Raw genomic sequence first — 72089 nt, 5'->3', positions numbered from 1 at the left:
TTTTTTATGCAACGCTTGCATTGTGGATCTTTCTAACCAATCACTCTGTGCTACCAGCACTGTAGAAAATAGAGTAGATGAAGAACAAGAAGGTCCTCCATCTTGTCTTCTATCTACCTCTATACTAAAAACCCAAAACTTTTCATTTTTCACCCTGTGATAAACTATACTACTATCTATTTCACACACTCGTAGATTCCAATTCATCCCAAAGTCTTGGAAATTTTCCTCATGGACGAAGGTTAAAAGTTGCGTTCTCCTGGGAATCAGGACCTGTCAGGACAGGGAGAGAAATATTCCCTGTGCCCTGGGTTCCAACAAGGTCCCATCCTCAGCAGATGCACTTCCTTGGGTCATTGCAAGGAATCCCATGATTTACTGGGCTGAATTAAAGAGGACTCTGTCCAGCTTGTGATCTCACAAGAGTACCCAGCATGGAAGAAGTGCACAGTTCTCTTCAGGAAACAACACTCTAAACGAGTTGGGAAAAATGATCAGAATAACCTGTATTTATGAGCCCTTATGGGTGTCTGAATAAACTTAGCTTATGAGTAGCTAGGGCAGCTTACTTAAACATGGATCCTGTCAGTAGATAAGGAGCTCTCTAATCTCCTCCTAATTTGTTGCTGTTGTTGGTAGGTATGTCACTAAAATTTAGAGGACCAAGATAATATTGAATGGACAGTATAAAAACAGCTGGATCAGCAAGACACTGTGAAAGCTGCAGGACACAAGAAAAAGCCACATACATCCCTTTATAGCTCTGTCCTCCCTGTCCATCTCACAATGTATGGTTAAGCTATTATTGTGTACATGGAGGATATTTTTGTGCTCTATCCTCTGATGCAGGCATTGCTTGGGTACAGCTGAGACAAATTTTCAGCTGTGTTAGTTTTTAACTATACATGTAGCTTAGAGATTACTAAGTATTAGGAATGAGCATTAATGCTTGTCAGAGCAGGAGCAGGTTCCACAGGTGGTAAAGATATCTCTCCAGCAGCTGTCATCCAGCAGGCTGCCATTCACTTTAATCTCCCTGCCACCCATATTTCTCAGGCACTTGGCAGCCCCTCAATTTCAGTACTAAAAATTATGTGCTTCAGAACCTTCATGAAGAAATTTAATAGTTTGGTTACATTACAGGGAGGAATCTACCATAAATTGTATTTCTGGATTTCCTTAATATTTTTTTAAATTACCCATTTAGTGTGTCAGTCACAGTGTATGCCATCTCAGAGCTATGGCAATTTAAAGGTGTCTAATGAGAAATCCTTTTGGGACAAAAGGATTCCTTTTGGCCCTTAAGGACCATTCAGAAAAGTTCTCCAGTGAATTCAGAAAGTTTGGAGGGATACAGAGCAGTGACACTTCCAATGCGCCCAAACAGGACTTGGGCATAACAACCCTGGGAACAGCTTCACTCTGCATGTATATGTGTGTGTGCACCTGTACCTGTATTGACACACAGGAATCTTTCTTTTATTTCTTTGTGATGTCCCTCTGACTGTTTATTAATTTTTGATAACTTTTCACACTGTTTTCAAATCCTGTAAGCTCTTTTGTTTGTTTGTTTTTGTTTTTTTTTCTCTAGCTTTTTCCCCCTTATAACTCTTTTTCTTTAGCTGTAGAAAGGGCTCCAGTCATCCTTCCCAATCCTGTTCTTGCTCTTCCTTGGTGTCCAAAGCCAAATCCTAGCACAGTCCCCTGTCTTGGCCTGACCTTACTTCCATATGCAGCAGAGTCCTATCAGCACCTGTCTTGCTCAAGAAAATCAACCCTTTAAATCAACCTTTGTGGATGTGTGCAGGGGGGTAGTGGGATGCTCCCTGAAGGGTGGGGATGGTGGCAGAGTACCCCAATTCTCATGCACCACATATTTGAGTCAAGTCTTGTCCTTGAAAGTTTTTACATTTATTTTTATTTCTTCATGGTTCTATGTGTTCAATTATATATTCTCTCAATATATAGGATACATGTTGAGGGCAGATATAGTATGTTCTTTATTATTTTCTGTGTAATTGTAGCCTCTCACTTAGCCAGACAAATATAACCCAGACTTCTTAAACTAGGTTACCTGAAAATGATGACCCAGAGAGCATTTTAAGAATTCAATGTAGTACCCTGCACAAATACTTCTAAAAATTGCCACAATATCAAAACCTACACCTTTTCCATTTGCCAAACTTTTCATAAGAAATAACAACCAACCTACAGAGGAGACACAGTGGACCATTATCATTGTGCCAAAGCCTCAGCATTGAAATCAGAAGCAGGGACACCATTGACTCCCTGTGCAGGCACTTCTAAGGCATAGTTCATCTGACCCACCTGGTGGGGGATAATTGGTCCCTCCAAGCTCTCAATTCTGCCAGCTGGCTACAAAAACACTCTAGACAGCTGTCTCAGAGCTAGGCCTTTATGTTATCTGGAGCTAGTTGAGGACATTTTAACCAGAATGACTACTTAAAAAAAAAAAAAGAAAATTTAAAATAAAACAAAAGGGAGAAAAGACATTTCTCCTCTGGAGAAAAAACCAGATCCTTTATAGTACATAGGTCAGAAACAGTCACCTTAAGTGAGCAGTGCAGCTCTATGTAATGTAAATTATATATTTAACTGGGCCGGGGCAGAATATTCTTTGTGTTCTACGTATGTGAATAAGCCTAAATGCTGGGATGGTAAGACACACTCAGTTTTGCAGTGGAGAAGTAATGATAATCAATTTCAATAATCTTGAAATACCAATATATAAAGAGCAAAATTTACATCAAAATTTACACAAGCAAATACCCCAGACTTGAATAGCCTGCCCTTGAACACGTTTCCAAATCCATTTTACTACACAACATTCTAATTTATCACACAGTAAAATACAGCTATTTTCCATGGGAAAAAAGAAAAGCTATATAGCTTTAGGCGCTACTGATATTAGATATAAATAAAAAGCATACTTAAAGAATGGTCTTCAAATTAGCAGTGAAATCTAATTTGTACACAGCAGAAAATTATACCTGAAAATCACAAAATGTTTTCAAACTGCTTGAGAAGATTTTGTGCATTGCTGCAATTACTTTTGTAGCAGTTGCTTTTTGTCCTGAAAAGGGATTTCTGTCCAGCTGCCTTCTGTGCTCAGTGTCACACTACTTTTATTCTGCAAGAGAGAAAAGGGACAAGTAAAATGCACATTCATATCCAGAGGAAGAGTCTCCGGCACAACATAGTGCTGTTGCTTTAAAAGAGTTGTATTTTTGCATCAGGCCCTGCTTCCCCCTGCATTTGTATCTGCATATGTGTGTTTATGTGTCTCTAAATGCACAAATGATAAGTAGCTACATCGTTTACATTTTTATGGCTGGAGCCTTGATTGAATTTTCATAATGCCAGGAGGGCCCATTCGGGATTCAGGTCCTGCTGTGCAAATACTTGCTAAGACATCTGCCCCAAAGAGCTTGTAAGTCTAAGAGGATAAAATGTGGCAGAAGAAATAATTAGGGGGAGATGCCGTGACTCTCTGTGGTTACTTGGGAGGGTCGTTCAGCTACAGGATCAGAACAAGTCTTTGTGCTTGTCTGGCACTGATTTATTGGTGAATCAGCAGCACCATTCTGGCTTTTTATCCTGGGTTCACAGCCAAACTGTCCCTCCCTCCCTCTTGTGCTCAAACCACAGCATCAGGATGTCCCCAGCCACAGCTGAGCTGCAAAGCAATATCAGCCCCTTCCAGAGAAGACCCCAATGGCATAAATCAGCCCTGGTTTCCCACATGCACATTTCAATTCCTGTAAGGAAAATATTTTGCTGTTGTTAGGCTTCTTTTTGAGGTAGGAGTGAGAAAGAAAACATTTCCCTGGTATGGGCTATTTTCTCCATCCCACATAAAAGGAAGGGCAGGTAGGAGGAAGCTCTCAAACCTCTACATCTTTCCCAAAGGGGACATTACCAGGAATCACCAAGGAGCAGTGAGCTCTGGCATGTCTCTGCATGCCACCCTTCCTAGCTCTACATGTCCACCTTCCACAGTGCTCCCAAAACATTCCCAAATGTTTTCCACAACCTTCCCAAAACACCAGCCTCTCTGTGCCTGAAGTCCAGGCTCCAGCCCTCAACATGCAGCCTGGGCAGGGAAGGATGGATGTTGTCTTTGTATCTGGATCAAGGTGACATGAAAAGCAAGTCATGGGAACATGTCTGGACCCCAAGGTACCAGGGCCATTCTGAAAATCAGACACCTGCATTAGTTCAGGACAAGGAGTGTTGGTTTGCACTGGTGATTCTTTTAGAAATCTTGTTCCTGTATGTTTTCATTAGCTGTCAGCCCTGCTGCCTTGGGGATGAGCCAGGACATGGCTGCTGATGCACTCAGTTCAGCCCCTCTGTGGGTAATGGAGGAGAATCATGATGGTACCAGTGCAGCCATTTGGCCATTTCTCCCATGTTTTGGTATCTCTGGTGGGAAACTGCCCAGCTGATCAGAAGAGTGAGCAAAACAGACTGCTTTCTTAAGGGCTGCTCAAGTCACTTCTGAAGATAAGTAGGAGCAAAACCTTCTGTTGTGGTTGGGATATGCAGCAATGAGAATAAAAGCTGCAAATTGGTGTGATTGTCCCGTGTACCTCCCCAGTGGAATTATGTAAAATTCAGAAATCCTTCACATGCTCATTTTCTGCTACTATACAAAACCATGATCTTTTACAGTCTCGAGAAGTGGGCCCATGGGAAGATCAAGAGTTTCAACAGGGACAAGTACAAGATGCTACACCTGGGATGATGCAGCCTCCAGTACCAACAGGGGCTGGGAGATTAAGATATTGAGAGCAGCCCTGTTGAGAAAGATTCGGGGTACTTGTTGCTAAGAGGCTAGACATGACCTAGCAATGTGAGCTGGCCAGAACCCCAAATATATCATGGGCTGCACCAAAAACTGCAGCTAGCAGGATGAGGGAGGTGATTCTCCCCCTCTACTCCACCCCATGAGACCCCACCTGGAGTGCTGGATCCACCTCTGGGGCTCCCAGCGTAAGAACGTTGTCAGCTGGGAGGTGTCCCTGCTCATGGCAGGTTAGGCTAGATGGCCTCTAAAGGTCCCTTTCAACACAAATTCTTCTAATATTTTATTTTGGTGTTGTCACCATCCCTGTCAGCCTGGCCCTGCATATCACAGGAATTTGGGAAGGCTTTAGACAAGAGTTTCAAAATGTCAACATGATTTGTGGCTAATGCCTGAATGCCTGTGCCAATGCCTGTGGCCAATTTGTGCTAATGCCTGTGGCTAATGTTCTCAACCTAGTGCATGTGCTTTCTTTAGTTAAGTGATCCCAGCCTCTGTCCCTCAGGGTTTGCATATGCAAACCCCTGAGCAGCCACGGAGGCTGATGTTTGGGTAGGTAGTTTTATAAAGTGGAAATCCGCTGATGGATCTGTGGGGAAATTCTAGGTGCTTATTTGCATCAGATTTGTACATGTAGAACAAGAAAGGTTACTGGCAGTCATAGTTTTTCAATGCAGTGCTTATATAATGGTATGTTTAATTGAGGTTCAGGTTTACTCCTTGGGATTGGACGCAGCTGATAAATTGGCATAAGCTTCTTGTCCTCACCTCTGATGCAGAACCAAAGAGAACTTTGTATGTCCTTCCTTGTGTGGTTACATTTCTAAACCAAGTGTAACCACCTGACTTGGTCTTGTGGGTTGGTCTACAAAGTCTTTGTGTGCAGGGCCTTCCCTCCCCACAGCAGTGCTGGGCAGGTGGACCCATATGTCCTGCCTTTGTGGGGTCTGCAGAGGTATCCCTGAGCATAAGCTGCCAGAGATATATGAAAACTATATTAAAGAAGTGAAAGGAAAGTGTGTGTGTGTATCATATTCATTCTGAGAAGATGAGAGTATCATCAAAGTTGATAGGGGTTTTCCTCCCCTCCACATTTCATTGTCCCTTCTGTCCTCCCACACACACACAAGTCATTGGAAAATACAGAGCATTTCATTAGGTGGGGTTGGACTACCTGTTGGGCTCTTTAAGAGTTCTTAAATGGACATTTCTGTCTCCTCAGAGGTAGGGATCAAATGAAGTTTGTGCACCTTACAAAACTAGCCTTGTTCTCTTCTTCAGTGGCACTGTTGGGAGGTCCTGGAGACCCATGTTGCTATAAGGGTATGCCAAAAATCTGAGTATCAAGATATGGCAGCAATCTGCCACTGTCATGCTGAAGGCAGCACCTGGGTTTCTCTTTGAAATGGTTTCTCCTTTGTTTGTGTAAAAAGATTCACAAAGTTGTGGATGCCCCATCACTGGAAAATATTCTCAGCATCTTCCGTTGATAAAAAGAGTACATAGCCTGCCTGCATGAACAAATGAGTGTGCTGAGTAATTGATCCAGAAAACATCAAGTAGAGCTGAAGAGGGGCTAATACAGAGCTTCATTTAAAATTGAAAGCAAAACCTACCAACATATTGTTGCAAAACCAGAGACAGTCCCTTTTCTCTCTCAAACACCAAAAGAACCAGACTCCATGCTGATATTAAGGTAGGACCTGATTTGAGTTAATAAAACTTAGGTGTTGATATGCAGTAGAGGATTAAAAAATAATGTATAAGCTTGTTTTTACTTAAAAAAAAAACAAACAAACAAAAACTTGGTGGATTTTTTGATAGAAAAACTTAAAATGAAAAAACAGCTAAAATGCCTTGTTCATCGTTGCCTTCTCATGGTGTATCTTCTCTGTCTGGTGTCTCAGGAACAAGTTGCCGAGAGCAGCACTGCAAGTGTAGCAGAGAAGGAAGAGCTGCCCCTGGAAGACTGTCAAAATCAATGCAGCATGTGTTATAGGAGGCATTTTCTTTGCATCTTTTGGATGGTTGCATCATGCAACATCTCTAATGGCTAGCTCCCTTCTTCACCATAAGACCTCATGCACAATTTGATGCTGGACAGTGGTCTCAGGGGAAATCATGCTATGCTGTGCAGAAGTTTTTGATGTCACCTTGATGAGTAGCTAAGGGTGGATTAAAATACAATGGCCCATTTTGGGAGCAAAATGGCTTCCTCCTCCGATTTCTGACAATGTTTTCTTCACAGGGGATCTTCTGCCCTAGCCCAGAGAAATGCTCTTGTCCTTTCCCCATCTTGCTCCTTCCTATGTCAGGGACGGTTTCTTATCTCCTCTCACTCCCTCCCAAGCCTGCTGCTTGCTGTTTGCTCTTGTTTTTCCCAAGCTGGCTGTGGGATAGGCAGGAAACAGGCTCCCTATGCCACAGGGGAGTCACAGGCTGTTGGCCAGTCACTCAGACATGTGCTTAAGGGGGTGGTGCTCTAGTGGTCTTGGTCTGGTGGTCACTTGGAGAGCAGCCCGTGCAAAGAGAGGTTGGATACGGAGAAGGGTCACATGAGAAGCTTGAGGCAGCACGTGTTCCCATTGATTAATGGACATTTTGGGGTAGAGAACAAAAGTAATGAAACATGAAATAAGGCTGTTATAAAAATGTGTTGTAGGATTCACTCCGTGATCATACTTTTGGGCTCTGAATATTATGTTGCTAATATTTTTGTATTGCTTTTGGCCAGGATACTGCAGCTGGTACTGGGACCTCTCTAGATATATCTTCAAGTATTGGACTCACGCTTTTCTACAAGTCTATTTCCCCCCTCTCCCCCGAGACAGCCCATATTGCCTGTAATATATGCTGTTACTTAAAGCTGTTCCTTACTTGGTGTGACCAAGAAGAGCTTCACTGAATAATGTAATGGGCAAAAATTATTTTCATTTCCTGTGAACTGTGGAAAAGGACTTGGAGGTAGTGGTGAATGAAAAACAAGCCAGCAGTGCATGCTCACAGCCAGCCATATCCTAGGCTGCATCAAAAAAATTTGATGTGTGGCCAGCAGGGGATTCTGCCCCTCTGCTCCACTCTCATGAGTGGAGTGCTGTGTCCAGGTCTGGAGGCCCAAAACTGGATCGAGTCCAGAGGCAGGCCATGGAGTTAATCAGAGGGCTGGAACACCTCTCATATGAGGAAAGGCTGAGAAAGTTGGGATTGTTCAGCCTGTAGTAGAAAAAGTTCAAGACGACCTGATTGCAGCCTTTCAATGCTTAAAGGGGGCTTATAGGAAAAAGTAGGAGATACTTTTAATAGGGACTTTACCGATAGGAAAAGGAGTAATGGTTTAAGACTATAATAGGGCCATTTCAGACTAGATATAAGGAAGAAGTTTTTTACAATGAGGATGGTATAACACTGTCACAGGTTGCCCAGAGAGGTCGTGAATGTCCCACCCCCGAAAACTTTCAAGATCAGGCTGATCAGTTGAAGATGTCCCTGCCCATTGCAGGGGGACTGACTCAGTGGCCTTTAAAGGTCCCTTCCAAGAAAAACTTCTCTATGATTCCACAGATTCTGTATGAGTAGTGTGGAAAATCCTTGTAAGAGTGATCTTGTATTACCCCACCATCACTCTTCCAGCAATCACTAAAGGCACTGAATGGAGTCTTACTGTGTAAGCTGCACTTTTGGCAACCTCTGGAGAGTGATCCATCCCAGTCAGTACTAGAGCTGAGCTTCAGCTCTTTAAAAGCAGGCACGAACATTTGAGTCTGTGTCTGATCTACTTACCTTTCGCGGTCAGTGGAGAGAAAGAGGCACTTCTAGGTCACAATTCACCTTGTCCAAATGCAGACATCAAAAATAATTCAGTGAATCACACTCTAAAACTGCTTATTTCTTTCCATTATAATGGAAAATTATAAAATGAGGACAAGGTGATTAGCTGTATGCATATGCCTACCCTGTCAATGTCTCCAGGGAGGTGAGATGAACCTCTTACAGGCCGATGACAGGTTTTGATCTCCAGAGGGTCTTATCACTTTCCATGGCTTAGAAAGAAAGTCAGATAGGTCTCTAGCTCAGACTACACTTATATTTTAAGTTAATAAAATTAATTTAGCATTACTCCCATCCTGAATTTGTATCTGCCACTAATAGACTAGTATTTTTTTCTAGAATGGGCCATTCTCCAAAAGAGCTACCATGGATTCAGGAAGCAATGACAGAAACATTTCTGAGAAGTTTCACACTTTATTTATCAGCATTTTATTTAAAACTTATTATTTTCAATCATAAATGTTCTCCTTTGATGATCAGTTTGTAACTCAGAACAGGTTAACTCTCCTTTGGCACTGGCTGGGTTAACCTGAGTACTCTAATGGCAGGGAGGTTGTGCCTGGCTGGTTGAGGGCAGGTTTCAATCCTTCCTCCACAAATGCTAAATTGCATCAATCTCTTCTACTTCAAACACTTGTTTGTCCAAAACTTGAAGAGCGAGAGTATCGCCTGCTGGAAATTATCTCCTGACACTACATAGAGCAGCAAATTTCCAAAAGTATTCAATGCTGCTAAAGGTTTAGTTATAGTAAACATTAAAAGGATAGTTTTCTTCAAGTGGCAGCTAACTGGCTGTACTCGGAGCTCCAAATGAATCCCCTTAAAGACATGGAAGGGGAGGAAGCACACATAGAAGACCAGCAAGAGGAGAGCAGTGAGTCTGCGAGCCTTTTGTTTGTAGCTAGCCTGTGTGTGGAGCCCAGTGGCCAAGATGCAAATGATGAGCACGTAGCACAGAGTCACTGTGAGCAAGGGCAAGAGGAAGGCAAACACAGTCAGTGCCCAGTTGTACCAGCGACTTCTGACAAAGTCCTCAGCAGCAACCAGGTCCGGGCAGATGGTCTTGTTCTGCCACGTTCTTGGGGCAATCAGGATGGCCAAGGGGCTGAGGACCACCAGGGAAATCATCCAAACGACTGCGCAAGTCACCACTGCCCATCTCCGCTTCCGAAGGAAAAGGGATTTCGTTGGGCGCACAACTACCAAAAAGCGGAAGATGCTGAAGCAGCTAAGGAAGATAATACCACTGTACATGTTGAAGTAGAAACAAAACTGAATAAACTTGCACATGAAGTCTCCAAAAATCCAGTCATTTCCATTAGCATAGTAGTGTATAAAGAAAGGAAGTGTGACTACATACAATAGGTCAGTGATAGCCAGGTTTAACATAATGATGGTGCTGCTTTTCCAGGGCCTCATCTTAAAACAGTAAACAAAAATTGTTGCAATGTTTCCTGGGAAGCACACCAGGAAGATTAGGCTGTAAAGGATGGAGGGGTACAATTTCAACTGTAAGAAATCTTCACCCTTGCAGCTTGTCAATTGGTCTGCAGGGCTGGGCTGGGCAGTAAAATTGCTGGTGCATTCAGATGCCATGTTTGCAGAAGTCTCCTTAAGACAAAAATCAGATGTTTAGTTTTAATTGGTTTGTTGGAACAAATGTTGTCGGTTAAACCTTTTGTTGCTGGAGAAAATGTATGTTTGAAGGCACAGTAGTGAAAGGAAATGAGGATGTGCTAATGTACCCAGTCTGACCTAGATAACACCACTGAAATATTTAATTTCACCCTTTCCTCTCTTTTACATTTAATTTTTTCTTTGTTTAGCCCCCTTCATTGAAGAAGACAATTACTGCTTATCTGCAAATCTTCAGGAGTAGGAAGCACACATTTAGAGAGCTAGAAGGAGTTTGGGCTTAGATTTTGCAAGTGAACCAGTCTTAACCTTTCAGAAAGTAGAACCATATCCATATATTATCTTCACTAATCTGAGCTAATCAGTGTTTTGTGCTCATGGAGCAGAGATGTCATTCTGCCTTCATGAAAGCCAAATGATGTTAGGTTTAGTTACAGATCTCAGGACCTGATGCTCCTATAACCTGACAGATTGTTCCCTGAACATGATTTTATTCTCTTGGAGTCATCAGAGTATAAAACTAGTATAAACTTTTTGGGTTTGGTTTTTTTGAGGGTTGTTTCTTGGGGGAGGTGTTATTTTGTTTTGGTTTGTTTTTTTAAAATCAAGCTCCATAGTGGCATAAAATTGATTTAATTTTTAAAAGACTGTTTCTCAAAGGCAGAGGGAAAATGGAAAGCACAGAGGGAAGGCTTGCTTCCAGTTCTATGCCAATTTGAACCAGGTTGACTTGTCTCTGAAATGATTTTTTGTCTGACATAGCCGATTTGGATCTCTCTACAGGGAGTTAAAAACATAACATTTCTTGGTAGTGTTTTAATCTGAAAAAATGAAAATCATCTAACTTCAGGTATCAGAAAGTTAAATGCTTAAATTGGAGCCAGTCCTCCTAAGCCCCACTTGATCATCAAAGTTTCTCCAAGACATAATGTATCTACCCACAACTGAGGTTTCTATGATAAATTATTTACTCTTTTGACATACCTATTTCTTTCCACTGGTACAAAAGGTAGCCCAAGGTGACTAGTTCAGCCTTCAATATCTCAAGGCAAGAGCTGTGCCAGTGTGTGTCTTCAGCACTTCAGGTGAGTACCACTCTTCCAGATTAGAACCAATTCCATGTGAAAAAATATTCTAAAGAAAGTTCATAAAGTGCTAGACAGGGTACTATCAAGCCTAGGTCCTCTCTCTTGTCCCAGAAACAGCATCTTTAAACTTAACCAGTGCTACATTAAACATCCAGGATGAAATCAACACATTAGAAAAAACAAACCAAAACAAAAACCCCCAAAAACTACTAAACCTGGGAAAAAAGACAGAATTGTACCTTAATCAGTCTTGGAAAAAGTGATTCAGTTCACAGCATTTAACATGTTACCTGAGTGACTCTTCCTTATCCCGATAACTGGTAAAACGTGACCAGTTTGCTCTGACAAACCCACTCATTAAAGCTGGGACACAACGGGCATTATTTGGTCATACCAAGTCAGCAAGATGATTATCTCTTAATCAAATTAAGAGATTATTAATCTCTTTGTTACTCAGAAGTGCTTCAGAGTGAAATCTGGACAGTTTCCCCACAATTTAGTTAAAACGTTAATACTTTTTAACATGAGTATTAGATCTGGTGTAGCAGCTTTGCAGTAAAAGATGCACTAGGGAAAGGCTGTCAGGCTTGTTTTAAACCAATCCAGATTTACAGCCACAAAAGCTAGGGGTGTGCATGTTTTCTCTCCTTTCTGCTGCTCAGTGATACCACTGTCACCCACATTTATGCCTCTCCAGTATATTTCATATCATGTTGGACAAATTTACAAGAATATTTGATTTATCCCCAGTTTGGCTTTCTTGCACTGCTGATCAGTTCTTCACCACAATCTTGAACCCTCCAAATTGAAAATGGAGAAATACTGCTTACCTGAAAACCTGCAATTCTGCTTCTCCCTCTGATATTGCTTTGAGTAAAGAGCCCAAATGAAATGTATTTATGTCTTCCTTGCAGTGAAGCAGGTTTTAGTAAGGCTTTGCAGCCATATACATTCACTCCCTGTCTGACTGAGGCTCCATGTGGCTGTGAATTAGGAAACTGGTGGAAAACCTCAGTTACTGGCTCAAGTGTCAGCTCTTAGAACTGGGTGGCCGGAGGACTCCTCTTTTGCCCTCTGTCATTCACGCTGTCCTGCCTTCAGTGGGCAGATCAGGCTTTGCAGGCAGCAGCTCTGTGTGCTGAGGCAGACCTGTAGTATTCAAATAGCAGCAAATCACATTTAAATTAGCATGTATGTGTGAGTGCAAGTGCTTAGAAAAGATGAAATTAAATTTATTCTCCATTTCCTGTGAAGTGAAACCTGATCACCAAAGTGAATAAGGCATGTTGTCATTTCAAGGTCAGGTGAAAAGCGTTATGACACACTGTCTTCATTAAAATCAAATTTCTAACAGAGTAAAAATTTCATCTGACGAAATAAATGAATGTTTCTTTTGGCATGATGTGCTTTTCAAAAGCTGTGGCATTCTTTCTGCTTATTTTCGGTGAGTAAAATATCTACAGTGTGTCGGCTGGTTATTACTGGAGTAGCTGAAATTGCAAACTTGTTTTATTTTGAGCTTTTGCTTTTGGGCTTCATAATTCACAAGATCTGCAATTTTCTGTGCTTCTAGAGCCAAAAGACTGTTCTTGAATAAAAATCTCATTATTATCCTTAGCTCGAGGAACAAGATCAAAAGAGATTATTATTTAAAAACAGTCATTGCATCTTGAATTTTGAAACTGCAGTCTTCAGCCCTTGAGCTGGCAACCTGGTCCATGCACAGAAGCTCCAGCTGCCCAGTGTGGCCAGCAGCCTTTCTGTCTTGCTACGTTTGATGGGTCTTTTCTCACCGATGAGCTTATGATGCAGTACTAAACGAGCAAGCTTTCATGCCTGAACATTCTGTATGTATGTACATATAGGAGCGTTTGTCAGAAGAGTGTCTTGGCTCTCCTGTGCTGGGCAGGATTTGGGAGCTGGCTATCTGTTTTGTTAATCATACTGCAGGGAAGAGTGGTAATGGGGACAGTCAGGACTGGGGCAACAGTAATGTCTGACAACTAGATCATTATCTATCTGTTACCATTAGGGAAAGGGCACCCTCTCTGCTCTCATCTAACCAAGCTTTTCTCTAGGTCAATGCCCAGAGCACTTTTAAAAAATGTCCAAAGTTTCTCAATAATTGTAAAATACACTGTCATGTACCAGCTCAAGGATCAGCAACTGTTTAAATAGCTATTACCCTGTTCCTAGGCACTGCATGTGTCATTAGAAACCATTTGTATGAGGCTGTAGCGTTACAAGCACAGAGGGAGCTAATTATAGTTAGGGATCATTTAATGCATTCACTACTTAATCCATTATACCCCTGAGCAATGGGGAACCTGTGCAGCAGTGGCTGGTTTTTATTCTTCCCTGGCACTGGCAGTGCCTGAGGTAAAACAGAAATGGGTTTTCCTGGTGCTGTGACCCAGACCTGAGAGGGATTTGGTGCACTGGGGTCTCAAGCAGGCAGTAGGGTCACTTCTGCATTTCTAACTCTGGACAGAAGAGAAGGATATAAAACACAAGTTTTCAGACCAATCAGTTCCAAGACCAATCTTGGGAGATGGTGACTAATAGAAAGTCAACTCATACAGAGCTGCTCTGCATGGAGATGGAGATATGCTCCTTAGCCTGCCCAAATTTTGTCCCATCATCAGCTGGAGAAACCTTGTGGTTACTGCACCCCTGCATCCTCCCCGTATCTTTCACCAGGGTTACAGCAGCTCTTCATTGCACAGAGACCTTTGGAAACATTGGCTTCTATGTCAGCCATGCAACTGGCCTCAGGTCTCGTGTCAGGCACTAGGGAAATTGAGAATAAACTAACAAGGACCACATGTTGAAATGGCTTATCCGGCCTCATGTGGGATCTATAGGGATAAGGGATGATTCTACAGTGTGACTTTCAACTCCTCAGTTTGTGGACCTTTTCTCTTTACCAGTCATTTCTCCACTTCATGTCCATGGCCCTCTTAAGTCTGCCCACTGGTAGACCATTGTGATCCTTCACAAAAACAAGGGGCTTTTTCTACTCTAAGGCTGTCCTCACCCGTCTCCCCTCTATGAGCATTGGAGGAAAATCAAAATACCCTGTAGTTCCACCGTCAGCCTAAGTGACTATAATTGCATGCTGCAGTCAAAAGAGCTGGCAGCACCACCTTCCTCCTGTCACCCTAAACCACACGTTTTCAGCAGCCCCAGTGCTTGAGCAATCACAGGATGTGTTGGAGAAGTGAGCTGACTAAGGCCAAATCAGTTTTCTTAATCTTGCATTGGCTTTATGGCTTATGGTTGTGACAGGTGATGCCTCTTTCTGTGGGTGTGGGGGCTCCAGGGCTTCTGGTGAGCAGTGGTGAGGACTGGCTGGGGGCAAGAGGACCACAGCAGAAGTAGATTGGCTGGAGCTGGCACTGAAGCTGTGCATGGGCTCCTGGTGTGAAGTTGTGTTTCACTCACTGTGCCCAGGAACAGTCACCAGCTGAAGCTGGTCTCCAGCAATGCTTCCGAAGGGACAGCACCACTTTGTGCTTCAACAGCCTTCCAGGTAGGCTGGATTAATTACTCAGACGGGGTGACATTTTCCCTGACATAATAAAATTCTATGGAGCTCATGTGAATGTATTAATGTTGCTCTTAGCTGTATAGAAAGGAAACTGGGATGAGTTGGTGGCAGGATTATTAATTAAATGTTTCCTCTTGAAACTCTGTACTATAGGCAAAGCCAGTTATCAGAGAGTGCATATCACAAATAGGATCATCTTTTCATACTGTATTCTTCCTTCTGTGATGGCAGGGTGAACAGGATGTACAGGATGACTGCTGGGTTTGCCCCCCTGGGCCACACAACCTCCTTCAAAAACTTCCAGTTTGAAATACAGAAGTGGAGAACAAAGCCCACTATTTTTATTTTGCTTTGTGGCTGGTTCCAGACAATGTCTCTCTCCTCCAGATGGGCTGGCTATTGGCTTTTGTGGGCATCGGGGTAGAAGAGGCCATAGCAGGGCTTTTTGTTGTGTCTCACCATCACTGCTGAACTTAACTGTAATTAGGCTTTGCAGGCATGAGGGTCCACAAACCAGCACAGGGGGCATCCTCATTTCACAAAACCTGACCTAAAATCCACAGGCATGAGTGAAAGACTCCTTTCAGAATCAGACCTTCAGGCATGACAGCGCCCAGTGTGGTGCAGTAGAAATGGCTCTGATTAATAATTATGCAGAAGAACAGGCATTTTTTTTGGGCAAGGGTTAGGCTCCAGAGTCTTAAGAGCTTTCATTATACATTTTACTTTTGGTTCAGCAAACACATAATCTTTGCATGGGTTATTTCCCTTAGCAGACATGCATTTGTTTGGCTGATCTTACTCTGTGTGTGATTGAATACCTAATTACCATTGTTATCAGACCACCCACTGGGAGATGCTCAGTTCTGTCGAGAATGATATTGTGTGTCTTCATCACATGGGGAAATCAACTCCAGTTCTCCCTTCCTATTTCTTCCCTGAGACAGAATAGTAAGGGCAGCATTTTTTAATCCCTAAATGCACTGTAACTCTAAATTAATCACAGTTAAATGCTGTCACCTAATTATGTAGGAAATAGAGACTGTTAATGAAAACTTTTGGAAAGGGATATTTTACCTTAGGAAAATTACATATATAATCTGGAATATAAGCAGTGCTGCTGCCACATTGCCTGAGCAGAAGTAGCTCGATAGAGTTCCAAAAATAGCCCATATGGATCTGAGACACTCTTTTATGCCTAATATTAGTCCTCAAAGTGAATTGGTGCTCATCGACTACAGGGCATAGAAGATAAAATCTACTGCAGCCCTTACATGATGGCTAAACTTTCAGAAGGTGTGTTGCCCCATGGGAAATTGGGAGAGGAAAGACAATGGGACAATTTATCTGCTCAAAGCCAGCATGTGTTCAGGTGCTCCAGTGCAGCACTGCCAAGAGCATAAACCGGTGAATAAAAAGCCCCACAGGGGCACCCAGCTATGAAGTGGCCCTAAACACAGCAGCTGCACCAGTTAAAGTTTTCCCAGCAGACACTAAAAACCAAACTAAACTCATTGGAGATGTGACAACAGCCATAATTGTTTCAGGTAATAGGCTGTTTCCTGAAAATGACCCAGTTCAGTGGGACTGAAAACAGAGAGGACCAATTTGCTGCCTCATTATTCTGTTTTTTTCAGTTCCAAGACAAAGCTGGCTCCTTGGTGCTCAGTAATGTGTCAGTAGAGGATTCAGCAAAGGATGCTGCTGATGTGGCTTCCAGTGTACAAGCAAGTTTTCAGTCACTGAAGAGATATTCTCTTGTGGTGCTGTTGCTCTTGTAATTTGTTTGCAGGATGCTGTGGCATGTGAAGGAAAGTCTGCCCTTTGCCTTTGGCGACTCTAATAAAGCTTTGTCTTCAGAAAGTGACTTGTAGCATCACAGCCCTCAACACATGAATTTCATGTACACAGCCAGAGATGAGCCTTCTTATTAGGCAGATCCTGGCCAGTATCCCTCACAAGCCCTGCCTGGCTCTTGGCAGAAGGACCCTGGGTGGTCCTGCATGCAGCACCACCCGTGTCCGCTCCTACCCGCAGCCCCAACCCTTCAGTTCCCACCTCTGGAAGTTACACTTGTGCTTTGGAAATGAACCTTTTCCAGTGGGGCTGGTGCCAAGAGGAGCACAAACAGGACATATTTCAAAAGTATATTTTATCTCCCAAGAGCATCTAATACTTTTCTTCATACAGTTACTGAAATTATGCAGCAGTGAATTAATTGTTGCAGTTGTTCAGCACTTATTTCTGGTAAGGTAAACAGGTACCTGAAATTATCAGGTAGAATTTTAATATTATAAAGCAGTATGCAGAAGTAATTTTTGCTCAAATTCAAATGAGGACGTTCCTTGACAAAACAGAAGCAGAAATCCACAAGGAAATGCCCTGCAAATCATCACTTGGCCACAGAGCCAAAGGTCTTGTATTTTTTGGAGCAAATTCCCTTTTAATCAGGCAGAGAGCTGTACAACAGGGAAGGTGTTCAGGCTCCTCATCCCAAGCACTTCCCATTCTATCCCTCATGACAGAGAATCTGCTCTGTCAGCAGGAAGGCATCTCCCTCTGGTTCCTCCTTGCAGAGGCAGCTCTGCCAGCCTCACCCTGACAGACATGCAGTTTCCCTGCATTTGAAAGAGTCTTGAGCTCTTTAAATGATGCTTATTATGATCCCCAGGCCATTAACTGATCTCCAACAATTCAGACTGGGTGCAGGTGCAGATTGCTAAAATAGCCTTCAAAGAGATAATTCATGCAAGCTGAACCTGTGGAATTCATACTTTTCTTTTTTTTTTTAACCTATTTTTTTTCCTCTGGCTATTTTGTTCTCATCTAAATCAAATATATGGAAGGAAGGTGCTATTCTCTGCAGAGATTTTCTCTTGCTTTGCCTTTCCATGCCACCTTTCACCAAGTGCTTCAGAATCTCTCTCTGAGCTTTGCAGGTTTTGAATTACCAGAGCACTGGGCTTACTCACCACACCTGGGTCAGCTGGGGGGCTCTGCTGTAAGCTGATATATCATATTTGTCCCCATCAGGGCTTGAGTTTCAGCTAAAATACCACCACTCTGTTAAATGTGAATGTCATTCTATTGTATTTATTCAGGTTTTCAATAATAGAGAAACAGAAGAAACCACATCACCATGGGACAGAAGATGACACAAAAAAAGACAGAAAAAGCTCCCTGTGCTTGACCATGGGTTTTGTTTTTTTAAAAGGCAACGGCTTAGTAGTTGCTGATAAAATGAAATTATACAGTGTGTTAAAGGGTATAAAAATTTCAATGCTCTGCATGTTCAGGCTGTTTGGGGTAAGGCTTTTTACCCACTACTCTGCATTTTGCCAACATACAAGTCTCCTTCTTCATATTGCCATGACTGATGGCTTGCTGGGATCTGAGGAGAGTATCTCTAACCAGACTTTTATCAGGTTTTCCACATCGTCTTCTAAGGAGGTCTAAACTGGTGCATTGCCACTGACTTCTTAAATCAGCTTAACCCACCACAGCAGCATCTAATCCATTGCCTTTCATGGCACAGTCACTGCAAAGGCCTGAGCACAGACACCTCCCCTCTCTGAGAGACTATCTTGGTGCATGCAGCAGGATGATGGTCTCTCCTGAAATCCTCTGTCATGATTCAAAGGGATATTTCCCACGGCATTTCAGGAGATGGGGTAGAAGGCAACTCAAGACATGCAGCCATCTGCTGCCCCAGACAGGGTCATATTCTTGGCAGTCCCGGCAGGTGCTTTTCCAATTTTTTTCGGTTTCTGTCTCTACCAAACTACTACTCTGCTTCTCTGTGCCCAAAGGATGAGTTGTCTCCTGCCTGACACCACCCTGATCTAGTTCTAGCTGGGGGCACTCTGTTTTCCAGATACAGGTCAGGTGTGTGATCACCATCACTTTTTCTTCAGTGGCTCTTCTCCTAGATTGAACAACTCTCAGCATCACAAACTTTTACTTTTTAGTTTCATTTTTCTGAACCTCTGTTCTGCTCCCTGCCCATCAGGTCCCCCTCCTTCTTGAAGTGTAATATTGGAGCAGAAATGCCACCCCAGCAGACACATTACAAAAGCAGTAGGGTTAATCCTCCTACCTGGAAGCCTGTGCCTTATTTCTACACCCCATTCTGCGGTTTGCCCTTTTCACAGCAGCAGAGGACATCTGACTGGTGTTCAGCTTGTGTCCTGAGCCACCATTTGATTCTTTATTGCAGTATTGCAGCCTAAGAAGATAGTCCAGTTTGTAGAGTTTTGATTAATCTCCAAATATAAATTCTGCATTTGTCCTCATTGTTTTGCATTCTGTTTTTCTCTAGACCACTTCTCCATGTTCTGTAAATTGCTTTGAATCTAATGCTGTCTACCAGAAAGCCTGGAGTCCCCTCACTTGTCATCAGCATGCTTAAAGGGTATACTTTCTACTCCATTGCCCAAATTGCTAGTGAATATAATAAGGGTGAGCTCACTGCATAATCTGGACTTGGATGGAAAATTTTGTCATGGTAAATATCCTAGAGCTGAGCCTTGCATTTCCCTCCTAGAAACTCACATCAGTATTATCTGTCCTTGGAGTAGCAGCTTAGCCACAGCTCCCAGTAGTGCTGGCTTTTGTGCAAAATCTGAGAAAAGGAGCAAATTTTGCTTCTCAAAAATAACAAGTTTTGTGTCTGGTCTGCCCTCTTACAGAACATTTCAGATGGAAACCTGCTTCATCCCAAGAAAGCAGCTGGATTCTGCTGGACCATCCTGACGGAGGATGCAGCAGACTTGACCATCATCAGCTCCCCCTCTCTCTGTCTGGAGCTGCTTGGTGGGCTGGGGGGGCTAACCTGTGTTCTGCCTACTTGGTTTCTATCAACTTCTTTAACAGATTAAAGACATCCACATGAAACTTTTTGATTCCGTTGATTCAACAGTTTGCAGGGAAGAAGGATTCTGTCAGAAATTATTTGATTAGCTGAAAGCAACATGTCTGATTTCTTCCCAAATAAACTTCCCAGATACTGTGACAGTCAATCCTAATTCAGGGATCAAATTAACTTCTCATCTCGGGCAGGGCAATGTCTTTCCTAATACACTCCCTTAGTACACATGCACAGATAACTTTCAGCACTACAGTGGCAGCAGCTGGACTGAGCTGAAGTCTCCAGGACAGCAAAGAGAAGTTGCTGATGACTTTGGTAAGTAGCAGCAAAGCATTGTGCTGCCTCTACTGGCCCAGGTGGAGGACAACCTTGGAATCATTTAGGTTGGAAAAGACCTTTAAGATCATAAAGTCCAACAGTTTTCAAGGCATTGCCAAGTTCAGCACTAAACCACATCCCTAAGTGACACCTATACCCATCTTTTAAATACCTCCAAAGATGGTCATTCCATCACTTCCCTGGGCAGCCTGTTCCAGTGCTTGACAACCCTTTTGGAGAAGGAATTTTTCCTAGCATCCACTCAAAGCCTCTCCTGGCACAACTTGAGGCCATTTCCTCTCCTCCTATGACTTTTTACATGGGAGAAGAAGCTGACCTCCACCTCACTAGACCCTCTTTTCAGGGAATTGTAGAAACTGAGCTGCCTTTCCTACAGGTGAAACAACCCCAGCTCCCTCAGCTGCTCCTTGTTGGTGACAAGGCCTAGGCTGATACCCCACAACACAGCTTCTCCTCAAGGTGCAATCCATGTCTGTGGAAAAACACTCAGGGATTTCTTGTATTCCCTGAACCCAAGGGGAAATTTTTTACATACACAGATATAGATCTCCCTTGGCCTGTGGGTATGTGTGTGAATTGATGATGATGATATGGATGTTGTGAATATTGTGAATCTATAATTAAGTCACTGTTATAACTGTGGAAAATCTTATGGAATCACTTTATAAATGCTACTTGGCATAGCAAGTAACTTTTGAATATCTGCTTGGGAGCAATAGTGTGGAAACTTGTGTTGATGAGATGGTGCATCTCATGGACCCCAGAAGACAGGAACAGAAGACTTTCCCTACAGCTGAGGCCAGGTGTGTGGTTTTAGCTTTGTAAGTCAATTGAAGAGCCTTCAATATCTACAAAATCCTCACCAAAAAAAAAATGGAAAAGAGGGTTCCACAGTAAAGGTCATCTCTCTCTCTCTTTTGATATCTTTAATCACACAAGAAAAGGAAATTTTTTACAAAATTGAACATCAACTGCCACCCTGAGGCAACTACTTGGTGAAAGAGCACAGCTGCTGAGATCCATCTGCTCTTTACCGAATCCAGCTTCATGACTCCCTGAAAGAGAGATTTTTTACTTTTCACCTCATATCATGGGCTTTTCTGTAGCAATAACTCTTTCTTCAATAAAATATTCTTTATTTTTTCAGAATGATGAAGATAGGAGATTTTAGCATGAGATGTGCATCATTTGAAGTAATTCTTGCAGTTATCATGGCAAGGACAGGTGGAAGAGGTATTGATAACCACAGGGAATGTGAAACAGTGTAGTAGATACCAAATGCAGCCCTGCTTCAGATTGCAGATACCTCTCCTCAGCCCATGCCAGCCTCCCTCAGATCCATCATTCACACCTTACAGAACAGATAGAGAATATATACTTTAACCTCATTTGGCATGGCTGTATTTCAGGATTAATACTTCTTCCTTTGTTCCCAATACTGTGCTGTGACAGTCTTTGCCATGGATTCATGTGCCTTATTGCAGTGAAAACCTGTCGGGCTGCCCAAAGGGCTCCTCTCTTTGGCTCACTAGGGCCACAAATGTAATCCTGCCTCAGGCACATGTCCTGTTTAGCCCTTTGATGTGACAAGTGAGGAGACTGCTGCCTGTAGTGGCACCCAGTTTGAGCAGCTCATGTATCTGGAGAGAGAATTGCTGCCACCCACAAGACTATGTGGGACCAGCGGATGGGACCCATCCAGAACAGAAGGGCAACAGGGGTTTTCCTTTCAAAAGCCCACATCTATTTAGGGGGCAGATGAGGAAAATGCAGTGCTTGTGACAGCAAACACTGGCCTGCTGGTCTTCTGAAGTCCAGTTACTTCAGCTTTTAGTTATCCTAGCTGTGGGAGGAGTCCCAGCTGCAGGAATGGCTCTGAGAGCTCTGATGCTTTGCTGGGCCTTCTTCTTCTTCTTTGCTTCTTACCTCTGCCAGCACAAACAAGTTATGTTTCAGAAGATTGAGGCAAATCTTTGCTTAGCATTCAAAAAAGGTCGTTTAGCTCACAGAGGTGATGCTTCAGGGTCTTAGGACATCTTTGTTGGTCTGGAACTAAATAAATAAACTCAGAAAATAAACTCTGAATTGCTTTAACTTTCCTAGAATTGGCTTGTAGAATCAGTGTGGAAACTTGCTTCGGAGCGGTCAGATATGTGGTGAGAAAACCTTTTCACAGTGCCCTTATCTGCAGTGCAGGGAGCTCCCTGAGACAGCCGATCTCACCTGGAAAGAAACTGCTCTTTCAGGGAGTGCTGGAGAGGAAGATGTGTTGATGCCTGCAGCCATACTATCTCTCCTGCAGCAAGCTTCAGAGAAATCTGTCTGCATTTCAGCAGTGGAGAAATGTGTGAGGAGAAAACACAAGCCATCATTACCTGCAATAGTAGACTGTCAATAATAAAAGAGAGAAATACACCATTTGACGTTTCTGGCTAGGCCATCAGGAGGGGGTGAATTCACTCCCAAAGTGGATAAACTCTAATTCCCTCTATTTATCCTTTCTAAATAGTTGAAAATCTTAATTGGCTGCTATCAGCATTCGTAAGACAACATGTGCAGGGGTAAAACCAGCTGTTTTTCTGAAAATCACAAATCTGTACTTTCTGTAAATCTGATTTATAGCTTATGTCTTTATAGCAACATAGCTACTCCAGCTGTATTTGATTTAAAAGCATAAAGCAGAAATTATGTTTCTTTAGAGAAATTTGGAACAATGCTCCCACCTTGCTCTTGCAGATGGTATAAACATATTCTTGCTTTTCCTACTCTTTGCTGCTTCTCAAGCACAGATTTGCTTTGCCAAATCAGACGCTGCTTTTCTGCATACTCTGCTTTCCCAGAGCGTTCCTTTTACTGGAAAAGTTTTGTCTACCCTCTAGTGGGAATTTGAATTATTACAGCTGCAGATCCCAGCTGCAGAAGTACAGAAGGGTGGAGTCCCTTGGGCGCAGCCTGGAATTACTGCATGGCCAGTCTTCGTGGTGTTCCCAGCAAGGACAATGCCCCATTCCTGTCTTTCTCTTCCCTCAGTGAGATGCAGGTTTGAATTTTGGCAAAAAGGATGGGGACTATATTTGCTGGGATTTGGTTATGGTAGAGGGGCAGATTAGTTTTTCACAGGCATTCATTGACAAGTATCTAGCTCTGATAAGCAAGTGTGGCTGTATTATTCATGCTGAGTCTAAGGAAGGATGGAAATTTAGAAGATGTGTGATAAATCTACATCTTAATTCCATTTGCTCTTCTCCCAGTAGAACAGAAGTTCTGAAGGCAGAGCATGGGCTGTTGGATCTGGGTTAGTGACGCCAGGGAGAGGGCCTGGCCAGCTCTGAGGAATGATAGCAGGACCCATGTGCTCTCCCAGAGCTGGCACACATGCATGGCCAGCAGTGGTACCCTTCCCTTGAGTGCAGGCAGCTGGCTAATTATGGAACCTATTTCTGACCTTTCCACCCCACAAAGAACAACCTCCCAACCCGTGGTGCCATGCACACATTTCAGCCAGAAAGGTTTCCCTGTGTATTGCTAATATTTTGTGTACTGCTAATATTTTTAGCTGCTGTTAAGTTTACTGCTGAAACAAGGAAAAGTGCTTCAATTGCAGTAAATAGGAGACCTCTGCAAATTAGAAAATACTTGATAGAAACCTGTAAATGGGATGGATACAGCTATTAATTACTGGCTCTTGGCCAGGTCACACACAGCGGTATTCAATCAGCTTTGGTGAGCTGATTTCCTGAAACCTTCTCTGAAAGAAAATAGGAGTGCTCCTTCCACAGATACAGAGTATGATGTTGGGGATGAAGTAGGGCCTGAGTAGTGCAGACACTGCTCTAACTCAACTTTCATTACTGAAGTGCCACCACTGAGCAATCAAAACTCCCTTGAAAATCTTTCCCTAAGCCTAAAATGCACTTTGTAAAAAGCTCTGGGCTGAGAACTGATCTCTTCCCCACTTGGCTGCTAATTTGCTTTGTGACTGGAGGCAAGTCACTTAACTCCCCTGTGCTTCAGTTTCATCACCTGTAAAATAGGGATGATATATAAATATCTCAGAGCAGCTTACTGGCAGAAAGGTAATGTGAGGAAACTCCTCTAGGCAGGTGCTGCTGCCTTGTCTGTTAAGATAACTTTCTGTTGATAAAAACCATCATGAATTGAAGGGAAAAGAGAATTTCCAAAAAGATTTATGCTCGAAATTGTTGCACAGTGCATTTGTGTGCCACTGTCTGCCAGGTCTTCTTCATTGCTGAGGCCATAAGTGATGGGCCAGCCTGGCTCACTCAGTGGAAAATTGTCCCTTTGGGATCATTTGGGGCTGGAAATAAATCCACCCATAATGCTTTCCTGCTTTGTGCCAAGCTGCCTCCTTTTTTTTTTTTGCCAGCTCTACAGATCTGTAACCAGAGCAGAGCTGGAGTTTTTACCTTGGATACCCTTTGAGGCACCTACAGAGAAGGTGTTTTCTATCCCTGCCAACTGCAGGTCCAGGGCATCACTTTGCACTGTGGCTGGCACCATGAAAGTCCTTGAAATCTAGAGGAGAGATGTGTGAATATCACAGGGTGTTCTCAGGGTAATACCAAAACACTTTGTCATAGGTCTGCTGAAAAAGCACCAATTCTGCACAGGAGTTGTCTTGCACAGGTCCTGGCGTTCAGCCACTCTCTTGTGCCATTCAGGGAAAAATGGGAACCACAAAGGTTTTGGCAGAACTGTTAGAAGGGACAAAATCAATTTCCTGATCACTTTTCCAGAAAGCTGATGGGTTTTAAACAACTGAATGGGTCTTAAGCTGGATGTAGTGAAGGGAAAGATGCAGTAACCTGCTATCAGGTTTGCTGACCTGGGTAGCAGGGATCCTGGAAATACAACTGTATTTTAAAAAAACACATAAAGGAAGATTTCTCAAGGAACTATATTTTCTTGCTTGCTTTATTAGCATTCAGTATGGCATTAGACACCTGTGTGCAAAGTTACTTTTCTTTCTACTTCACCTCATCATCTTGCACTATTTAAAAAATAGAAGGAAATTAATAAAGTAATTTGAAAGCCAAACTTTTCTTTTTTTTTCAATAAACAAACACAGAAACTCAGAAATTTTGTTTTTCTTTTAAGAGTGGAGAGCATCACTGGTACTATAGCTTCCAGGCAACCATCTCTCTTTTGGTTTAGAATCAGTGATATCAACCATTTTGGGGAGTAAAGAAACCAAGGAGTAATCTTAGAAGATAACACACCTTATAATTCAAGTGCCTTTTAAGGTTCCAGCAAGGATGAATCAAACATACTGTTCCTTATACTTGCCTGCAGCAGCTCTGAAAAATCATTTTTCTTCTGTGTATTTACAAAATCAGCATTTCAGCTTTCAATTTTGTTTTGGAAATATATGAATCTTGGTTTACCAACTTTAATTATCTCCTTTTCTCCAAAGTACAGCTGTGACTGAAAGTGGGAATGCAACTTTTTCTCCTGCTTTAGGAAGCATCCAACTCACTCTGCCCTCTACCACAGCACTCTGTGGGCTAGGGCACCAAGTCAGAAAGACACCTCAGCCAGAAATACTGCTCTTTTCCAGGTGCTATTTAAAAAACAGGCCTTGAAATACATTTTCTTTCGTATAAATGGGTTTTCCCCCCTCTTGACTCAATTCTGGGGCATTTCCATTGAAGTGGCATCAGCTGGCACTGTTGAATGCCTCTACTGTCACAAAACATAAGGGAACACATGAAGTATTTTCCTTTACATCTCTACTCCTTTTCTGCTAGCAGGGAAAAGCAAACTGAGTTCAGAGCTGGTAGAACTTGAACAGTGATGTGCTCAAAAAAAAGTCATTTGCTGCTTTAAAGTTTAGGTTCACTCAACCTGCATTTTCACAGCAGAAAATCTTGGCAGATGGAAGCAGTCATTCAAAGTTCATTTTGCTCTCTTAGCCTTATTAGCAGAATGGCAGCATCTCTGTAAGGTCTAAATGACTCAGTGGTGAGCCTGGCACTGCCCTGCACTGTCTGGTGGATCATGGCTCTGTGCACTGTTACACTGCACAGCTGCTGCAGCAGTACCCCAGATATATAGATATATAGATAGATAGATATAGATGCACAATTACATCAGGACAAAATTGAAGTCTGCTTTCACAGCAATATCCAACACAGACATTGTCAAAGCAGACCATTTCCAAGCTGTTTTAACCTTTCTCTCCACTAGCTCTTTACCCAGCTATTCATTTTGAGGCTCCATGCAGTCCTCTACACAACTCTCTCCTTAGGTGTTCTGCAGAGCAGCCAGATTAGTACAGATTTTGTGAATTCTCTTTTATGCAGGACATTACTGTCAGTATTTTTGCTCTCTGGGAGGTTTGAATATGAGGAAGGCCTTTTTGCTTTCATTTCTTTTGGGAACACATGTATTAGGGAAAAAGGAAAAAAAAAATTGTTGATTGCCTATCTGAACAAACAAAGGTAGAAAATACCTCTGCTGCAATCTGTGACAGTACATGGTCACTGTGAGGAATAAAGTTTGACTTGTCTAAGAAACAGTTGGCAGCTCCCAAGTTTCACCTTTAATGTCATCAGAGCTGGCATTCCCTTGAGAGGTTTGCCTTGCAGAGTTGTTCTCTTGGTGTCTCTGCAGTCCCAGGCAGAGAGCAGTCTGCTGGTAGGTGCTTGAGCTGATGTGACTGCCCTTGCAGACAAACCTACCAGAGACTTCTGAGAGAAGCCTGCTCACTGGAGCATAGCTATCGTGGGAATTAGCCTGCAATAGTGTAGTAATTTATGTAGCTATATTGTCACACTGTGTACAGAGCCTGAGAAGTGTCTCCTATTTACTGCAATTGAAGCACTTATCCTTGTTTCAGCAGTAAACTTAACAGCAGCTAAAAATAGAAGCTATCGAGCTTCACAGTAAGCAAAAGGAATGACTTGCATGAGATAATGATCTCTCAGTCCTGCAGAGCACCTGAGCAGCCCTTGAATCCTTTGAAAGTGTCTGTGTTAAGGTTGAACTTTTCTCCTTTTCCAGATCCAGCCCTGCTACTGGGAGACATGACTGCCCTTCCCCTGGAGGTTTTTTCCCATCAGTGAACTACAGCTCCAGGACCATCCCATAATCTACTTTGGCACTTTAAAATCAGCTAGTTTAGCCCAAACTAAATTAGGAGATGTGGTGGATGAGCAGCTGAGGTAGGAAGAGAGCAACCAAACAACATCTTTATTAAGGAGAGAGAGGAGGGGACAAAAAGGTAGCTGCTCTTCAAGTCACTGAAACTGTGAGACTGCCACTCTTGCTGTTAGAGATGGAAAGCCTTGAACACTTCAATTTCACAATTTTTACCTTCAGCTGCTTCATTTTATACTGAGTATGTAGTTATACTGAAGAGCTTCTGCTTGTGTGTGATAAGCTCGTCTTGGGCTTGAGAGGTAAGAGCTTCTGAGAACAAGAATTAAAAATGCTCTGACAGAGCAAAAAAGATAATTTTTAATCCACTCCTTCAGATGTATATGTGTAAGTGGTAGACACATCTTGTTCTTTCACTGATAGGGAAGAAGAAAGAATTTGCACAGCACATTTGTACTTTTTACCCATGTTGGGATGTTATAAATCTATGCCAGAAAATATTTCTTTTGTGTGAATCACCTCATGTTGTGTAACTTTTGGGGTTCAATTAACCAGGCATATGTGAAACCAGGTAGTTTGACCATGATTGATCACTATATACTTGCAACCTGTAAAATTTGGCCTTTGACAACAGTGCAGAAGAAGAGATAATAAACTAGAAAACATCTCAAAAGGTCTGTGGCAGTGCTTCTGAAAGACATATCTGATGGATGGTCCTTTAACAAAGTTTTAAATATCCACAAGATATTTTAAACATCCACAAGGCATCATAAATAGTATTTTTTATTTATACATCTGCTCTTTTTGCCACAGCAGACAATACCAGCCCACTGAAACTGTCAGCTCCTGTCCAGCCTATGATTCTCAGTATCCACAGATCTTTCTCTACAAAACTGCTACCTAAATAATGTTTTCCTTTTTTTTCTTAATTTCTCCTTCATTGCTTGCACAATTCATTATTCATACTTAAACACAGAACTTTGCACCTGTCACTATATAGTAGCAGCCTGTGTCTCTGCAGATCATAGCTCTAATTTGTCAGCTTGATTTTGTCCTCTCAGCTTCAAGTAAATATGTAAATAGAAGAACCAGACTTTATTTCATCATCCAATTTGATAATGAAAACACTAAATACTCCTGAACCCAGGACAGACTGGTCAAATCCCCATTCTGTGGCTCCCCCTATTCTGATAGTAAATCATTAATACCTTGACTCTGAGCATGAACTCTGGAACTAGCAAAAGTAGTTTCCTCCAGGCTGTTTCCTTAGCTTACACACAAGAGAGTCATCTCAGATAGCCAAAACATTTTCTGGAGTTAAGATATGTGACACCATCCTATCCTTCATGTATACGAGCCTGTTAATTTGTTGTAGTAGGAAATCAGAATGATCTGGGATTATACACAGCTAATAGATTTATAGAGGTTGGTACTCATCTATAATCATCTTCTGTAGACTAATAGGATTTAATTCATTTTTTCTCCATTTCCCCATATATATATATATATATATATATATAAAATTATCTATTTTTTAATATATATATTTTTTATATACCTATATAGCCTTGTAGTCACCATGTATGTCCTCCTCTCCTAGTGTTCCCAACCTCCCCTGGGCCAAGAGATTTCTCCATTAAATTTCTCGGTGCCCTATTATGAAGTTCATTGAACTTCCATCCAATCTGAAAACATCTGATTTATCTAGGAGCATTCTAGGTGTGCAATTCAGTGGTTTCAGCAATGACAATATGACAATATCTGCTACGTTTTACTTAGGCTGTAATAAACAAAGCACTCCATCAGTGGCAACACTGAAATCAATGGAAGTTGTTCTCATGTCCAGACTGAGGTCTCCATGTTTCTGTAATCAATAGCAAAGCCCGGAGCTAGAGAACCCTGTGTGTCCCAAATGGCTTTGGGAACAGTCTGGCTGGATGGTTTTAAATTTTGCCTTCGAGGTGGCTTACAGTCTTGTCTTTTCCCTCCTCTTTCTTTGGTTGCTAGGAGAGGTGTATATAAAGCTGCTTCCAGGAAAGGTTTTTGACAAGTCCTCTGCTGCAGGGAGAGAGCAAAGTCAGATGCAATTCTTGTTTTCATACCAACACAACTGTCTTTGCAGGAGCTTAGACCAAAGACAACCTGGGTTCGCTGGAATTTACTTCAAGGGGCTCCTTCACAGCTTTAATGTGATTTCTGATTTGGTCATGTAATTTTTGCTCCTGGCCTACTTGCTCCTGGATGTATTTGCTCCACTTACACCTTGAAGAAGAGAGCATGGCTTGCTGGAAGCTGTCTCCCACCACGACATAAAGCGAAAGGTTGCCACATATGTTGAGTGGAGCCGGTGGCCGAGAGACCCAGCAGGCAGAGTGGATTTATTCTCCCTGTGACAGCTGACAGCTGACTGGACACAACTGTAGTTAACCTGAGCAGTTGTCTAAGACTGGAAGAAAAACTTTCCAAACAATGTTAGAACTGATAACATAAACAGAAATCTTTTAATGAAACCTTTCATTAAAAGACTGCTCTTCATAATTCTAATTCTTCATTCAATTCTAATATTGTTTGGAAAGTTTTTCTTCCAATCTTAGACAATAGAGCCACCCAAAAGACATGGAAGGGAAGGAGGTACACATAGAAGACTACCAAGTGGACAACAGCAAGTCTTAGAGCCTTTTGTTTGTAGCAAGCTCATGTGTGGGCCAATGGCTAAGGTGCAAATGATGAGCACATAGCACAGAGTCACCATCAGCAAGGGCAAGAAGAAGTCAGGCAGGCCAGCAGCCACCTGATTGTGGCCAGGTTTTCAGAGCTGGTATGGTTGAGGCATAGGAACCTAAAGTTTTGTGTCCCTTTTGAGGAGGTCAAGAAATTGACAGGGCTGACAGCTTCCAGTGCCATCAACCAAATGTTTGTGCAAGCCACTGCTGTCCACCACTTCCTCTGGTGGAAGAACTTCATCATGTGAACCATCACCATGCAGCAGAAGGCACTGGAGCAGGTGAGGAACAGGATGCTGCTGCACAATTTGAAGTGGAAGCTGAAGCAGATGAACTTGCACATGAATTCACCTAAAATCAAGTGCTCCACAGTAACACAGGTAGTGCATCAGGAAGGGAAGGCCAGTGAGGTAGAGCAGGTCTGTGAGTGCCAGGTTCAGCCAGATTATGGTGCTGATCTTTCAAGATCTCATCTTGAAGCTGTAAGCACAAACAACACTGACACTTCCTGGGAAGCCCAGCAGGAAGACCACGTTATACATCATGTGGAGGTACAAACACTTCAGACCAACTTCCACACAGTGCATTTGGGAAAATCACCTTTAGTGTCTTGCTGGGTGATGGAGCTGGCCAAGTTGTCATTTGTTGTGTTTATTTTTTCTCCTTAGCTATTAAGGAAGAGAGGAATGTTTAGTGTACACTGACAGATAAGACTTCTCACATCTCTTTAAAAACAACTTATAATCAGGTCTTTCAGCTGCTCATCAATGCTCCTATTAAAGTGACTTTTATGAATAAGGAAAGACCTTGCTGTGTTAATAAGAATTGATCTTGATCTAGAAGACTTTTTTCATATCTAGATACACCAAATTTTATTTTAAAATGCATATTTCAGGAAAGGGCCAACACAGGCACAATGAAGCTGTAATAGAAAGGATTCCCAGACCCACAGTGTTTGATGTGCGCCCCTGGAATACAATGTTATCTTTCTGCTCTCATCAGGGGTCAAATGGAGAAGGACAAATTACTTGCATTGTGCAACTGACCAAAACTATAGAGGGTAACTTCCAGAACATAACTGTTCCATAAAAAGCATTTTCAGCCTTGTTGGTTAAGTTAAAAAAAAAAAACAAAACCAAACAAAAACAACAAAACAAAACAAGATGGGTGTCAAAATGTTTTCACATTCTTTTTGCTGCCGGGGTCGGTTAACATTTTTACATTTTTCTTCTTGCTTCCTGAGAACCACTGATAGAGGAATATTTCATTATTTTAGTTGATTAACAAGATTGATGTTGCCAAGAAATAAGTTATTTTTAGGCTTGTTGTTAGCTGCTACGTAAATTTCCATCCCTGTAAAATGTTTAAATGGTGTTTTGCTTTGACATTAGTCCTAGATAGAAATTTTCTGAAACATCAAAATAAATTCATCCAGTTTTGTAAAGCAGCCAATTGCAAGATGCAATATGGGACATGAGCAGGATTCGAGGAACATAAAGACAGCCTGGTATACAGTCTCTACAGCAGAAAATAGACAGTCACTGATGCACATAGCAAATAAGTGTTAACATGGCATTCAGTAAATACATTTTCTGTGAAGAAGTGCCCTTTTCTAAAATGGAGCAAATGTTCTGCTGGAAGAAAATGAATACATCTAGCATAACTTTTTTGTCCAGAGGAATGCAGCTTCTTATAGGATGATGCCTGTCCTCAAATTACTGTGGCCTCGATCTGTTAAAATGGATCCTACTGAATCACTGCTTCTGTTTCTTGTTTCACTGAATTTTCTTGCTGTAGCTTCCACCCTCACTTGTGAGATCACACAGAAGAAGGTTGCAGAATTTGGATTCAAATTTGTATAGAACATTTCGTTCAAATGTATTTAAAACACTTTGAAAACTGAAGCTGGAGCTTGAAAAGATGTATGCCAAACACTGGCAATGGTTTTTAAAGAGCAAAACAGTTTTAAACCCCTTGTCACGGCTGGGGATGATGCAGGAGTACTTTGGATAAATCCAGCGGTTCTATTTCACAGTTGTGCAACAATGCCATCATTCCCAAACAAAAGTGAAGTCTCTGCTGTGGCTAATGGTTAACCAGGCTGGCAGCAGCAGCTGCACCCTGCCTAAGCTGTGCTGCTCACGCCGGGAGCACCAGGGCTGTGCCCATCCCGCTGTTCACAGTGCACAGCTAGGGAGCCAGCTGAAGGGCATGGCTGGGAGCTGCTCCCCACACCACTTTCTCTGTAGTTTTGGGAGAATTTCATTCTGTCACCAATGTGCTGTTGAGCAAACCATAGAGGCCAGAGGGCAAATGCCTGTGATCACCAAAAAGCACATCAGCGGCACTCAACAGTGCAGTCCTTACTGGTGGCCGCTTGCCCTCAGGGGTTTTTGGAGCCTTTGCTATCCATGTGCTCTGTGTTACGGCTGGATGCAGGTCAAGGAACTCCCTCAGAGGCCAGACACACCCCAAGACCTGCCCTGGTTATGGAAACACAAAATGGGCACAAGCATTGCAAGAAAAGCAGGTGGGTGTGGGATGTCACTTCTGAACTGCCCTAAGGTTACAACAGGTTACAGCAGGGACCAAAGGAAGAAGACAACGAGTCTTTGCTGTTGGCCTTGTTGTTTTGCTGTCTGAATTACAAATAGAATTTAGACAAAACTTAAATCTAATTAAGGAACAGTTTGTACTGTGGCAGATTTTATCACACTAAGTAATTGGTCGTAATGGCACTTCTGCAGCTCAGGCTGAGGGCAAATGATATATGCTGTAGACACATAATGAACTTTAAATAAATTATCCAAAAGCAGAACTCGCACTAGAAGGGAACTAGATTATTGAAATGGAAACCCTCTTTCAGTCTTAATGGTGGAGTCACTGCTTTATTACATGGTATTCTTTACTGTAACCAATTGATTGGAGTCACTTTAAAAAATGTTGTGATTGCATGTCTTTAATTGCAGTCACGTATAAGGGAAACTTGTCTGCTTCTGCATTGCGATAATTTAATTACAGCCTGCTGGAAATAAAAGCCAAATGGCTGCAGCCATGGCAAAGTAACCTAGTGCCTGTAATTGGACTATATTTCACACAGATGTGTTGCTGAATAAATTAAATAGAATTTGGCTCACAGTGTTCAACTCTTCAACTGACTTAGATATAAAAGACACAAACAATATACTTAAGGATCAAGATGTGAGCTCTCCTTACCGTTTATATTCAGGAGATATTTTCATGCAGAAAGAGCATGTGGATTTAACTCAAGTATTGCGTGCATCTCAGGTAAGTTTAATTTGCTCCATACTTCCATCATCTTGTAACCCTTTACTCATCTCTCTCCACTTTGCCCTGCCTCCAAGTTCCTACCTCTAAATCAAAATATGCATTTTTCTTATAAACCCTTAGTGTTGTCTTCTCTCCTCTTCACAGTTGTTTTTTTTAAGTACCTTACTCCAGCTGGCAGAATTTTCTTTTAAATTCCACAGGTTTGTGCTGAGAAAGCCCCCATGGGTTATCAGGCAAGCTGTGGGAACTTTCTGACTCCCAGGTTTCTGCCAGGTGAGGACAGGTTTCTGTTCCCAGGTTTCTGTTCCCAAGTTTCTGCCAGGTGAGGACAGCATGGGCTCCGTGGTGCTAAGTGCGAGCAGAGCCGCCCCCTCTCACCTACCTGCAGACTAGCAGCCATGTCCCCAGTAGCAGGGCTGTCCTGGTGTCACCTGTCCTCCCATCTGGCCTCCAACACCTGCTTGGGACGTGGCTCACTCTCAGGATGGACTGGGGCTGCCTGTGACCTGCCCAGTTGGGCTGGAGTGGTTTGTAGGGCTGCACTCAGGCAGCGAGAGGCAGCCCCAGCTCAGTGCCTGTCTCAAGGAATACCCATCCTCCGAGTCCCAGAGCACAGGAGAGGTGGGAGATGGGGGGAAGGATGCGGAAAGAGCAGGGTTTGGAACTGGCAGGAACTTCTCTGCAGATAGCTTGGTGGATGCTGAGAGCTCAGACCAAACCCTTGCCTCTCAAGGACAGCAAAGGTCTCCAAACTGGGAGGCTGGTGGGACCTGTTGTCCCTCTGCGTGGATGGATCTGACACTGAGAAGAGCAAGGACTGTGAAACCAGGGCTCAAATGGGTCTTGTGCCTGGGAGAGTTATTTAAGACCATGTGATTGTGAGGGCAACCCAGCTGGAGACAGGTTTTGATGGAGAAAAGGATCGCATGAATGATAGATGGCTGCCCTGACCACCTTACATGACTCTCATTTTCTGCTGGCTTGTCCAGAGGCCAGAGGAAAGGTTTTGAAGAGAGATCTGGAGAGGCTAGATCAATGGGCTGAAGTCAAATTTAGAAGTGAGGCCAAGTTTCAGGTCTTGCACTTGGGTCACAACAATCCCACACAGCGCTCCAAGTTTGGGAAAGAGTGGCTGGGAAACCACCTGGCAGAAAAGGGTCTGGGAATGCTGGTCGGGAGCCAGCTGACCATGGTCTGGAATGCACCACTGGCCAAGAAGGCACATGTCACTCTGGCCCTTTATCAGCAGTGTGTGGCCAGCAGGAGCGGGGCAGTGACTGCTCTCTACCCTCCCCTGCCAAGGCCTCACCTCAGGGCTGCCCTCGGCTCTGGGCCCCGCGCTGGGGCCCGCTGAGGAGCTGGAGCGTGTCCGGAGAAGGAACATGAATGTCACTCAGAGATATTAAGTGATGTGAGGAGTAACTGAAGAGGCTGGGGGTGTTTAGTTGGAGAAAAGGAGGCTGAGGAGGGACTTTATCACAGTCTACAACTTGTGCTCTACAGCTGCCTGTAGCAAGGCGAGGGACGGCCTCTTCTCCTGGAAAACCAGTGGGAGGACAAGAGGAAATGGCTTCAAGCTGTGCAGGGGAGGTTCAGGTTGGAAATTAGGAAGAATTTCTTCACTGAAGGGGTGATTAGATGTTGGAATTGGCTGCCCAGTGAGGTGCAGGAGTTACCGTCCCTGGAGATGTTGAAGAAACAGCTAGACATGGCACTTAGTATTAAGTTAGTCAGCATGGAAGCGCTCAATCAAAGTTGGACTCGGTGATCTTGGAGGTTTTCCAATCTTAACTATTCCATGATTATATGAATGAAGAAGCCTATGTCAGACTATGTGCTCCTTTTGATTATGGTTAATAAACATACCCACCTGCAGTGTGATCTGGAGCATTTTACAGTCCCCAAATAACTAGGCAATAAAGCAGAAGAAAGGCCAACCCTTCCGTGAATGTGATTGCCAGCTCTCAAGAAGGGTCTGGCACAAATCTCCTCTTCCTTTGGAGATGGAAGAAGTGCTTATTCTCGTGTGTCTCACAACAGGGATTTCACTGCCTGTGCAGAGTGAATTGCAGGGAGCATGGCCTACCTAGAGGTTCTGGTGTAACCATGGTGTGGACATTGAAGATTTTATGGGATAACTCTGTTTTCCAGTGTGTAGCTCTTGCTGCCCTGTTATGACAGGTAGTGATAGCGCAAGGGAGAATGGCTTTAAACTGAAAGGAGGAGGGTTTAAATTAAATCTAAGGAAGAAATCCTTTACTATGAGAGTGGTGAGACACTGGAACAGGTTGCCTAGAGAAGCTGTGGATGCCCCATCCCTGGAATTGGTCAAATCCAGGTTGAATGGGGATCTTGTTGAGTGGGAGGTGTCCTCATGACACCCTCATGGTGTTTGGAACTAGATGATCTCTAAAGGTTCCTTACAATGCAAATAATTCTATAATCCCATGATTTTATGATTGTAGAGATCTCCTGTAGTGCCAGTATTTGCATGTTTTGCTTGATCTTCTCTTCAAAAGGTTTTGACTTGTGCTGACTGCTCTGCGTGGACTTCCACCCTGTTTCAGAGCAGTGATCTTTAAGCTGGTTCCAGGCTTCTCTTTTTTTGGAAAGAAAGCACTTTCAAAAGCATAAGCATTCCAGATTTGATGTTGATTAAATATTTGCAAACTTCTGTGAACCGGTAGGAAAGTTATTATCTTGAGAGAGAAATGTTTAGATGAGGCTGAAAAAAAACTTGAATGCTTTCCAACCCTGAACTTCATCTCAGATCTCATTTGAAGGTATTATTTACTTTCTCATGATGATAAGAGATGTGAACCTGGAGATATGAGCAATTATGTACTGCATAATGTAATGATGAATCAGGCTCAAACTATTTAATAAATATAAATTTTTAAATGGTTGCATAACTATCCTGTTTACCTGATGCTTTCAGTATTTGCAATTTTCACATGCCATTTTCAGCTTATTTGTCATAAACAATCTATTCTCCTTAACTCTTTCTGTTATAAATAATGTAATATCACCTTGAGATTGAGCATTACTTTTGGATTTCTAAATTCCTGAGTAATAGCTGATATGAGCCATCATTGTCTACAGAAAGGGTTGAAATCACTGTTTTACCATGTGACCAGGTGCCAGAGGGTACTAATTTCAGTACTCTGCATCATGGAAATTGTACGTGCTACAAAGGGCATATGGGGAATCATGGAGAGACCAGGTTTGTGAAGCCAGGAGTCCCAGCATATCCTGATACACCTGGATGAAGGACTTTCTGCATTTTACTTATGAGTTCTTGTCATTATATAAGAGATAGAGTTTTTTTAATTATTTTTCAATTCATTGTCCAAGAAACAATATTCCGCTCTGGTATTGTATTTTGGAGCAAGGCTGGATATTGTTCTGGCATAACAATTGAAATTATATTAAAATAGCATCATTACTTGGATTCTTCATTTCAGATTTTGTATTTGTAGTTCAGGAAAAGATTTTGAAAAGTTGTGAACAGCTGGAAAAGAGCTTCAGGAATAAATGGTATACTGGAAGATGTTGTGACATGCCTTGCAAGACATTGAGGCTTTAGAGATTGTCTCTGATTAGTTTATTTGAGAGCATATTTAAACAGAAACAGGTGATAGCCATGATCCCATTTGCTGGAAGAGATTTCGGGCATCAGTGTAGCTTAAGATATGCCACTCCAGGGTGGCAGTGAAGAACAAGTAACTCTTTGTGGGGGTGGGTAGCTACTAAAACAATTGCCTGTAGTAATATGGTGCTTCACCTTTGGAATTTTTGAGCTAGTCTTGAGTGTCTTTTGCATAAATATTAGTACAGTCACAAAGAAACATGAGATGATATTGTCAGACAACTTTGCAGGACAGATTCATAGGGTTTAAAGGCTCTAGAAAATGCAGTCTAAAAGGTTGTATCTCCAAGACCCTGCTCACTCAAGGCCATAGGATTTTAGCTCTGAATTCCCATAACTTGTATGAAGCATGGGGTTTTTTATTAGTTATTACTAGGAGGGCAATTTTGATTTGTAGAGAGAGAGAGAAAATCATCTTATTCCTTTGATATTTGTTCTAATGGGAAATCATGCCCACAGTTGAAATCACATTTAGACTTTAGTATGACACTCTAGTTTGTAGTTTCAGCCTTTCAAGTTCTTCATCTGTGTCTCTGCTATAAGGAGGGAGAAGCCCATTTAGCAATTGCTGTTTCGTGTTTGTAGAAATATTTAAATGTAATAATCCAATCCCCTTTCACACTTCTTCCTGATTGTTTTGTCTCTTTGGCATTCTGGGATACCATCTGATATTCTTCATCCTGCCACTGGCTTTGTGAGGTGGAACTTTGGGTCCTCCAGCCTCCATGCTGGGTTTCTGCATCTCTGGCTGGAGCCATGTCTCTGCCTGCAGTACCAGCCTCACAGACACCCCAGGCACCCGCAGTGTGCATGCACCCCTCAGCTCTGCCCAAGCTACCTCAGGATTCTGCTGAGAGTGTCAAGGGTGGACAGGGTGGACACTCCACCCTTCTAAACCATAACATTCTCTTGCAGCAATCAGGGAATCTTTCCTGCTTCTCTGTCTATTCTCTCATCACAAAGGCATTCCTTCTTACTGTGACTGGAACACCAGCTGATGATGCTGGGCACTTTCTGCCCTGCCATGGGGGAGGGATGAGAGGAGAGATCCTTGTATCCCTGTTCCCTTGAAAAATCTAAAAATTGAGAAAATCTTCCTCTCCACCTCTTACTGGTGGAGAGATGGTAATATAAAGAGATGTACTGAGCTAGGAAACCATCACCCAGAGCAGGAAAATCAGAAAGAAAAATTAGTAGGGTCTAAGAATCACAAAAAAACCCCATGCTGATGCTGCATCAGCAGCAACAGAACAAAGAACGTATTGTGCTGCACCCTTTTATCATACAGAGCACTGAAGTTATGTAGCAAAGCAACTGCTGTCGCACAAATTCAGCAAGGAAAGCTTCCATAGCATAGCCCTTGCCAGAGTGTCTCTCCTGCTTTTCAGGTGTGACTGTGCTGGGCTATGTGGTCTCCAGCTTGCTGCCAAAATAAATAGCTTAAGGTGATTCAGTTGTTAGGGGTTGCCTCCTTCTGTCAGAAAATAAATGGGATCCTCCTACTGTCATTCCCAGCAAAACCTGGATGCTTTTTTCTCCTTGGAAAGAGGTTTTCTTAAATAATTTAGTTTTTCCAAAGTCTTTGCTGAAATTGAGATGTTCCTTAGCATGTATTTTTACACAAATCCCATGCGATCCATTGTGTAATCTCCCTATAAACAGCTTTGAACAATTTTCATGCTGTGCGACGAATGACTTTGAAATGACTCTGTCATTATGTTTTGGGTCCCTTATAACTGGAGACTTCAAAGATGTTATCTGTCAGATTGCCAGATTTCACATTGACTGATAGGAAATTTTCAAAAGTGTTATGGGCATCAGTGGCGTCAGATGCTGATTGCCCTTGAGTCCCCCAATAAATATTATCTGACTTCATTGGCCACAGGCTTCCTTCCTGCTATGTTGCCCCCCTCTTTTCCCAACAGAGAGGTTTTATACTTGCAGTTGAGAGATTTTAAGGGCCTACCACTGAAACGCACTCACCAGTTGTCATCAAGGCGATTTAAAACATGCACAAAACGCACGCATGTATTTTCATTCACACACACAGTTTTTCCTTTGGCAAAAGCTTTCCTTTCCCTTTGATTCAGCAGAAAATTCCCAGGGTGCAGATGTCCTGTGAGCACTGGCAGCTCAGCAGTTTTCACTGCTGAGGCACCTACACCATGTGTTCTTCCGGCCATTCATTCCCCTTCCTGCGCCGAGCACTTCCTTCCTGCGCTCAGCGGGAAACTCAGACTGCTAAAACCTGGTGGATGCCAGCCCCTCTATTTCTTTCCCTTGCTTCTTTGCCCCCATGGAAGTGTCACTGTGACTACAGGACAGGGTAGATGGCTGTATGCTGGATGGATCCACACCCTTCCTGTGGATGGCAGCTCTGCAAGTCAGCTGTTGATATTCCAGAGACAAAAGTTTGTTGCCAATTTATTTTCCCACGTGTTTTGTAAATGTTTCTTGGGTTGAAACAACAAAATCATTGAAGAATGCCAAAAATACTTGCGAGGCCTTGTACAACAAGATAGGAAATGTTAGTCTTTGGTGCGCTTTATTTTTCTTTCTTGAAGATCTCATGCTGTGGGAAGATTAGCTCAGGCAAAAAACTAAAATTTCCATGGACTGCCTTTGCCTTTGTTTCCTTTCACGGGAAGACAAGAATAAAAGTCCTGTATATGACATCCTCCTCCAGCACAGTTTCCAAACACTCAGCATGTTCAGTGTAAGAGCAGATGAGGGTGCAGATCTAGGCATATTAATCACCTCTTGTGAAGCATTTCTTCGTCCCAAGCAGTACTTGAGCCAATCTCCCAGTGTCTGCATATTCTTGGTGTCTGTGTAGTCTTCACCTTGCAGGCTCAGCTGGCCCAGAGGCCCAATGGCATTTCAAAATGCCTGTGTCTTCCCTTATTGTCTATATCACTGCCTTTTCATGGCCAAACACCAAAAATGCCATCCAGTCAAATTTTCTTGGAAGCATTTTGAGATCACGTTAAGAGAAACCTTTTCTCCCTCAAGACATCCAAGAGGTAGAACAGGCCACCCACAGAAGTAGTGCAGGTGCCATCCCTGGAGATTTACAAATCCCAGCTGGACACAGTCCTGAAAAACCTGGTCTGAAATTAGTGCCAACCCTGTTTGGAGCAGGCAATTGCACTGGAGGCCTCCTGATGCCCCTGCCAACCTCCTTGACTCCAGGGTCTTTTGCTCCTATGAAGTCTGCAAGCTGTAAAAGTCAAGGGTAAGACTAAGCCATCATTTCAAGAGAAGTTTCTAAAAAAGTGTCCTACTGCTCCAGGAAAGACAGACCTTATAGCAAAGCTACCCTGTGTTGTGTCTAATCCTTTCCACAGCTAGAGAGTTCTGTTTACCACCCAGGCTTGTCTGTTCACTCCCTGTTTCTCATGAGGGTGCAAAACCAAAATTTTCAGCTGAAAGAGCTTAATTTTTCTATTTTATTAGTTCTCAGTTTTATGCAGCCCTTTATATTCTTTCTTAATACCTAAGAGCTGGATAGGTATGGCTGTGTGTATGTCTGTGTGCTTGGTTCTGTTGAGAATTTACACCCAGAAAGTAGCCTGTATTTAGATAGAGCATTGTATCCTGAAATTACTCATTTGATTTGACTTGGGGTCTGAAAAATATTTTTACTGTTTAATCTTATTTCTGATAAGTAAATTGTCAGGTTTGTTTTTAATTGGATTTTTTTTTCAGGTCTGCACTGTAGTATTTCAGTGTAGGAGAGGGCAAAAGGTCACACACATGTCCATATGGAGAGACCTTGTGATCTGTTCACAGATTAGATTGTATCCATTGTCAGTATCAAAATGCTTCAAGGTATTTGATTTAAGTTTGATTTCACAGCCCAGATTCTCATTCCCTGCAGATTTCTCTTCAAAATGAAAGAGGATTTGGCTCTCTAGTTACACACCCCCAACTACTGAGAGCTTCCACCTTCTTGATCAGTCAGTTTTGAGTTGTTAGTCATATTACTTTGGTAATGTGTGCCCTAGCCTTGGGAATTACAGCTCCAAATTCCATTTTTGTTCATCAACCAGAAATCTGGGTGATGGAATAATATTTAGTAAAATACTATCTCTCATTCATTTCAACTGAGAATACAGTCTGAAAATCTGAGGGTGGAAATGAGCTAAGACATTTTGGCCAGTGGGACAGCACTGCATCCGCTCTGGGCTGCTGGTGCTGATGGACAGTAGATGTCACTCTTGCCTAACATATAGAATCATGGAAGAGTGGATTGGAAGGGATCAGTAAAGGTCATCTAGTCCAAGCCCCTGCAATGAGCAGAGACATCAACTAGATCGGGTTACTTAAAGCCCTACTCAAACTGTCCTTGAATGTTTCCAGGGTTGGGGCATCCCCAGCTTCCCTGGGCAACCTCTTGGTTTCCCTACTGAAGAGCTGTATCCTTAGTTAAATGTCTATAGCTGTGAGGGAAGAGTGACTGCTGAACAGAATTGCTACTGAGCGAAAACTTTATTTTGAGATAAGAAAATGCCTACATAGAAAATTACAACTTTAACAGAATCATAGAATGGGCTTCGATTGGAAAGGCCTCTCAGAGATTAGCTAGTTGCACCCCTGCCCCTGCTGTGGGCAGGGACACTTTTAACCAGACCAGGTTGCTCGGAGCCCTATTCAGCCTGGCCTTGAATACTTGAGGGATGGGACACCCACAGTTTCTCTGGGCAGCCTGTTCCAGTGAGTCACCACCCTCACAGTAAAGAATTTATTCTGTATATCTAATCTAAACTACTCTCCTTTGGTTTAAAGCCCTTGTCTTATCACTTCATGGTCTTGCAAAAAGCCTCCCTACAGCCTTCTTATAAGCCCTCTGTAAGTATTAAAAGGCTGCAATAAAGTATGCTCAGAGCCTTCTCCTTCTAGCAATTTTAGCTACTCCTTCTTCTTAGTCCCTAAAGAAAGGTATATGGAATCCCTAATGAAGTGTGTATTTCTGGTGTGGTTTTGGTACAGGTTTTGTTTGTTTGTTTGTTTGTTTGATTGGTTTGTTTTAGCTCAGTCTTTGAAATGTGTTTTGGGAGCCTGCTAAACTATGCCAGTCTGGTCCAAAAGTCACCTTTTTGACGCACTAATCCATGGAAACTTAGTAGTAAATTTGGGAACTGAGGGGCTAAAGGAGAATTTCCTTGCCATCCATCCTATGTGTGAAGAACAAATTCTGTGACAGTGCCTGACAGTGGAAGGCTGCCAGCCCAAGCCATGCAGGCTTTCCTTTCTGCTCAGCAGCTCTCTAGCAGCTGTGCAACCACTTCATCACAGTTGATCCCCAAGCACTGGGGGCTGGAGCTTTCAAAAGGCTGCAGACATTTGAGAGTGTCAGTATATCACACTTATGTTTTAGTAACATATTCAGAGTCCCTTTGAGACCAGTCCATTGGGAGAACAGGGCAGTGCCCAGGCACAGAAAAATGCCTGCAACCTGTAGGAGTACCTATACTGTTTGCCTTTTTTTTTTTTTCTCAGTAAATTAAGAATCAGGTTCCCTGAAAAGAAATATTAGATGCTTTCACAGTGAGGACAACTCTCACTGCACATCATAGTAAACTTCATTTTTTTACAATGTGGGGAAATCACAGCAATTTCTGACTTCTTCTAGCTGGCTGGTGGTCTCCTGTAAAAGTCAGTTGCTCTCTCAAACAGTGGCCTTTCAAAGGGTTTTTCACGTAAGATAATTTTCCTGACAGAAAAAAATTTCCATTGTTTGGATATAATAATTACACAAATGCTTCCATTTGTGTCTGGATCCCAAGAGTTTCACTGCTAGGACCAGAAGGTGTTTCCAAAAAGAGATACCAATTTTCTTTATAATTAATGTCTTCTGTGGATATACAATTTCAAGAGAAAAGCAGAATGGAAGAATTGCACAAGTGTGATATCATTTGAGAGAGATGCTGAAGGCGAGATATTTCACAAATACACATCTGCCACAGATTGCGTTCCTTCTGAATCCCACTCTATAGCCACTCCAACAGAGATATTAGTCAAGCATTAAATGCTTGTTTATGGAAGAATCTTTGAAAAATGCCAGATTTATCAAATTAGCAGCACTATTAATAACCCTGTTAGGGTTGTATGTCAGCCTGGCAGCTCTTGAATTTCTCCAGAGGAAGTCAATGTACACCTTCTTTCAGTGAGTTACATCTGCCTAGTCACAGATTGTACAAAATCGTGGTAGTATGTCAAAAAAAAAAAAGTAAATTTGTTGGCACATGCATAAGTCTAATTAAACAAAATGTTTAGATAATATAAAGGGAAACCTCAATAATTCAACCATACATAGTAATTGGCAATAGTAGTTAGCTGAAAAGGATCATTTGGAAATAGGGTGCTCTCATGGGTGAGACATGGTGAACAACAACCTGCAGTGGCTCTGGATTAACTGGGACTTATTTAAGAAACAAGAGATTTACTCTGCTCTCTGAGCCACCTGCTCCCTGGCTGACCCCAGTCAGCCACAGTGTCCCCATCCCTCTCAGCAGGGACGAGTCACTGGAGGTGACCCAGCAGAAAGTCTTTGGCTGGTTTGTGCTGTGCTGCTGCTCTCCATTAACAGCCTTGGGCATTATGGGCTGCAAGCTGTCCATGGTGCCCTCCATCTTCCTCACTGCTGGGGTATGCCTTCAGGCCAGATACATGCTGCTGTTTTTCCAGACTCACTTCTTCTTTCTGAGATTGCTACTTCACTTTGGGGCCTCCTCTCATCAGCACCAGCTCTTCTTTATCAGCTGTAGCCTAACTTTCCTGGTCTGAATAGTCCATGTGCAAAAGCACAACATGTGGTCAGCATCCTAATTGTAGGTTTCATCTCACATTTATTTGTTAATTGCAGGATGTGCTGTGTTTGTTGGGTTTAGGTGGGATGAAATTTTACAACCAGCATAAACCAGTTGTAGCTGTCAAGCCACAGAAAACAACTTGAGAATTTCAGAAATTTTCCCCTATGCTGAAATATCTACACCCAGTTTTCTGCTGCCTGTTTGAATTCATAATTATTTTTCATCTTGTTTTTTTTTCTGTCAAGCACAGAAACTCAGGATACCTATTTTTTGATCCAAGATTTCACATTAGGTTTGCTATGTTCTGAAGCCTTGCCACTAGGTGGTACTGTTTTCATCCTTAAAAAAGAACAACCAACCGAACAAAAACCTAAAAAACCAAAACACCCACAAACCTCCTTCGGAAGCATAGACTCAAACTTGAATTATTTCTGTAAGGCTTATATGTTTTATGAAGGGATCAGAAAAATTATGGCTGTTCTGATGTAAAGCCTTTGATTATCAGCTCATTGCACAGCCACATGCCTGTCAGGCAAACAAAAGATGTGGCAGACTTATGCTGGCCTCATGCTTTTCCTTACTGTGAGCAGAAGTTTGGCAGGACAGGAAAATTGGGCTTTATAGACATATTTTGAATGCAATATGTGATTATGAAACATTATGCAAGGGTTTCCTTTTTTATATCTCTTGAAATGGGACTGTTATGTAGGACTGTAATGCCTCTATGGATGCCGTACAGTAGCTATGCACATATTTACCATGCTGAAAGGCAATATTCCTGAGCTTTGTGTCTCTCTTTTAGGACACAGCAGTGAAGACTGATGAAAACAGCTGGGCTGTGCCATCTCCCACTTACAGTAATTTTCCATTCAACAGCAGCTCACAGCAGGAGCGTCAGTGAAGCTTATCCTCAAGTGCTGGGCTCAGTTACTCAAGGTCTTGTGCCATCAACAAGAAGGTTTGAGGCATTTTCCCGCCACTTTATCCTCTGTTTCTTATAGCATGGAGGGTAGAGTATGCTCATGAGCAGCAGGATATTCTGGTTTAAAACATTGGTGACCATACCAGAAGTTAAACACCATTTCCCAAGTGAGCACTGCAGTTTGCTGGCCACCCACTCAGGGGGTGGCAGGAACTTGTCTGCAATGCTTATGACCATAGCTACCCATTCCAGCCTGATTATAATGTCTGATAAAAAACCTGGGAAAAGTGGTTTTGGCATGGGGAAAAAACAAACCCAGCATTTTTGCCATGCTAACTGCTTTCTCTAAAAAATATTACCCAAATCTAACAATAATAGTTCCCACAATAAAATTCATTGCTAGAAGCTCAAAAGTAAAACTCCCACATCAATACATATGGACAGTAAAATAATTGCTGGAAAGGGCTTTTTCCTCTTTCTTTGAAACTGTTTGTGCTCCCAGTGATATGAATGCAAGAACTTTTTCTTATGTCTGCAGTCAGCCTTGCTTCACCTGCTATCATCTACCAAAGTCTGCTCCATACCTTGCTGAGAGTGTGACAGATGAAGGCAAACTAAGTTATGCAGTGAGCCTCATGCACATATGCACTGCAGCCTTAGGGCTACACAAAGCAAAATATATTTTGGTGTTGAAAAAAAATCTTTTTTTTCAAAGGTTCATCACTATGAAGTAAAAAAAAAAAAAAAAATATATATATATACACCAAAATGTCAAAAGACTTCTTCTTGGCTATATTCTGGTCAAATTTCAGTATGTTTCCCCTCTGAATTTGCCTAAATAATTGTTTAGAAAATAAATAAGATATGTGTATACAATATATGTGTATATTTTTGTCAGAAGACAGAATTTTCCCCAGTATTTTCCTAGTTCAAGGATCAAGTAACATTTCTGATTAAACAGAAATGGGTGGCCTTTCAACTGGGACCAAGACTGGCATTGTCAATAAAAGTCAATAAAATGTTACAAAAACTGAGAACTTATTACAGAGGTGCAGTTAGAAGGGAATTAACTCTTTGGTTATTTGCTGTCTTTAAAGGAGTGAGTATATGACCTTTCAATGCTGACAACTGGGTATTTTCAGTCACTGCTTTAAAATTACTTATTGAATAGTTGACCATACTCTTCAGTGACAACTGTCATTGCCAATATTAGGGTTTAATACCTTTCTTACACTGTTAGAACTTTATGTGTCATGGTTTAAAATACTTTCCAGTGGGCTGCTGACACTGCAGTATTTTCAAGGTAAAAAGAGTGTTTACCAAAAAGATATTCTTATTTTGTTTTAATTGCCAACCTCATTTACCAACCCTAGATAGAAAGTACTAACAATTTGTTCACTAGGGCCTTGTGGTGGAAAACAATCCTGGTGAAACTTAGACTTTTGGTTCTGTTAAAAGAAACAATTAAATACTGAACTTGGAGTTGCAAGTATGACAGAAATAATTTATCTGTTAAAAACTTAGTCTAACGTTCCAGACAGGAAAGAGAAAAGGTGGAGCTAGTGCCGCACTAAAGATTTCCCAAAGTGAGACAAGGAGTGAAATGGGTGCTAAGGCTGGGAAGAGACCTGCAAGAGAGCTACCAAAAAAAGCAGAGGGTGGGAAGAAAAGCTTGTTGCCCCCGATGCTCCGCATGTGACTCAGCGCCGTGGCACAGCGAAAGCCGGACGGCTGCCAAGGGCGCGCGTTTGTTTCCCCCTGCAGTCACGAGCAAGTGACTTGGCAGGAGGTAAAGGTTTGGTGGATATTGTGCAGTTTAAAGGATATTCTGACCTTCACTGTAGGACTTCACACTCAGCAGGCCCAGCGGAGCAGGGGCGGTAAGGGCAGCTGGAAGAGTTTCCCAGGGACAGGATTTTTAAACAATGTGTCCATACCAAGGCAGAACATCTCTGAGCTGACACGGCTCCACGACAGCTGCCAGTGTCACCCACTTTGTCAGAGAACAACAATAACAAGTACTGGCCTGATTTGGGAAATCTCCAAGGATCCCCCAGTTTCCTGGACAAACATCTTCAGTGCTTAGCCACTTTTATGTGGGAAAATTCTTCATGGGGAAAATTCTGTTTCATTACTTGGCGCTGACATTTTCCTTGCTGCCCCCAGTGACTGTGTCACCACTTGCCCTTTGATGGACACCTGGGAGTAGGGTTGGATTTCCTCCCTCTCTCACCAGCTAGATTCTGCCTCTTCTCCTCCCAGCACTGCCTGGATGCCCCCACCCCAACCCTGAGCATCCCCCCTGTGGGGCCTGGCTGACTTTTTCCAGGGGGCTGCCTAATGCTTCACTCCTTACCCTTTGGGGAGGAGGCAATGGGAACACCAGGAAGGCTCTTACCCCAGGGAAGGCAGGATGGGTTCTTCCCCTGACCTTTAACAAAATACTCCTCTGATGGCCTGCTCAGAATGTTTCTGTCTTTTCGTTTTCATTTATGGTTTCAAGAAAAACTTCATTATGGTTCCATTCATTATTTGTATCTCAATCTAATAAACTTACCACCCTTCCACCTTGACATTTATATGTTATTAATGCATGGGTCAGAATATTTGCAGGGTATTTGGCCCAGGTGAAGGTTATTTGCTTGTGAGCAGGAAGCAGGCCTAAGTTACCATATAAGTTATCATAACATATGTATGTGAGGTGCTATAGCAGAATTTGCTTTAAGACTCCACATTGCTTAATTGGACAAAAGGAACGCTGCTATGTGCTGTTTCCACGTTTGTGTACAGTGCTTGCTCAATTTGTGTACACTTCAAACCATTAAAAACTCTGTTTAGGGAGTCACTTGCTACCTCTTCCTAATGGAGAGACAAAAAACCCAAGAAGAACAAAAAGGAGAAACCATCACACAAATCCCCTTAATAGCAATAAAAGAAGTACAAAAATAAAGATGACAGTTTAATGGAGATTTGTTTGAACAGTATGTTTTCCTTTCAACCAGTTATTGTGGTGCATTACTAAAGGTTTTCAACAGCCTGAAATGGAGCTGCTGGAAACATTATGAGGCTTGCAAGCATCTTACATGTTGGGCCACTGGTTAGGCATTTAAAAGGTCTGTCTGAGCTTTCAGAGCAGCAATAAATGCACTAAACCTTGGAAACCAAAGCATCTTCCATATATCAACAGTTATGCTTTAGTTGTCAGCCTGATTTTTTATATACAAATTAGCTTTTTCAAACAAAGAAGAGTTTGTCTATTACCACAAGATAATGTTGTCACTTGATAAGACTTAATTTTTCTGGCTGTTATAAATAACTTTGTTGTAATCATTTTGGCCTGATTTCTTGGCAAAGACCTTGGCTAGTACAGCAAAGGAAAGTCTGCAGAGTAATCACACACGGGACCAACTATAACAGACTCTCTCCACAAAATTCATCAGAAGACTGGGATTTCCTTTAGAAAGCTTGTAAGACCTTATGGATTTTATAGTAAGTGCTTCCAGAAAAATACTACAACACTGAAATGAAAGGGTAATGTCACAGACAAACCTTAAAAAAGGTTTCTCTGTGCCTGGAGAAACCTAACAGTAAGATATTTAAAATACAGACATACATTTTTATAAAGTAGATTTTGTTTTTCTCCTTCTGCTTTTTCTGCTTCTATTGCTTCTTCTATAATCTACCAAAAGAAACTAAATGAGCTTGATGGCCTTATCTGGGCATTGCAACCTCTCATGCAGATTTCATTTTTTCCTCCTCTCTCACAAGTCATGCTGGACTTCCCTCAGTGACTGTCAGAGCCCAGAACCAGCTGTTCAGCTGTGTAACAGTGGCAGCACAAAAATAGCCATCCTGCTCAGCACTTCCAGCCACATCCACCTCCATAACAGGCACTGGGGTCTGTGCGTGACACCCCTGTGCCAAATTGCTGCATACTGTGATGGTTGGCACCCACTGCAGTGCCTGAGCCCTGGCTGCCCTGGATAAACCCCATCTGTCATTAGTGCCCTGCCTGCAGGACAGCAGAGTTTTTGGTGTCACAGCTCTCCACTGGTTTCTGGTAGAAAAGGGGTCAGTGGTGGAAGCTGGCTCACTCCTGCCTCCCTGCCCAACCTTCTTTAGCTGTCACAACTTTTTTCATCTAAGCTCTAGAGCAAGAACATTCATCTCTCACACATACCTGCAGGATAGCCTGGCTCACGGGTGCACCCCCTCCTCATCACCCTCTTTCCCCCAGCCGTACACACATGGAAAGTCTCCCACAATAGCTGCCTCCACGTTTTCCCACAAGGAAACCTGCGTTCCTCCTGAAGCTTTCATTCCCTACATTTGCACCAACAGCAGTAAGAGGCAATACATTAGAAGGAGGAATGTTTCTAGCAGAGAAAGATCGCTTTACCAAGGTCTATTTGTGTCCCCTGCTGCATCATGCTGCCTCTTTCTCCTCTCTGCAATTGCCTTTCCTCTGGGTCAGGCCCTACAGAAACCAGGGCACTGTCTTTGCTTTGTTGGGTACCCAACAAAGGGAACACCTGCACTTCCAGAAAGCCTAAGGGAAACTTATTTGTGTCTAGTCAGCAGTGGTGCAGCATCACCTTGAGTACTGTGAGCAGTTTTGGGCACCACAATATAGAACAAATATAAAGCTATTTCACTTGATCTTGAAACACCAGTGACTTTACCGACTGATGAAACCATTTTGAGGTACAATTGGAGACAAGCTAACAGCTTAGGTGTGGTTCCCCTCACCACTGGCACCTAAACTGAGGCCAAAAGAGTTTGAAGGGGGTTTTAGCAGCTGACCTTGGAGGGTTCCTGAAGAGTGACCACAGGCACAGGAAAAATTTATTTTTTTTCCTCACCCTCTGACAGCAATTGTACAAATACATGTGGTTTGGCTGATGGTCAGCTTAAAGGACAGCTTCAACCTGTCAGATAAATGGTGCTGAGAATAGGTATTTCTGCAGTGGATTTTAGATCAAATAGATTAGAAAAACCTCTGAAATGTGTGTTCTAAATTTAATACTGTGAAATCTAAGCCACAGTAAATAATCTGCAGTAAAACTGTGAGAGCTGATAAGGACAGAAAAGGAGCATGATTTCCTGATAATCTGAAAAATGCACATGTGTGCACAAGATGGGCAAACCTGATACTTATTAAATATTATGACAGACTTGAAAGATCCAAATGGAGTATTAGACCTCCAATGCACTGGACTTTCCACAAATATACAAAAGAAGAGCTCTACACCTTATGGAATTCAAATGTTCATAATGGCTCAATGAACTGCAACAGAGGCATGGAAAAATGATACTGATGTTACTTAAAGTGGTGTTTTTAGTGTTGATCACATCTGAAATGCACTGTATAGGATTCTCTGAACATTTTCCCAGACAATATCTGTGTCTATACCAATGTATTCATTTATAGATGAATGGAAGACTGTATCTGTATGTGACACAGAGAGCCAAGACTGTCACCTACTCTGTATGTTTTTGCCAGAGGGCTGTAAGTTCTGCTCTTTCTGCTTTCTTTTTTCCATTTATTTCTTGGTCTCTCCCTTGACATACTCATTTTTCCATTGCTTCTCTAACTATTTGATGAGAAAGCTGCCATATGGGAAAATGGCAACATCTCCTTCTCACATATTTTAAAATAAGGCAGTACTGGCATTTGTAGGTATTGTTGCTTGGGAGGGCAAAGTCTGAGGGTCCCTTACAGTGTTGAGGCCCAGAGGGGAAAAGAGATGCTACTTCTTGCATCTCTTTTGGGCTGAGACATGACATAGGTACCAAATGGTTTAGAGAGAAATAGAGAGAAATGCTTTCTGTGACCAGAAATATAAACTGAGGCATTTGGGAAACTTTCAATGAAAAGAGCAAAGCAGTTGTGGACCACAGGCATCACCGAGAGGAACACTGACAGCTCAGCAGGGGAATGCAGGATCTGTTGTGCTGGGCGACTAAATTCTACCCAGGTCTTTACAGGTTGTGCCTGGACCTTAGATATTTCAATCTACATTTGTTCCAGGACCCACTTATATAACAGACTAATGACCTGTAAAATTCCAGTTTAAAGTGTCTTTGGAGAGTCATAGTAAATGTTTTAAAATGTAACTGAAGATGCATTTCCAGTCTGCTTTTATTCTTACAGCCCATAAAGTAGAAAGCATTTCATGTAAAAAAAAAAAAAAAACCCTAAACCAAATGGCCCCTTCTCATTTTAATTTTACTCATATAATCTATAAACAGTTTTATATCAGAACACTGTAAAATCCATGCCTTTCTGCTTCTTGGCTACATTAAATTTCCAGAGTGGTATGAATTTCTAAGTCTAAGCTTCTGGAGAGAAGGGCTTGTAAGAAAATGCTGATGGTCTCTTCACTATTGTGCTCTGACCAACACTGCAGTAACAGAGAACACCAATAAAGTACAGCAGCGCTGTATAATTGTCTTATTAATTGGAACATTATTTACAGAGAGGGCTGCCTTCACAGCATGTACCTACTTTCTGAAATGCTCACAGCACTCAGGACACAGCAGGCAGCCAGCATAAAAGTTCAGTTAAAGTAACAGTAAAATAGCCATCCATATAAGTGCAAGTTAATGAATTGAGTCCTCCTGGCAGAAAGACTTGAATGTGAGCAAGCATTTTCAAATTTAAAGAGAGGTGACCTTAAAAGCCTGCCAAACCTCAAAGGTAATGATTCATTTATGATGATGATGGTGGGGCCCTTTAATTTTTAGACGAAGAACAACCCAGCTCAGCTGTTCTTTTAAAATATGTTGTATGTATATTTTGACAAAATTGTCTTTGGAAATCAGAAGGTAAGAAGGGAAACAACCCTTTTAAGTGTGTAGAGATCTATCTTACATTTTAAATAGCGATGCACATACTAAATCCTGTGCAAGGCAGTTGTTTATGAAGTCCTTCTTTGACTAAAGTTCTCTACAAACAGTGAAAAGGAGCTGCCACACTCTCTTTAAGCCTCTAAAAAAGAAAGACATTAGTGCCAGCTAGTCAACAAAGCATTTTATATTTTCAATGTCCCCATAAAATCCTTTCAACTGGCAGAAGGGAAATTACGATGTCTGGCTTCTGCCTTTGCAGTGTCCAACAGACTTCTCAGCAAATTCAGTGGACAAAAAACCCCAACCAATACAAAGCATCCAGGACCAAGGCTTACTGCTTTGAAGGACAGTTTATTGTGTAAGATTAATGCTTCATTATCATATATAAAGTAAAACACAGCTACTATGTCACTATTTATGTTTCCAACTTCACTGCTAAGTTCATAATTTACTACGTGGCTTACTCAGCACAGATACACAACATGGGATTTGAAGAAGTTCTAGGGCAGCCAACACTGTCACAAAATATCTTGCAAAATCCTTTTTATAATTTACTTACTGAAATATCTGATGATTACAGACTTTTGGACAGATTACCCAGATTGCTTAGGGCTTTCCAGCCTATCTGAATGCCAAGCAGGAAGATGATTTCTGTTGTTAACACTGAGTTGCCATAAATCAGGCTTTCACTGTGGGCTCTTTTGATGCGTCATTCATGATGCTACAACTTGCACTCATTTCTAAGAAGCTGAAGCCAGTTTCTTCCTTGGCAGTTCTGTGGTATAATAGCAGCATGGATCCCAGTTCATCTACAATGAATGTTAAAACATTTCATGTTAGCTATTCAGTAGAAAACAGAGCACTCCAGTGCCTAATTTCCTCTGTGGAGCTAGTAATTCCTCTTTTACTCTGAAAACACTGAAAATCAACATTGTATATTTCTAAAATGTTTTCTCTTGTGCCTTGAACAAAATCAACTAGTTTGTGGTTTACAAAAAGCACCTGTGAATGTAATACATCCCACCCATGTCTAGCTGCCTGAGACAGACACTTCTGCTTTCGCTACAGGCAGTCTGACTTCCACTGCTCTGCAGATCGTGCTTGGTCATGGCAGAGTCTGCTACCATCCACCATCACCAAACTCCTACCACCCTGAAGGGAAGAAGTGCCCCCTGATTCAGACAGCATCAAGATGATGGTAGGTTGTAGGCACTGCCAGTTCTTGGGTCCTCTGTGTTCATTTGAGCAAGGTTACAGTGCTCCTGAAGAGCAGACAGCTGGAGAGCAAGGAAATCCTGATTCCTGAGTTATTTTTATTTCAAATCTCAATTTTTTAGATGTTTTTTCCCCTACAGAGTAGATTTACTAACTTCAGCATTCTGGATCACATTGGGTTAAGACAGGCAATAGGTAAATTCAAACACTGGTGGCATTTCCTTGGCTGTCTGCCAAGTTTAAAACTATTACATATTGTTGCTAGATTTGTGTAAAAAATCATCAGCCTTCTTCTGAAAAACAATTGCACACAAAAAACACAGCAATGTTTGGGATAGCATTTCTAGGATTCTATGATTTTGCAATAACTAAAGTTGTGAAGAGTATCACATTCCAAGAGAATCTGCTTTCCAAAAATTATACACCACCATTATTTTTTTTCCTAAAAGAATACGCCTTAAGAAAGTTTTTCCATGTCTCTATTTGGCAAAGGAAAGCTATAAAAGACTTTTAAAAATCAATTTAACCTACTTCAGTGAGGTAAGCACAGAGATTTAAGCTGGCATATAAATTAAACTAGCGTTTCCAAAACATAGATCACACCAGTACATATTTGATTCATGGCTGAATCAAGTCAGTAGAAGCTTACGTTCCAAATGCAAACAACTGTGTTGAAAGAAATGGCTTTTTTTGCCCCGATGCTACTGTCCAGTCCCAAGCAACAGAGATGACCCAGACCCAGGCCAGCCCATAGCAGCCTGGATCCATATCAGAGCTGCCTGTTGGGCTGCATTCTGGCTCTGAGCCTCTTGTAGCCACCTTCTCCTGTTTCTGTCCTTAATCCTTGTCAATGACAAAGACATTTGCTGGCTGCTGCAAAGATAGTCTTACTTCTTGTTCCTGTCATAAAGTCATGGAACAAAGTTTGAGTTACCAGCATGAAATGGGAGTCGCTGAAATCTGTGAATTCATAGTCTCATATGATTTCTGGAAGGTTCATCAGGTCAAGTTTTTCTTCTGAGTCCAAATGTATCAAAAGCTGTTTATGTTACCAAATGCCAGAATACACAGATGGCATCCATTTAACTGAATAGGTTTTTCCTATTGGTTATGGACATTTCATTATATCAATCTAACAACTTCTTCAAGCAGCATTAATCTATATTTTAGCTCTTTCTTAAGGTAAATGGATGCTCGGCCAAGTCCTTCTGCCCTTACTTTTATGAACTAATTTCACTCTTACTACTAACATATAAAGAGAATACTGTGCTATTCTATCTATCTATCTAAAGGATCTATGATGCTTTATTTATTATTTCAGATTAAGAGCTCTTGAAAAGCCTAATAAATTAATTTTATCATTTTGGTAATTCCAAATGCAGTACCCCCAGCCATATGCATGCCACACTGTACTTTTGAGAGAAAAAAGATAAAAAGCAACCTGCAATCTCCTCAAATATAAAAGATAATGGAAGAAATGAGGAGCACACCTCTATAAATGTGTTCTTTGGCCTAGACTGTATTTATTAATGCATGGTATGGATCTAAACCAACCTGAAATTATTCTTCAGAAAGGCTGAACCCAGCCATCTTTTCCTTCAGATGGTCTGGAAGTATACCTATGGAAGATGGCTGAATTTCACAGTGATCCCTGGAGCTTGAGCTATATTTAGAATAATAGGATTATGTTATTACAACTCTAGCTGTGATAGGACTGAAGAAGGTTACTTAGACCCTGTGGCTACACTGCTAAATAGAAGAGAGCCAGGAGTTAATCCTCAGTGCTGAGGCTGAGTGAGTAAGCGCAGACTGATCCATGCTGCACAGCTCTTGTCCCTGTGACTTACTTCATCCCATGTGGTGCCTATGTGGTCCAATGGAAAATGCTTCTTTTTATGTCTTTTTGACCAGTTCAAGATGTCTGAAGTAGTTTATAACCCATGTTGCAACGTGCCAGGGTGGTGGCTTTGTAACATGAAGCTGCACGTGTGTAAGGCATGTGTGGGGCTGTAAAACCTGCTGGGATAGCGTTGGGAGGTTGTGTAGGATGGAAGAAGTCACACTTTGTGCAGTCTGCCCATGCTGCCCTGGAGTGTCTTAGTTTGCACAGGTGAGCCCAGGCCCTGGTGAGAGCCAGGAGCTCAGCAGCCAAGTGATCTCCCATTGACTTCAGCTGCGAGCACCGCACAGCTTACAGAGGTCTACAACCCTGCCCAGCTCAGCCCCAGATTTACTGGCTCTTTTGGTGTCCAGAAAGCTGAAGAAGTGGCCAAACATTGGCCTTCCAGGTGCTCTTCTGGTTAGAGGTTGGCACGTGTAGGACAGGATTCTGAAAAAACAGGTTTGTCTGGGGAGACTCTTGCATGCTGACAAAAAATGCACTGCTCCCTTCCTGAGGCAGGCAAAACACCAAGACTGGGGAGAAACCTTTTATACCAACACTGGGCAGAGCTACCTGGGATTCCAGAATCCTGCAGGAGCATTATGATTCCCTCCTGCCAAAGGCAGTCACTTGCGTTCAAGAAGGAGGTAAACTACTTGTGCAGGACATTTCCAGACCAGTAAAGGCAATTCCCAGGGAGCAAAGGGGTTTTGGTAGCATTCCCAGATATTTCCAATGAACAGCACAGCACATTGCCAGCAAGTTCCTCAGCAAACCTAGCCAAAGCTCTATTATTGATCTTGAATGTCGTCTCCTTTTCCCAGCAAGACACTGGAAATAGCATAAGGCTTTCCATTCACTTGGCAGTGCAGCCTACAGACCCAGCAGGGAAGTACCATGGGACTCATCACATGGCAGAGACAGATGGGCTCTTCCTGCTTTTTACCTCCCTTCTCCTTGCCTTTGCTGACTTGAACACCCTCCTCTCTTTCCATGGCAGACTGAGCCTCAGGGATATTGCAGGGCTGCAGTTGGTAGCATTGATGTCATGGCCGTGCCAGCTCCTCTAGGCTGAAGTTTTGCAGAGAAACCAGTCTAGCTGAATCCTATAATCATAAAATCATAGAATCATAGAATATTCTGAGTTGGACAGGACCTAGTAGGATCTTCTCATGCAAAGTCCCATATTGTAGGTGTGAGATGTGCAACAAGCCTTTTAGATAACCACACTGGGGTTTTAGCATCTCCATGCACAAGCAAGAGTACCTGCCCAATGTTGACTTTGGCAGGTCCCTCAGCGTCTTCCAGTGCAGAGCTGGATGCCAAAGGCTCCTCCTTGGTGCTGAGGGAGGTGGAGGCTGAGTTGCAGCTCTCTGAGGGATTGCTGTAGGTGTCAGGGAGGGCTGCCTGTCTCAGCAGCATGAGTGTGGGCCACTGCTGTGGAGATAATGCTCTCACACTTATGATAATCTTTGGGAGAATGACCTTCTACTCCATCTCCTGATGAAAGTGTGAAGTGCTCAAGTTTGATTCCAAAATACCTTGGATCTATCATGCCAACCATAACCATGCTACAGCTAAGGACCAAGACTGAAGGGAAAACCATTACCTTGCTTCCCTCCTCTTTTTGTCACTGATAAATATTTTCTTGATCAGTACCATGGGGCTGCTTCAAGGAATCTAGGGAATACAAATAAAGGGGTGTTTGTTTGCCTCAGTACCACCCTGAGGCACTTCTCCTGCACTCAGGCCCATCACCAAAGCCTGCTCTCCATCCCCTGGGTCTCATTTTCAGATATGCTCTCTAGCCCCAGGAGACATTTTGCATAGTTTAAAAATTAGCACTCAGTCTGACAGTGGGAGGATTGCCAGCTAGTCCAGCAGCACTGAACTCATCCCTTTTTCATTCTGCCTGGCTCAGTGCTCCACCTTCCAGGAGCAAATGATACACTTTCATTTCCAATGTTTTTCCTGTTCTTGTCTTAGTGACCTGTTCTTTCCATTGAATTTTATTCCTACTTGGGCAGAGTTCTGCCCTGCTACAATGAGATGTGGAACTTAACTCTTCTAGTGCTCTTTTTGTTTGGTTTTGCTTGCTTGTTTACTTTTTTAAAATTTTAATTTAATCTTTAGGAACCAAATGGATGGGTAAAAGGAAGTAAGGAGGAGAAGGGGCCGATGGGACACTGAGAAGAAAGATCAGGGAAAGCAGAGTCAGATTAGCAGCCAGCAGCCAGAAGTCAACTGAGGTAGGCTGTTTATATCACTGCTGTCAGGGCTGTGAGGTTGTGAGGTGCATCCTCTGGGCTCTTCACTACTTTTGCTTTGCTTGTGCCACCTCTAAGTTAGTTTAATCTCTGGAAGGGCTTTCTCTGTTGTCTAGGGGTTATTGCAAGCAGAAAGAGGGTGAGTAGAGCCCATTCAAGTCCCTACATTACATGTTTAATCATTGTTTCCTCTAATGCAAGGCTTACAGCTGCAGGCACACTTTCTATTTTATGCCCTTGGGCCACATATAATCCTTCACATTGCAGGTGACATTCGGGCATTTAAATTACAGCTCTCTATCCTGCCTTGCAGACTGCAATGACTTTCTTGGCTTTAGAGTGTTTGCTGTCCAGATGGTTCCTGTCAAATAAGAAGCAGGTGGTATCACCAACATGTTGTTTGCCTTTAAATTTCTTCAGAAAAACAGGGTATAACTTCAAAATATCCTTAAGTTTGATGGTCTGTATTATTTAAAGGTGTTTCAGTCCTAGACAATGTACTAATCTCTATGGGAGATGGGAAGAGAGAGCCTTGAAAGAAATCTCTGCACAGCTTGAAGACAACTATTTCTCATCTTCTTTCCCCCACGAACTGTCACAGTCCTGATGAGCTTAGCTCCCACCTCACATAATTGCTATTATTTCTTCTCCTTCCGTTTGAATCTCTCTCCAGCATTCCCTCCACTAGATGGTACTAGGGCAATACATTATTCTTCACAGGCTTTCCCAGCCATGATAAACACAATAACAGTGGCCCTGCATATAGAAGGAGAAAAGGGTCAGACTTCTTATAGTGCAAGAAACTTCTAATGAAGACCATTAAATTTTAGAGATTATATACTCAGAATTTAACAAAGAAAACAGGTGGCCTGAGCAAGTACAGCTTGTTTTGCATCTATTTCAACAATCTTCAATGGCACATATCACACTCACTATTCTGGTTTTGTTTTCATTTGTCCTCTAAGGACTTATATAATTGAGAATATTGATAGTGCAAACAAATTGTAAGCATTATGCTAAAATTAGATCCTATCACCATCTTTGGCCAAAAGTTACCATTTAACAAAAAAAAATTATTGTTTTGCCTGTCCTTGCCAACGCATGTACTATTTGCTGCTGTTTATGGCAAAGCCAGGCAAACCAAACACCTACAGCTTACGTAGCTGAATCCAGTATCTCATTGGTGTCACTGGCAGCCAGCAGCCCAGTAAAGAACAGTGCCTGTGCACTTCACAATATCCTGTGATCTGTCTGACATGTTTTAATATCGGGACTTTTCTACTTTTGGGACTTTTTTCAATTGGAAGGCTAAGTGAGAGTGCCAAGAGGTAAGTGAATACATATTTACTGTTGTGTTAGGATTTTTCTGTCCTGTGCTGAGCGTGGTACCTTCTTCCATAGGCCATGGTTAAAATCAATATCTATTTGGTTTGTAAGACCATGAGAGGAGGTAGATTACATTTTGCCATTCCTGCTCCAAGAAAAAGAGAACTGCAATAAGGTTTGTACAACTTGTGTGGCAATAAAGGAGCAGGATTCCCAGGCTGTGCTGGAGACTCTGACAGCCCATCTGATGAGCACAGAGCTGTTGGAAAGAAAAAAATGAAATCAACACCTAGCTGCTAGGGCATGCTGGTATGTCTCTTGGACTTTTAAACCCAAACCCAAGAATCACTGAATTTATTTTTTTTTTTAAATAAAAAATTTGCAGCCTCTTTTTGCTGTGTGTGACTGGAGGATTTAAAGCATTTTATATACTTTCTTCTCATATCTCCTGGCTGCAAGAACTCCCTGACCTTTAAAAGAAAACATTAGAAGAAACAAATGGAAAAGATAATGTACTTTTCACATTATTTATTTCTTGTAAATCTAGAACCTTCTGTTGGTCATTAGTGCCACAATAATCTATGACATTCCTCAGGAAATTTCAGGTTGACAGTATCCATCTCTGGACAAAGTGTATGCAAGAAAGGGAAAAAAAAGGGATTTTCATTGATTGTTGATTTTCCCATACAGATGTATGGGAGCTTTCTATCAAGTTTTAAAAACTCTTTACAAATCCATTTCTTACAATTGATCTTGTTATTTTAGTGTGCACATTTCAGAATTCTATTAACAAAGGATAATTTATTAATTCTTAATAGAATTCTTAATTCTATTAAGAAAGTTCCCTGGTTCTTGAGGGAAGACAGTTTAAGTTAGTTCCTCCACCAGCATTAAAGCAAGATTAATTTTTCCTTTACTTCCCTTTTTCAAAACTGGTACCATTTTCATGCATGTAAAGAGCTTTTCTGCATGCTAACAACTCTTTACTTTCTAACAAACCTATGACTGACAGAAAGTTGAGCTTTTCTTTCCTCCCACTAATACCACCATTGTATGTGTCTTGTTAACCAGTATTGTGTATCAGTCACAAGCTGACTCCTTTGTGCCTTTGTAAAGTATCAATTTAGTCAGCATTATCTGCTGGGGAGACAATGCAGCCGGTAAACGTGAACACAAAAATGCTGTAGCATTACAAGCCCTAAAAACGCTGGTCAGGAGCCCTGGAGCCCTGGAGGTGGCCGGACTATGGCCAGAGAGCTGCTGGCCACTGGCAGCTGCAGGGTCCGAGGGAGCAGATGGGCAGCCAGCAGTGGACAGGCTGCAGGGACAGGCCAGGGCACAGGAGTGGCCAGGAGCTCGGGCAGTCTGCGTGCTGGCTGCAGGTTGGGTGACTTGGCTGGGAAAGCACCTCAGCCATCCAGATCTGCCTGCCAACCTGCCTGTGGCTCGACTACGCTGATATTTGACCGCACCGACACATTCGTGGCGTCTATTTTGATTTTTGCCTGATCAGGTTTTTCCAATGGTAAACCAATTTCTCTGCATTAACGAAACAACACCAAATGTTGCAGCTCAGCTGCCGGGCCCTGCACTCCTCGAGAAGTCTGTGGCTCTGCATAGCTGCAGATGTGAGTTAGCTTCCCATTGGCCTCCAGGTAGACGTTAAAGGGGGAGGTTGGACCAACGCAGTCTCTCCTTTTATGCTTTCCTGCCTGGCCGATGGTCAGCAGAAACACCCAACCCCCATTGCACTGGAGAGGGGGAGAGCAGTAGTTCTGTGGGGTTTCTGTGTCTTTGGATGAAATTGTCCCTTTGTTAGTCCAAAATAGCTCAAATTGGGCAGCTTTCCAAGCATGCAGTGAAAGACTTCTGTTTGAGACAGTGCTTAGAGAAGGCTGAGGATGGAGGGCTGAAAAAGAGGTGCCTGACTGGCTGGGTTCCCACCGGGGTGATTAATGTAATGTTGCTGGGATTTTACTGCATTATTAATGAAGTGCCAGGGTGCCTGGAGCACTGGAAAAACATCTCAGAAAAATTATTACTAAAAATCTGAATTGGTGCATTGGATAACCTTTCATATTACTTTTTTTTTTCTTGACCGTAGAGCCCTTATCATGCCAGAGGAAGCCTATAAATAACAACCAGAAAGGCAAAGACGCGACAGGCTGCTGCTCCCTCCCCAAGCAGTGGTGGCTCCACTGGCAGTGGGCTGGGTGTGCCATGAGTCCACGGGAGCCATGCCCAGGGGCTATACACAGGCTGAGGGATGCACCTAGCCCCTCTGCATGCTTGGCCAAAGCCTGGGGGGGCCAGAGAGGTGATGCCTGTGGAGTTCTGCTTTGCAGAAGAGCATAAACATCTGACAGGGAATAGCTTGTGCTGGTTTAGGGCTGTTGTTTGCATTGATGAAGCTTGTATCTAGGATGATCAGTGTGAAATATCTCTACTTTTCCCCCCCACCACCACCACCACCCTCCAAGCTGTTATCTCCTTCTTTATTGGCATTGTCATGCACTTTTTTCTTTTATTTTCTTCTAAATTCTTAACTCCTCAGATCTGTATTTTAGTCATCTCTAGTAGCAACTGCGGGTTTGTTTTGAGGAGAGGATTTTTTGTTGCTTTTTTTAATTTTTTTTTTTTAACTGCTGCGCTTTAAACCAGCCTTGCCTGCCTAAAGCTTCCAGTTGCTAAGCGACTTTTCCCCTCCGCCCTTCCCGCAGCCCGGTTGCCATAGCGCTGCCAGCCTTGGCTATCAAGTAGCAGAGAGCAGTCATTACTCAACGAAAAAAAAAAAAAAACAAACGAAAAAACCAAACCCCAACCCCACCAAAATCCAGGGCTGCACGAGCCAATCAACATTTTCTTTCCTTTTTAATTCGCGTCGCCAGCCGGCGGGAGCATCCCTGCGCGCATCGCAGCCGCTGCGCTGTGCTCTTGCGGGAGTTTTTGGTTCAGCCTCTGCGTTAAACAGACGGACTGCAGTGCTGACTCACGGACACCTGTGACGTTGGCCATGGCAGCGACAGATCGAGGAGGATGTGCTCCCCGGGAAGCTGCTTTGCGTACCTGTGCGGCTGGTGTCGCCCCCATCCGAGACTGCGATTCACCCCAGCGCACGCAGGTGCTCCGCAGCCCCGTGAGTCACAGCGCCGTTCCTTAGGAACCAGGTGATTCGGGCAGCGCTTCTATCTCGTGACATTTCTAGCAACAAGAACATCCTAGGTGCATAAAATGTGTGGGATACCATCGAAGACTAGAAGAATGCACACTGGTTTAAAATTAGCTTTTCTTTTCAAATCCACTCAAAATTGTGTGAAGGATCATGTCCAAAGAAATAGAGCCTTCCATTTTTTAAAGTAAAATCATATCCCTAGTGGCCTGGGTAGGAGAAAATTTAATGTCGGTGCTAAAACATAATAAAAAAGGTGATAAACCTGACATCTTTCTGCTCCAAAATTATAAGCTGTCTTGTCATCAGTTTACTGATTATCAGAGTTTACCAGCTGGATGCTATAGGGCAATAGGGTGATCTGGTGTCTCTACTGAGCCATGCCATCCATCATAACCAGTCAAAAACAAAAACAAAAAGCTTTTATATGAAAACAAAAGTGTGCAGAATAAAAATACCTGTTAATAAAGAATTTGGTGATATGTAACAACCTGTGTGAGAATATAAATAACAATGAGTCACATTTGAATTGATAGTAGGGGGAAAGAGTCTTTTCTACCAGTAAGTGTTGCAAGCAGTGGTTGAGTTGGACTTGGAATAATTTCAGTTGTTCTGCGACTCTAGTGTCCATTAATCACTGCACCAGCCTCCACCTCAGGTTGTCAGTGTAAAGCCTCTCTTAACATCCAGGGAACTTTCTTCCCACATTCTGTAGTCGGTGAGTTATTGTGATAATAAATGCAGCAAGGAGCTAGACTCCCTGTCCTTACATGCCCTTCCATTTATCCAATCCAGCATCTGCCTATTTGAACAAGTGCATCAGATACAGGCAGCGTGCCAGCTATTAAAATGTTAAACCTACTGCCACGGAGCTGCATTGTACATTTTGTTTTTCCCTTGTCCTTGAAAAGGACTCACTCCTGAACTAATAGGAGTGTGCTTAATGGTTCCTTGTCTTAAATTCCCTATTTACTTAACTATCTCTTCGCTGATTTGGTACTTTGTATTCCCTTCTCTTCATGCTATTCATGGGAACATTAAATACCATTCTGCAAGGGAAGTCATTTAAGACACAACCTTTGCCAACTATGTGGAAAACTGATTTCAAAATCCATTTCTACTCTGATGAAGCATGCAAATCGAATATTTTGAGGGGTGGGAAAAAGATTATTTTTTAAGTTCCTTTTCTTAAATAAAGATGCTTTTATTTTTCTTAGAAGCTGATATGACATACCTTCAGCGTAGGGCCCTGTGGCTGTGGTTAGATATAGCTTAGGTTTGAATAAATCCACTGGTTTTTACTGAAAAAATGGCAGTTCTCAGCTTTGCTTTCTGTTGTTCTAAGGGAACTCAGGACTTGAGAATGGCTATGATCAATAAATTAGGAATTGAAGGTCTACCACAAACCACAGACCTTTTTGTCCTGGAAATATTGATTTAAGGGAAAGTATTGCCAGACTTATTATGTGAAGATGCTTGCATAATCACGGAACTTAGGTGACGAACCTTGTTCTCAAGTAGATTGCTTTAGCTCTAGGCTTCATTTCATCCAGAAAAGAAATTACTGGAATAAAGGTTAAATATCCAAATCAGAAATATTATTGCCTGTGTTCCTTTATGTTTGAAATGGTAATAAAACAAATTGAACATTAACCTAGTAGGACCAAGGCATTTCTATTTGCATGGTTTTGACATCTGAATTGGGCAATAACTTCTCCACGTTGAAATTATGCAGTGGCTGTTAGTCAGTCTTTCATTTCCTCAAGCATTTGTGCACAGATTACATCCGCATATTATATTTTATTATGAGTCATTAAAATGCTAATCAACAAAAGTACACTACCACAGTTCCAGGAGAGATCTACATTGTTAAATGGGTCTCCATTTTGATACCTTTCTGGTAGCAAACACAACACATCCGCTGAAATCCACATCAACAGCTTCCTTTTGAAGTCTACAATGTTCACATTCTGCACTGCCAGTCTCCTTGTACCTGCTTTGCACTTCTGATTTCTTTCTGGTCTCCTAACCTTCTCTCCCTACACCCACTAACCTGTTCTCAAGGTAAAATCACTGTGTCATGGTTAAGGTGTTTCCATGAAGCTGCCTCCTCTGCTGTCTGACTCCTGTACTTCACCTCCTTGTCACACTCCCTCAACTTTTTTCTCTGCTCACATAAACCCTTTGATTTCTGCTTTTCCTCTGTCAAGTCCAGACTTGTTTTTCTTGTTCTGGTATTTTCTCTTCCTATCTGACTCTTCTCTCTGATCCTGTACTAATTCATCTTCACTACAAAGTACCTCCACACATCTAATTTTTCAACAATTGCTATCACCATCCATAAATTTGGAAAGTCAAGATATCAATTTGACCAAATAGTACATTGTCTTTACAGCTATCAGACAGCACATTTACTTTCTCCTTTCAAACTTCTGGTAATGAGAACTTTACATCTGCAGGATTTCCACTTGGCTGACTCTTAGTTAGTCGGATACTAGAATTTCATTTTGGAAAGCTGCTGTTTATCACCAAACCTGTGCTTATTCTGTTCCCCTCCTTTCTACCATTGCCCATACTTAGATATCATATGGATGATGGGATTAAAAGGAAGGAGAGTAGGTTTAGATTAGCTATTAGGGAGAAATGCTTTATATAAGGGCAGTGAGGCACTGGAACAGGTTGCCCAGAGAGGTTGTGGACTACCCATCCTTGGCAGTGTTCAAGGCCAGGCTGGATGGTGCTCTGAGTAGCCTGGTCTTATAAAAGGTGTCCTGCCTATGGCAGGAGGGCTGGAATAGATGGTCTTTAAGGCCCCTTCCAACTCAAACCATTCTATGATTCTAGGATTTTGTAATTCTATGATTTTTAAAAATTTTTCTTTAAATAATATTAATATCTCGCTGACAAGTTAAAATTACTCTATCTTTCTACTTCTCAAACATTTCAATTAAAATCTAAAATTTTAATACAAATATTCAAAGATATTTTCCCTTGCTTAGGAAAAGTTAGTGAGAAAGAATGCCCAGTTTTAATTCACAGTAGAGTCTACCTCATTCAAAGACAATTCTGCATTAGCAGGAGGTGTAATTCCTGTCTTTCAGCCTTACCAGAGCAATTATGTCCCCTTACCTTGGACTTTTTATCAACTCACTTCTTTGTGTCACTGGCTTATTTCCCTGTCTTCCTGAAGCTTGGGGCTATTTGAGCTGTATTTTTCTACTTGTCCTTGTTTTTATTTGGACATCAAATTATATGCACTTAGGTCATGACTTCAAGAAGCCTCAGGTTTATCTGACCAGGGACAGTAAAAGTAAACAATCACAAGAGTCATGAGAAATAAGAAAGCTGGCCTGAGTAAAAGAATTACTCTTACTCTCCTGATAACAGAGCCATAACAGGGATTAGCTGAGTCTGGGACTGCCATGACTTAGTTTAGATAGTTGTGACTGAGGAAGGTTGAGGCATTCTGGCTGCTTTCAAAATAAATATGTTGATCATCTGCTCTCATTGGCTCCCACTCCAGTTGGCTTACTTAAGTTTTTTGAAAGTAGCATGTCTGTTTGTTGTGCACCTGGTGCAATTCTATTTTTGGGCTACTATGAGGCATTTTATCAAGTACATAAATCATGCTGAGCACTGCAGTATTCTGAGCATGTGTATGTGCATGTAATTCTAACACAAAGTCTCCAAGAAAAACCTTTGTCAGAATTATAGATTGCTAGATATTCATTATTCACCATTGTTTGTATTTCTGTCCAAAACATTTTATTATCTTTTTAGTCTGATAGCAGTTTTCTAGACCACTGTGCAAGCCTTTATGTTATGTAGCAGTTAATCTCACCCAAAAATGGAACAACAGGTCCTTTGTCTACCCAAATTCACACTGTTTGCTGTTGGATCTAATCAAAGAAAAATAAACACCATTCATTTTTATCCTACTACTTTTCCTTCCAGCATGTTCCTCAGATACTGATACAGTCCACAGTGGAAAGTGAAAAAAAGAACTCACACAGAAGAGGCTAAATTCCAGTCTGAAACAATTTGTGATAAATAACAATGTCCTCTAAGAGTAAATAAGAGAAACTCTAGCATTTTCTATGGATATTTTGAAGGTCTGGTGGCCATGCATGAACACTCAGTTGTTGGTGTGATGGAGACCTTCAGAAAAGAGTGGTTAGATAAAAATCAGGGTCTATCCTTTGCTCTTTTTTTTTCTAGTTTTGTTTAAACTTTGTCTATATGGTTGGTTTTGTTTTTTTTATTTTTTTTCTCAAGTAACAGACATGTAATGAGGTTCCTCTTAAAATGATGGTGACTTTAGGTAAGAAGTTTTCTGAGAGCATTACAGGATGAACTTTCTAATCCCTGCCTTGAAAAGTCAATATTTAGATCCATCAGTACCTGTTTTCAATCCCTTACTTCTGTCCCTCTCCATTGTAGCTACCTAAGTGGAATTCTAATTTTTTCTTCCCTCTACAGAGAATAAAATGTAATAGCTCATGGCTTCAGAGATAAATGTGTTTTTGTTGCTGTTACCATGTTTTCATCTCTTGTATAATTCTTTTGTTTTCTTTTCTGTTTTTTGTGTTTTTCTCAGCCTAATTCCCTATTCTCTTGTAGATTTGTACTTCAGATTTTAGCCAGAGGCATAAAGTGCTTCTCAGAAACCCTCTTGAAACTTCTCAGTCCATTCCATGAAATCAGCATGAATGTTCTTTTCTCCTGGGACTCCTAGAATAGATGAAAGCTTGCAAGGGCATCTCCAAAGTGAAAAACCACAAAAGGGAAAAAACTCAGCCTGTCTTTTTACCATGGGTGAGAAAGACCATCCTTTTATCACAGAATCAAGGCCTCAGTCCAGTTTTCACTGAAAACAGCGGAATGTTTTCCAGGAGCTTGGCTCAGAGCTGCATCAGTGCCCAGGACTCTTCTGCAGTACTCTGCACTGAATCAAGCACTCCTGTACAGTCAGGCCGTGGCAATACCCCAAATCACTGTTTCCTTCCCAGACCAAGCAGCTCTGAGGCAATGTTTTCTGCTCATATGATTCTTAAGGGCTTTTATTACTGCATCAAACCTTTAAGACTACAGGTTATATTTTTCAGGATGCCACGTGCACCATGCAGCCCAACTCTCAGTAAAAATCATTTGTACTTTCAAGTCACGTTGATACAGAAGGGGACAACTTACACAGTTTTGAGGTATGATTTACAAGCAGCATTATTTCTCTTCCTTTTCAGTCTCTCTGCAGTTCTAAGTCACAGTATTGCCATCTTTTACAACTCCCCTAGGGCAAGATGAACCTCAAATTAATTTGGCCTTTTAGGATCTATCTTGTTCTGTGGGAACCACTGTTCGCACCAGCAATACCAAACATCGGCCACTTACTGTTAATACAGGAAGCAGAACTAAAATTTATTGTTGGTAATAAATAAAATTTATCTGCATTATTTACGAGCCTGTAAACATGGCCTTTCATAAATAGATAATAAGCTTTTCACGTCCCTGAACACAGTGTCATTAGGCCATGATGTACAGAGGCAATCAAGCTTCCAACTCTAAGTTAGATTTTGATAGAAGTTCAGGTACTTCAGCATCAACTGGGAGCCCTTGAGGATCTGCTCACAGAGATTATGGAATACACAAAAGCATTGCAGAACAAGATACCTTTTAATATCTCTCTTCCCCTCCCCTTGCCCTGGAAAACCTTGCAAAGAGCCTTGGTTGCTTTGTGCACAGATCACCCTGACCTGGGCACGAAAGCTTCTTCGTTGTGCTCACTTCAGCAGTCCTTGAGGTGCAGGGGACAATGGGGTGTTAGGGAAGGTGTGTGTACATCCTCCAACTGCACCAAGTTAAAAAAGGAACCTGGGCAGTGACTGAAGGCATCTTGAAACAACAGTTCAAAGACTTGGATAACAGAAATCTCAGGAAGGGAATTTCTGTTTGGGAAAAGTTCATGTCATCTCATTTTAGCTACTTTACAGAAATACTTTAATGACAATGCTGGTTGATGATGTTTTCCATAATGGTATTTCCAGAAAGGAATTCATATCTCTATAGGGCAAAACAGACACCTCTAGGGGGCTGTCTCCCTCCACTTTCCCTACAGGGACCAGGGGGAACTAAGCTCTCAGTGGAAATGCCTCATGCCTTCAAGTAGACACTAAACTGCTTTGAGTTTGGTACACGGAGGAAATGACTTAGGTGGTGAACTTAATCATTTGTAGGAGATCTAGGACAAACTTCTCTCTTTCAGCAAACCAAAGTGCATCTTCAAACAGAGGGAAGAATGAGGCTTCCTTCACCCATTCCCTATAGCAAGTGATGAAGAAACATATTTTTGCTAACAGTGAAGAAAATCAATATCTGGTCTGGCATGGTTTACTTCAAATCTTTTTCTCTTTAGAACTTGTGCAACAACTGCCACGCTGTACACTCAGCAGAATAGAAAAACATGGAGAGAATGTGCCTGTGGAGAGGAGACAGGGATTGTTTATCCACTTGAGTACACTGTATGCACATTTACATACATCACCACTGACTGTTGCTCCTGTAGGAAAAGTGAATCACCATTTGTGCTCAGCAACACTGGGCTTCAGAAGAAAAACCCAAAGTTTTTATTTGCTTTATCTTTTTTTCATTCCATTGGCTAAAGGAACTACCTAATATACTGTCCAATGTACAATACTATAATATTTTCTATCTTGTAAAGTTTTTTTTTTTTGTCATTCATTCAGTGAGTCCTGTCCGAAATCTCTCTGACAGAAGCTTCCCTGTTCCCCTACCCTTGCTCCCAGCTGGCCAGATACAAATCTTTTCAAAATAGCATCTCTCTCCACCTCCACTCCCCACAAAGTCTCTTTATGTGATACCATAATTATAAAAATTAATGCATAGAAAAGGAAGAACTGACCTTAGGTGTCCTTCACTCAGTAAAACTAAGTAGGCAACATGTTAGTTTTTGCCATGTCCAGGACTTCCAGAACAGTTCCAGTAATCATGAATCTGTTTAAATTCCTTTAAATATATCTCTTTAACCTTTGAGGACCTCCTCCTAGCAATTGGCCAACTACTTTCAGTAGCAAATTAACTGTACTTGCAGCTCTTTACTGGCTTTTGGTTCAGAGGTTAGTAAACACTTTGGTGTCATGGGCAGGATCACTCATTTAGATATAGGTAAGACAGTTTCCAAGTAACTGCATTGAATGGAGTTAAATATTTATTATAGGATGTTTCTGAAATAAGAATTCACAGCTGTGAAGTTTGGAAAGCCTGGTGCTGCTGTTCTTTAGGTTTGGTTCAATCTCCTGCTGGTAAGATTTCTGCCCTGCCAGATGCTGCTTGGGGCACACCGAGCCAGGGCTGAAGTCCCATCCCATCCTCAACCCATCCCCAGGAAGGTGCCAGATGCTCAGGGGCTGCTCCTGGTGTCCCTGGCTGCCCTGCTCCTGGCTGGGGTTGTGGGACAGCCCTGGCTGACCAGGCCCTGCCCTGCCACCCCCCCAGCTCAGGGAGCCACCTCTGCCCCACCGTGCCAGCCCCAGGGAGCAGCCGGTCTTTCCCTTCTGGAGAGGCGCTATCTCTGCATGGAAGGGGCTGAAAATAAACCCTGGTTTTCCTGAGAACATAAAACCAAATCTTCAGATATCCTTATTTGTAAGGATATCTGAAGATTTCCCTCCGCATATTCCGTTCTGCAAGGCTACTGCATGCTGTAACCAGTCATCAGCTATCATTGCTCCACAACAGGTCAAAACAATGAAAATCAGTATCACAGCACAACTTGCACTGAGAATTAGGGTAATTTACATGCAGTAAAGTTTGCTAGAAGTGTTGAGATTACTGCTGAGCAGGGCTACTCTGTCCATGAGTTGTCAATGATCTCTGTTAAAGTATGGTCATTTCACATGGTTAAATGGGCACAGGAAATCAGCTGTTTTGAAGATGACAGTGCTCTGATAATCTGTGAGTTTCCAATGGTTTCTGTTGTTCAAAAGCCCAAAAGTAAAATGTCATGAAAGGGCATTGCTGTCAGGAGTGGATGTGCCAAGTATCGGGGCACACTCGTGAGCCCACTGACTCGCCCACAGGTGAGAAAACATGACTGGCAAAGTGTCAGTAGAACAGCAAGAGGGAAGGAAAGACATGTGAATATTTTGGTTGGCAAATGTCATTGTGCCCAGTGTGAGTTCTTGCCAGACTTAGGATTTTGTATCAAAAGTGCTTTGGATCTTGATGAGCTGCACAGCTGGAACAAGTAGATGTACAGAATTACCACATTGTTAATAGCTCAAGGTCTCCTTCCTCTCTATTGCTCTCACAATGGGTCACCAATAAGAGCTAAGATCTTTGTTTTGGTTAGTGGGTTTGCGTTTTTACCCCCAGTTGTAGCCATTTGATAAAACCTAAAACCACAGCACTATTTCCCTCCTCCTGTGTCCCTGACACACTACAAAACAACGACAAGGGAGAAGGCAGGACAAAATAGCAGATGATAAAAATGTGAGATGGCCACAGTGGTGCAGTGGGAGCACAGAAGTTCAGAGGTAGAGAAGAGCAGTGCAATACCCTGGGAGAAGAGAATACATTAATTATAGGGACAGTTTTATTTATCCAGTCTCATGTTCTCATACAGTTTTATCGATCACAGAACAGTTTAGCATACCAGCAGGAATGCTTTTTTGTATCCCACTGTGCACTACTAAAAACCCAGAGTTATTTTAGATCCATTGGGGTCAACAGAATTTATTTCTTACATGTATTGCCATTGCAATACCCAATTTTTAGCTGTTCTAGTTGCCATAAATATTTCTACTGATGAATGCATATAAACAGCAGTTCACAAAACTTCAATGGATTAGTTTGAACCTCATCTTACATTCAATAAAGCAAGGATGCAGACATATGTAAACAGTTTTAATGTCTCATCAAAAATATTGATCATGCTATTGGCTTTTTTTTTTTAACCAAGTCTTCAGTGAGACCAAAACCTCTTTCTCTCTTTTTTTCTTTTTTCTCTGTCCAAAGGAGCAGACAGAGGGTTCTTAATTATACTGTAGAAAATATGGGCAGCCTCATAGTAAATATCCTTTTTCTCTTCCCTCAAGCAGGAAAGAAGTTAACCTCTGCTTTTTGTTTAACAGAGATATGTCCCCATATAAGATTTTGGTCCTGACTTCTGTTACACAATCATGACTCAAAACATTGGGAATTGCACTTCTTGGTAAAACACTTATTACCTGAGAAAAGGATCTTATTTCTAATCACTGCACTAGTATTAGTGCTTCTAAAAATAACCTTCTTGTCTCCAGTCTAGGCTGTATTCTTCCAGTGCAGTTATTGAGAACCACTGAACCTGAAATATGGTTATTGCCTGTCTCATTAGGGCAGCCTCACACATAATTATTGAATGTAAGTTGTGTTGACATTGCAAAGTTAGGCAGTTTGTCTCTGCTTTGGTTCTCTTGGTAAACCCTGAACCTTGTGCTTCTGCTGACAGAACACACAGCCTCTTTTTCCCCAAATGCCTAACAGTTTCAGTTTATTTGAGACATGTGCAGAAATAGTGGATTTCTTTTTATCTTTCTCACTTATGTCCAGTATTTTCTGCTTGACTTCACTGGCTTATTGTAGCTCTCCTTCAAAAAAATGACAGGACATACATTGAGATTAGGAGCCAAAATGGTCTTCAGCTTTCCTCAGAGAGAAACATGCCTAAAATAACATCAAATTTGAGCGCTTTTTTATAGCTAATATCACTTAACAAAAGCTGTTACAAAATGAATGTGACGACCTCTACATTTCTGAATAGGTCATTTGGATTTAGTACTGCTGTAAATATAAAGATCCTGTTCAGTGCTACTGCCAACATTTCCACGAACTCAAGACACTTTAACAGTCCTTGGCACAGACACCATTAGTACCAAGCAAGCTGTATCTTCTCTCACAAGTGTGAGGTCTGACAGCTTCGGGGTGCCAATTCTACAGTTCTTCTATCAACTTGTGTACCAAATACTGGCAGTCTGGGTGTAACTCTTCCCCTTACTAGTCTGTGAACACAAGATTGCTTTATCAAAACATTGTCTTGAGATTAAGTCTCAACAATCAAGGGAGAAGATAATTTACAAGGATTTGCCATTCACCAAATGCTATAACAACAATATCAGTACCTATCTTGGCAAAGTTTTGTCATCATAAAATCCCAAGAATGTCATCTGCAGACTTTCAGGCAGGTGCCTGGTCTGTGCCAACAGCTCCACAGATCTCCGTAGAAAAATTGATGATCTTCATTAATCTAGATTGTTTTCTGGTTCATTTAATACAATTTCTTACCCTGACAGTAAAAAATTATTTGGTGAGCTCTCCAACAAGTAAGTCCTAACCTTCTATGGACAGCTGCAGTGCTCTGTATCAAATTGCAAGGACTTTGCTAAAGATGAATGTCTTGTCTTCTGCTCTCACAGGACGTCAACAAACTGCTACAAATTAAAGTAACATGATCTGGCTGAGACTGTGCTAATAACTAAGTCCAGATCCTCAAGTGTTTTCAACCCTACTGAAGCCCTGTTAAAAATGCTTAAGTGGATGAACAAGGGCATATGTCCACCTTGCATGTCATATATATATAAAAATTACCACAGGGCTGCTCTGTTCCTCACAAACATGGAGGATGGAAGGCAGAAGTCAGAAAATATGTATTCAAAATTCTATCCCAGGAAGGC

General features: G+C 42.1%; 1 protein-coding gene and 1 pseudogene across 2 annotated transcripts; both read right to left on the bottom strand.

The window, feature by feature from the left end:
• Positions 1-9277: 9277 nt before the first annotated feature.
• On the bottom strand, positions 9278-10252 carry LOC311165583 (2-oxoglutarate receptor 1-like; the record flags this gene model as incomplete). The annotated part of the gene is made up of 1 exon (XM_084225658.1): positions 9278-10252. The coding sequence occupies one exon, from the start codon at positions 10250-10252 to the stop codon at positions 9278-9280; it is 975 nt and encodes a 324-aa protein (XP_084081784.1).
• A 19128-nt stretch (positions 10253-29380) lies between these two features.
• On the bottom strand, positions 29381-61211 carry LOC311150945 (2-oxoglutarate receptor 1-like; annotated as a pseudogene). The gene is made up of 3 exons: positions 61190-61211; positions 29871-30640; positions 29381-29611 (listed from the first exon to the last, which is right to left on the bottom strand). The product of its transcript is annotated as a 2-oxoglutarate receptor 1-like (transcript).
• Positions 61212-72089: the final 10878 nt, after the last annotated feature.

The sequence above is a fragment of the Fringilla coelebs genome (assembly GCF_963513975.1).
Source record: "Fringilla coelebs genome assembly, chromosome: 2".
Taxonomy (NCBI): domain Eukaryota; kingdom Metazoa; phylum Chordata; class Aves; order Passeriformes; family Fringillidae; genus Fringilla; species Fringilla coelebs.
Note: the sequence above shows the minus strand (reverse complement) of the source record. Positions and strands in the feature narration are given on the sequence as shown.